The sequence below is a fragment of the Chelonoidis abingdonii genome, chromosome 10 (genome assembly GCF_003597395.2).
Source record: "Chelonoidis abingdonii isolate Lonesome George chromosome 10, CheloAbing_2.0, whole genome shotgun sequence".
Lineage (NCBI taxonomy): Eukaryota > Metazoa > Chordata > Testudines > Testudinidae > Chelonoidis > Chelonoidis abingdonii.
Window position 1 is genome coordinate 36,064,154 of NC_133778.1, and position 72,089 is coordinate 36,136,242.

Here is a 72,089-nt window from a genome sequence, read left to right on the forward strand (position 1 = left end):
TTACTCATTTAGTGAATAGAAAATCTGTTAGTCATGCAGTGAAATAAACTAGTTCCACTGAAACTCAACTATAGATATTTCGGGAATAAATTTAATCAGTTTATTGCACCTTAACTAAGTAATAAATAGTTTAGAGTATACACTAGTAGCAGAAGAATATTCTATTTTTTTAAAAGCCTACCTAAGCAGGACTTCTCTTTATTCCTCCAATGAGGTTTATGAATATTTCTGTACCAATTTGTTAACATATACAAGTTACACTGCAGTTTGTTGTTCGACCCTGGAAACGTAATTCACTTTGAGAAGAACAGCAAGGTCTTCTGTTTCATTTGCTATTAGTCCATAATATCTGCATTGCTGTTTTATTTGATAGAAATATCAACAGTGCAGACTTCCAGAATATTAAAGTGGGGGTTACAAAATACAACTAAAGGGGAGGGACAGTGACAAAACCCAAGTCAGTTGATCATGTTAAGTATTAGAACTTCAGAGGGTGTGTGTGGGGTGGGAAGGAGGGATGATCTCCAAAACACTGTTTTAAATAATCTACACAAACTCAAGAAGCTTTTTATGATTTTGCAGCACTCCTCACAAATTAAAAATACAAGGCATTCTGATTCTATGATTCTTTTACTTTCGTAAAACAGTAGGGAAAAAATGAAAAGGTACTGTAATAGTGTAGCAACTTCCTGAGTAAAATTTGATTTACAATTCATGTTAACAAAAACACACACAATTTATGAAGAAACATTTTAAATGGCTCTGCCTGGGGGGGAAATCATGACTTTTCTTTATGGAAAAAATAAATTTAGCTATCAAAAGGGTTTCACTCCATTTCATTTCCACTGAGTCAGTTATATAATAGCATGCCCCAGTGCCAGATGTTTAAGCTTCATGTAGAGGTTTATCCCAGCCAGTATCAGATCACAACTTTTAAAACATCCACATCCAGCTCCTTTTATTACATACAAGCATAGTATCTTTCTTCATTCCAAGCTTTGCTGGTGGTATACTGCATGCAGTGAGACAACTTGCTCTATGCAGGAAACATATCTTGACTGCAGTGCAAACCCTATTCCTATTATCATCCTTTCCAGTGTCAGCCGGGAAATGCAGACATATAATCCTGTGTGCATGTGTACACACCCCACCAACAGAAACTGGTAAAGTCAGGCTTTATCCATTGTGATGTATCTATCTCCCACCAATTTGAAATAGACTTGTCCCTATGTACATGAGTGATTATGTGTGGGTCCCAACCAGTGTGAGATGGAAAACATAGACATGCCCTTGACTGTGTCAGTCATCAGTGTGAGCTGAGAAATTCAAGTGTGTGTGTGTGTGTCCCAGCCTATACATGCAGCCACGGCCTGTATGTGTGCAGGCGCATGTCTGCCTGTCTGTCCCAGTCTGAGCCGGCAAATGCAGCCTGGGCCCCATCTCTGCGTCTCTCTGTCCCAGTATGCGCTGATTTAAAAAAATGCATCCATGGCCCCCTCTGTTGTGCGCATCATGCCAAAAGGCGATAATGCAGAACTTCAGAGGCTCAATCACCTGGATTCCTGGTAGATTTTTTGTTGAAGTCCAGGCAATGAAGCTCACCGGCTCCTTTCCGCTTTTCCGGTAACATGCATCAGTTATTCCCATCCAGCTGCAATTCCCAGCCAGGCTGACATCGACGGGGGTGGGGGAGGAAGACTGCTGCTGCAGCATCCCCTTACCTCAGGCGCACCCTCCTGCTCCCCCCTAGGCTATGCAGTCACCCGAAATGTGCCCCCCCGACCCCTCCACGCGCACACACCCAGCCCCTGCCCATTGCAGGCACCCACCTGGTAGCGCGGCGAGCTGGAGTTGTGGCACCCGGGGGATGCCGGCGGCGGGCTGGATGGGGACGGGCCCTCTCACGCACGGAGAGGCTGGGGTCGGGGGGGGTCCCCCTCCCTCGAGCTGTGTGAGGTGGGAGCGGGGGTGCTGCTGCAGCGGGCTCCTCCGCCGGGCCGTGCTCGCCGACTGCCGGGCGTCTCTGCCTCCCTGCACAGGGCAGCGGAGAGACGGGCTGGGCTCTGCCAAGACGCGGACGCCTGGAGTGAGCGGCCACGGAGCGGGATTCAGAGCCAAGCCCTTCTCCCTGCCCAGCTGGCGGGAGGCGCGGCCAATCCGGTGAGCCTGCAGCCCAGCCGCAGGGGGGGACGCGGGCCACACGAGGAGGGGTCGGGAGCAGCTTACCTGCCCGGCAGGCAGACAGGCCTGGGCGCGTGCAAGCGGCTTAGCACTCCAGGCTCCGCTCCTGCTCCTGCCCTGAGGCACAGACTGTGCAGCGCGACAGCTGTTCCTCCAGTGGTGTGGGGTAATGGCTGCTAATCACAACAGTCAGGGCACTTACAGCCCTGTGACATATTCCCCTTCAGCCACAGCTGGACCATTCCAAAGCACATTTACACTTCACTGCCTCCCCACTAGGGGGTTGTGCCCCTTCAACCCTACTGTGCAGACTAGGCCTGATCCTAGTTAGCTCTACCACAGACCAGACCATTGCAGCCACAAAGTTCCTTCAAGTGAATGATGCTCAACACAGATACGAGGGTCAATCAGAGTGATTCAGTTATAGGATGGAGCCTTCCACCTTTTTGCTGTCTCCCTTTGTGTTCCATGAACAGGTGTAAAACTCACCTTTTCACTCCTGATCTCCCTCAGCTTTCATTCATTTTTAGTTGGGTAGGTCTTAGTCCCCCTCTGGTGGCTGGTCCATGTAAGACGATATGCATCTACTACTGCTAACAACAACAGGAGTCACTCTTTTACATCAAGTCACAAAAGTTCATTCTCTCAGCGCTCTAGGTCCTTAGTTCAAACTCCACTGTCACTTCTTGGTTAGTTATAGATCCATCTCTGAGAACATGAGATCAGAGTGACTCAGCTGGGAAAGTATCAGAGGGGTAGCCCTGTTAGTCTGTATCTACAAAAACAATGAGGAATCCTATGGCACCTTAAAGCCTAACATTTATTTGGGCATAAGCTAGTGTGGGTGAAAAACCCACTTCTTCAGATGCATAGAGTGAAAATTACAGATGCAGGCATAAATATACTGCCTCATGAAGAGAAGAGAAGAGAAGGAAGTTACCTTACAAGTGGAGAACTAGTGTAATGAGGGTGGATGTAATCCACTCCCAATGATGAGGAGGTATCAATACCAAGAGAGGGAAAATTGCTTTTGTAGTGAGCCAACCACTCCCAGTCCCTAGTCAAGCCAAATTTGATGGTGTTAAGTTTGCAAATGAATTGTAGCTCTGCAGTTTCTCTTTGAAGTCTGTTTCTGAAGTTTTTTTGTTCAAGTATAGCTACTTTTAAATCTGTTATAAAATGTCCAGGGAGATTGAAGTATTCTCTGACTGGCTTTTGTATGTTACCATTCCTGATGTCTGATTTGTGTCCATTTATTCTTTTACGGATAGACTATCCGGTTTGGCCAATGTACATGGCAGAGGGGCATTACTGGCAAGTATCACATTAGTATATGTGCAGATAAATGAGCCTCTGATGGTGTGGCTCGTGTGGTTGGGTGCGCTAATGGTGTCACTTCTTAACTCCTCATCATTTATTGGGAGTGGACCACATCCACCCTGACTGAATTGGCCCTATCAACATTTGTTCTCCGTCTGTAGGGTAACTCCCTTCTCTTCATGTGTCAGTATATTTATGCCTGAATCTGTAATTTTCACTCCATGCATCTGAAGTGGGTTTTTTACCCATGAAAGCTTATGCCCAAATAAATCTGTTAGTCTTTAAGGTGCCACCCAATTCCTTGTTGTTTCAGCTGGGAAAGACACCTACTAGACTCAGAAGTAACCCTAACACTCTTAGCCTCCACTGTGGTCCTTATGGTGATTTGTGTTGTTGTGTGGAGGATAATGGATTGTAAACTCAAACACTTGGTTGTTTCCTTACCTCAGGTTCACTAATCCTTCTCTTGTAGCCTGCTTCAGTGGATCATCACCCTACCTCCCTGGCTACTGTGCTGATCTCCAAGTAGCCCAAGGTCACCAACCTACATATCTGGGTTTGCCCACTCCTTATCTGTAAATTAGATTCTGGCTGTTCCATGCCCTGCTGTCTGCCTCAGTGGAACAGTGCAGGCAGTAGGTATTTTAACTTGACTATTCCCGTGAGGAAACCTCGAGGGCAAGATGCAGCTATAGACAAGTTCCAGCAGGTCAGAGAGCCAGAAAACAAAATGCTAGGCTATAGCAAAATCTATGTCAAAAATGTTGAATTATGCATCTTAGAAAATTGCCACATTCCATAATTGTGAACCATGGATACCACAGAGCTCTGTTTGAGATGAATGGGGCATTCACACTTCCTAAAACTGTTGTTTCAGGCTGTCTACGGACTCAGGTGGGCTGTACTGCATTGGTTTGCGGTCTGTTCACATTTCTTATAATCTCCACGATCATAAGAGCCAGATAAATAGTTTTTTATTCTGTTTTTTAATTAAAGCTCAGATTCTGGAGCATAATGGTGCTGCCGGGGTGAATTTCACTGAAAATTCCATGGCTGGAAATGTTCCACCATGTAAATAAGCCTCTGTCCCAAATCTGGACCTTAGCGTTCAAAATCTGGGTGCTTAGCATGAACCTCCAAGCTTAATTACCAGCTTGGATCTTATCTCGCTGCCACCAATCAGGATTTTGAGTACCTGATAAACTCTCTGGTCTCCCCAAACCTTTCCCTGGGAGATCCCCCAAGACTCAGATGCCCTGAGCCTCTCAACTAAAGGGAAATAACCCACTTCCCTTCCTGCTCTTTACTCCTCCAGATTTTTCCCCCCTGGGGATACTAAGAGATTTTCCCTGCTTCAATCCTTGAAACACAAAACATATAGAGAGGATGATTCACCTTCCCCCTCCTTCTTCCTCCCCCTCCCAGTTTCCCTGAGACAGAGACCAGTATCCTGGCACAGAGATTTCCTATCCCCTATGCCTTAAGTAGGAAAAGAAAATCCAACAAGTTTTAAAAAGAAAAGCTTATATAGAAAAAGAAAGAAAAAACACATGAAATGATCACTCGCATCAAGAGAACATAACACAGGGCTATTGCTTAAAAGAAAAATATGAATAACTCAGCCTTATTCAAAAGAATATCCAATTTAAACATTCCAGCAACTCAACACATGTAAATACAAATACAAAATATAGAACCTATTGCTTTTCCTTTTGTACTCACAACTTGGGAACAGAAGGGTACGAAAGAAGCTGGAAGATCAGAAAAAAAAGATCTTCCCTCATAGCGAGAGAAAGCAAACAGGCAGAACAAAGACAAAAAAGACCCAGAAGTTCCCTCCTCACTTTGAAAAATCCGGTTTCCTGATTGGTCCTCTGGTCAGGTGTTTGGTTCCCTTTGTTAACCCTTTACAGGTAAAAGAAACATTAACCCTTAGCTATCTGTTTATGACAACTGGGTCCTGCCTATTTTCCTATTTCAGCAGGCCCTAGAGCAGCCCTTTTCATCCAGTCCCTCCCATGCTCCTGCTGGGATAGGCATCTCAGAACAGGGGCAGCTCTAGAAATTTTGCCTCCAGCTGTTTGCCTGCGGGCGGTCCACCGAAGCTGCGAGACCAGGAGGTCCACGAAGCCCTGGGACCAGCTGATCCTCCGCAGGCAAGCCACCGGAGGCAGCCTGCCTGCCGCCTTCGCGGCGCCGGCAGAGTGCCCCCCACGACTTGCTGCCCCAAGCATATGCTTGGCGTGCTGGGGCCTGGAGCCGCCCCGTCTCAGAACCACTTCTTTAGTCAGCTGAACCTGCAAGTCTCATTGTGAATTCAAGTGAAGAAAGTCAGTGAAATAATCAACAAATATTTTTGTTCTATTTTCTCCTTTCAACATTTGAAGTTGGAAGAATGTTAAGTGGTATTGTTGGGGAGGGGGCGGTAGGGGCAGGAAGAAACTAATTAAAGAGAGATGAATACTCAGCACTCATGATTAGTCACAATTAGGAAAATAGCTTTGTCATGTAGAATCTAAGAAAAACCACAGATAAGCCATGGTAAGGTAATAGAATTATTAATTGTTTTTCCCCGCAGCAGGAATGAGTGTGGAGGCAGGGAGATATGGGACCAGCAGCACCATTTCTAACTCTTAAACTCCTCCCCACTACCATTTCTAGTCCCAACAAGGGAACTAGTGGTACAAAGAAACAAAGAAACTAAAGCAAACTGTATTGTAAATTGGCTGAATTTACAACCTTCCCTCTGAACACTGACTTCTCTAATGATCTTGAAATCAGTCTCAAGGGAGCTGCTCTGCACAGTTTTTGTACTGATTTAACTATGCCAAAAAATAAACAAAAAACATGCTGAAGGGTATAACTCATTTTTATAAAAATGATAGTTACTAACATCTTGTGATCTAGAAAGTACTGTAACTCCTCACTTAACGTTGTAGTTATGTTCCTGAAAAATGCGACTTTAAGCGAAATGATGTTAAGCAAATCCAATTTCCCCATAAGAATTTATGTAAATGAGGGGGTAGGTTCCAGGGAATTTTTTTTACACCAGACAAAAGACAGACACACACATAGTATAAATTTTAAACAAATGATTTAATACTGATATACAGTGATGATGATTCTGATGCTTAGTTGAGGTGGAGTAGTCAGAGGGTGGGATATTTCCCAGAGAATGCCTTACTGCTAAATGATGAACTAGGAATTGGCTGAGCCCTCAAGGGTTAACACTCACACAGGAATGGAGGGAGGGGAGACAACATCGCAGACAGAGACACACACTGTGTGTGTGTGTGATATGCATTTCCCCTTTAAGTATACTGCATTGTTAATTAGATCAGCTTGCTGAGACCTCAGCTGCTGCCAGCAAGCTCCCTCCGTCCTAAGCCCTGTTGTGTGTGTCCCTATAGAAGATGGAGTAAGTGGGGTGCAGGAGCAGGGGGGAGGGGGACACCCTGACATTAGCCCTCCTCTTCCTCCCCTCCCCCCTGCCCCCCCCACCAAGCAAGCTGGAGTCTCGGGGAGCAACTCTAAGGCAGAGGATAGGAGCAGCACATAGCAGTGGGGGGAGGGACAGCTGCAATTGCTAGCCTGCTGGGCAGCTGCTGCACAGGGAATTTAGGGGAGTGGGGAGCTGTCGGTCCACCCTGGTTCCAAGCCCCCACCAGCTAGCTGCAACGAGCTGCTCTTCCTGCAAGCAGTGGACAAAGCAGGCGGTTGACAAATGATGTTAGAAGGTAGCATTGCACAACTTTAAACGAGCATGTTCCCTAATTGATCAGCAATGAAACAACTACATTGACCGGGACAATTTTAAGTGAGGAGTTACTGTATATAAAATAAGGCGCACACACTTCTCAGACTTAGGGTACATCTACACTGCAATGTAAGCCCAAGATTCAAACTCAAACCCCTTTCCATCTACACACAAGTCACATTAACCCAGGGCTCAGACCCAGAGTCCCAGAATGCCAAGGGATGAAGCGTCAGAGCCTGAGTCGCCAGAACCCAGGGTTCAGGCCCTAATTGTTTTGCAATGTAGATGTAGCCCAACTGGGCTCATGCTCTGGAAGTCCATTAAAATTATCCCACCATCCCATAGGCTGACTTTTTTTTTGTCCTCTGGACAATCAATTTTGGTGGACAGTCAAGTTTTCATGCACTGCATCACAAAGGACTAGAGTGGCCACATTTTAGAAGGGTGCTAGGAATATGAGTAGCTGGACTCAGGCCCACATAATGCAGAGTAGACTCTGGAGCCCCATATTGGGACCCAGGGTTCAACAATTCCTAACCTCAGGTTATGAACAAGTGCAGACACTCAACCATAGGTTAACAAATGCAGTGTCTTCTAACTCAAGTTCTACTAAACCTGGGCTTACATTACTGTCAACGTACTCTTAGAGGACTTGTCTACACAAAATTTTTGTACTGATGTAACCATTAGGATGGATGCAGTTATACAAACATTATCATTTTATGTATAGCCTATTTCAGAGAGTGATATAAATATCTTCTATCAGTATAACTGCATCCTCAGTAGGAGGTTACATCAATTTAACTGTATCAGTTTAGAAATCAATTTAGTTTAGAAACTCATTAAATTAGCACAAAATCTAGGTAGACTAGCCTTAAACAACCCTATAAACTACTTGAAAAATCTGTCTGGTGGTTACCTGATGCCATAAGGATGTATTTTTACTGAGGTTTTCTGCTTATAATTCAAGACACCAACTGCAAAAGGTTTAAATATATTATCTATATTCTTATCTCAAGATTGTAACATCTGAAACAAGGACAACTATACTCTTTGTATTGTCCATACAGAAATACGACTTGAGTCTCTAGACATCCTGAAAAAACAGTTACCTACCTTTTGTAACTGTTGCTCTTCGAGATGCATTGCTCATGTCCATTCCATTGTAGGTGTGCGCATGCCCATATGCGCAGTTGTCGGAGACTTTTGCCTTAGTGGTATCTGTAGGGATGGCTGTGGTGACCCCTAGAGTGCCACACTCATGGCGCGGTATATCAGGCGCCGCCATCACTGTGCCCTCAGTTCCTTCTTGCTGACAACTCCGACAGAGGGGTAAGAGGGCAAGTAATGGAATGAGCAACACATCTCAAAGGACAACTGTTATGAAAGGTAGGTAACCGTTTTTTTTTCTTGGAGTGCTTGCTCACGTCAATTCCACTGTAGGTGACTCACAAACAGAATCCTTGGGGATGGGTTTGGAGTTTACATCTTTGCAGATAGGAGCACTGCTCTGCCGAAGCCAGTGTCATTTTGAGCTTCCTGGATCAGCGCATAATATGAAGCAAACGAGTGGACAGACGACCAGGTTGCAGCCCTACAAATTTCCTGGATTGGCACCTGCACAAGGAAGGCTGCAGAGGAAGCTTTAACCCTAGTTGAGTGAGCCATCATGACTGCTGTTAGAGGCATATTCGCCAACTCGTAGCAGTAGTGGATGCAGATTGTGATAAAGAACAAGCGTCTCTGGGCTGACACCGCGCAACTTTTCATCCTGTCAGCTACAGCCACAAACAACTATGTTGACTTAAAGAACAGCTTTGTAGAAGGCCAGTGCCCACCTGATGTCCAGGGTATGCAGCCTGCACCCCTCATCGATCGCATTAGGTTTCAGAAATAGGACCAGTAAGTAGATACCTTGGCTGGTGTGGAATTGGGAAACAACCCTGGGCAGAAAGGCTGGGTGCGGACGCAGTTGGATCTTGTCCTTATAGAAGACCATATAAGGGGGCTCTGATGTGAATGCCCTGATCCCTGACACACAACAGGCCAAAGTTAGAGCAACCAAGAAGACAACCTTCCAGGAGAGATGCAAAAGGGAACAGGATGTCAAGGGCTCGAAGGGGGAGCCCCATGAACTTTGACAACATGAGATTGGAGTTCCAAGGGGGCACTGGGTCCCTGATATGTGGGTAAAGGCGCTCCAGGACCTTCAAGAACCATGCTGTCATGGGATGAGCAAAGACTGACCTGCCCTGAAATGGAGGGTGGAATGCAGAAATGACTGCCAGGTGAACCTTGACCAATGACAAGACCTGGAGCTTGAGGTGGAGCAGAGAGTCCAGGACGCCTGCAGTGAGGCCTCCACTGCACAAATGAGCCGATCTAAGGCTCAAGATGTGAAGCATTTCAACTTCACCACGTAGGTAGCCCTAGTGGAGAGTTTCCTGCGGCCCAACAGAACCCACTGGAAAGCAGCGGAGCACTGCTGCTCCTCCCCACTCAGCCATGCAGCAGCCAGGCTGTCAAGTGCAGCACCATGAGGTTCAGGTGCAGCAGGCTGCTGTGGTTCTGGGACAGCAGATCCGGTTGAAGAGGCAGCTGCCCCAGGATGGCTGCTGACAGGCTTAGCAGCATGCCGAGCCACTGTTACTGAAACCACACTGGGACAACGAGGATGATCATTGCACTGTCTTGCTTCACCTTGAGCAGGACCCTATAGATCAACAGCACCAGCAGAAAGGCGTACATCAACGCTCCCAACCACAGAATCAGTAAGGCATCTGACAAGGAGCTCTTGTCCCTGCCCTGTAGAGAGCAGGACAGAGCTGTTTGTCCTTTTAGTTGGCCGTATACACCACCAACGAGCCCAGAGGTGGTGGAGTGTATCAATACTTGAACTCATTAGCTAGGACAAAGTATTTTTCCTCCACCCTTTTGGAAGTGGGAGGGACAGATGAGGGAGTTTGCCACAGGGCCTTGGCAATCTTTAGGACCCCTTCGTGGACTGGCAAAATGAGACAAGCCAGAGTGGAAATGGAGAGGACATTGAACAATGAGTCTGTCTGCTCAGCCATCTCCTCCACCTCTAAGCCCAGATTGTCTGCCACTCTCCAGAGCAGAGCCTGATGCTCCTTAAAGTCATAGGGTGGGCTAGCCATCGAAGGTTCCTGCCACAGCCTCCTTTGGGGATGATGAGGATGCCTGGGTTACTGGATGGGGATCTGTGGTTTCTTGCCCCCTAGGGGAGGGAGGTTTCGGGGTGGGTACCGCTTCCTGAACCCCAGCCTCTGAGCAATCGGTATGCACCAAGTCTGATGTCATTGGTATCAATGGTGCTGCTGGTGCATCTGGTGCCATCTGTTGTTGCACTGAGGCAGCCACCAAAGATCACTGAGAAGGGGGAATAGCCATCACTGGCATTCCCCATGAGCACCAATAAGGACACTGGCCTGGCCACTGTCCCTGGTGCCACTTCTGCAATGTCACTGCTGATGCAGTGTCGGGATCCCAATCACACTAGTGGGATTTGGGCAAGGGACTAAAAAACGGACTTCTGAGCCAGAGGAATTCCCTTCTGGTGACCATGAAGGAGTCATTGACGCCTGAGTGTGTCTGCTGACAGTCGCTGTTGGGGACTGGTGACTGGAGCAGGATGATAAGTGATAGTACCGAGACGAACGGTAGCGAGATCTAGCAGACCAGGGCCTGGATGGGGATCATTCCCACATGGCAGGTGATGGGAAACGGCAATACGATGTAGACTGGTAGGAAGGCGAGCAGCGGTAGTATGGAGACTGACGCCGGTCTCTAGGTGAACCTCGTCAAGGCAGTGGTGACCATGGTCGTGGCGATTCCAGGGGTTTGCACCGGGGAGGGAGGAGCACCTCGTAGGATTGACAGCACTCTGCTACTCCCCCCACCCAAGGCTGGGGAAGCTGGCTTGCACACCTGGGGAGTCTTTGTCGCTTCCTGTTCCCCAGCTGCGCCAACAGAACTGGCGGAGGTTTCTGCTCTCTTCGCACCAGGGAGTCCTTGGCAGGTGCCCGAGCTGGTGGGGGGTTGGGTCCCAAACTGCTCCCTTGAGTTGATGATGGACCTTTTGAGGGGCTCAGAGTTTCTGCCAGAGAAGCACGTCCTTGCAACTCTAGGTTGGCCAGGCGGGCTGAGCCAGGTCCCTAGCAAAAGGCCCTTGAGCCTTTTTGTCTGGTGCCAGTGAGCCGTGCTTCCAGCCTTCTTCTTAGGCACTGGGGAACTTGAACTGTGCTGGGCAGAGCCCGATGCTGGGCATACGCTAGGCACTGATGCCAAGGTACTCGCCAACTCCTGGGAAGAAGGCTCGGACACTGGGCGAAGAGACAACTCTGTGAGAAGGGCTCAGAATCTAATATCCCACTCTTTTTGAGTTCATGGCCGAAAGTTCTTACAAATACGGCACTTCTCCTTGGTTTGCAATTCACTCGCATTGTTTGAGACAACTGCCTTGGGGATCACTAACAAGCATAGGCCTGCTACAGTTTATGCAAGGTTTAACCCAGAGGACCAGGGCATGCCCTGCCTGGGGCAAAGTCCCACTAGGGATTCTAACTGTCAACTAACTACAACTATCTAACTACAAAGAAACAAATAAAATTATTTACAAAGCCCTAAGGCTGAAGAGCTCTTAACGAGGAGAGAACAACCGTTAACCACTTGAGAAGCATGGGGGAGAGGTGCTCTGATCAACCACCACAGGCAGTAAGAAGGAACTGAGAGAATACAGGCAGTGGCACTGGATATTCCACACACCATGAGTGCGGCACTCCAGGGGGCGCCACATCTGTCCCTATGGCTACCGCTAAGGCAAAAAAGTCTCCAACGACCGTGTACATGGGTGCGTGCACACCTATAATGGAATCGACATGAGCAAGCACTCAAAGAAGAAATAACAGTTCTAAGGGAAGTGCCAATTTCTCCCATTCCTCTCAAGCTTATAATAAAAAAAATTAAATATTAACATTATTAACTCTTCACTTGCTGATCACTTTAGTAGAAAAGTTGAGTTACACTGGAATTGTGGACTGAATTTAAGTAGAATAGAACCTCAGAGTTACAAATACCTCAGGAATGGAGGTTGTTCGTAACTCTGAACATAACATTATGATTATTCTTTCAAAAGTTTACAGCTGAACATTGAATCAATACAGCTTTGAAACTTCAGTATGCAGAAGAAAAATGTTGCTTTTAACCATCTTAATTTAAATGAAACAACCACAGAAACAGTTTCCTACCTTGTCAAATCTTTTTTTAAACTTCCCTTAATTTTTTTTAGTAGTTTACATTTAACACAGTGCTGTACTGTATTTGCTTTTCTTCTCTTTTTTTGTCTCTGCTGCTTCCTGATCGCATATGTCCAGTTCCAAATGAGGTGTGTGGTTGACGGTCAGTTCATAACTCTGGTGTTCATAACTCTGAGGTTCTAGTGTAGGTTACTGTCATTCCATAGTCCAACCAAACCTGACCCCAGTCTTATCCAGTAAGGCAAACCATGTGTTCCTAAGTAACCTAAACTTAGCAAGAAAATTGATTTTCCTTTATATGTTCAGTCCTTGTTCCAGACCTTTACAGGTTGGATTAACTAGTTTCAAAAGACAGCTAAAATGACAAAATAGTTTCCATTAATATTTAAGATTAATGTCATATTTAGAGGCATGTTTTCCAAAGCATAGCTATAAATATAATGTAATTGCCATGCAAAGACAATATCAGTATGGGTAGACCATACGATAATGTTAACCGTTTCCATCAACAGATGTCTGCTGACCAAAATTAAAAGTGACCCGTCTCTATCAGGCCTGGAATACCTTCTATTGTCTCCCCTCATTGCAGCCACCCTGTCTTAGCTGCAGCTCCTTTAAAGCACATCAGCAGCACTCCACACCTCAGTGAGAAGGAAAGTTTGTGTCATTCTTGAGTAAAGCGCTTGCTTCCCATCCACATGCTAAGGACCTATAACGGTCTCCATTCAGGGTCTGGCTGGGAAGTGTGGCCTAGTGATCAAGCCACAACCCCAGACTGCCAACAGGGTTGTGGGGAGGGGAGCCCGGGCCCGCCCACTCCACTGGGCTCCGACCCCAGCACCCTTTGGGCTTCCAGTAACCTGGCAACCAAAATTGTTTAAGGCTATCCTCCTTGGGCCTCTTCCTCTTGTCTCCACTTGGGATCACCTCAGTCCAAGACCTGGTGGGAAAATTCAAAGCACAAGGAAGCAAATGGGAGTGGCCACTATCCAAGGCCACAGGATACTTCCCTCTCTGCTTGCCTCTACAGAGGGTCCTCCCTTTCCTCATGGAGGGCCCCTTTGGGCAGCTGCATCAGAGCCTTTAGATTTCCCCTCTGCTCTGCTGGAACTGTGGGCTGCAGGTCTGCTCACCTTTAGCACTGCTCCCCAACTGAGTTAATTTGCTTCCTTTTAATTCCGCCAGAAGATGGAGCATTTGCTGCAGGTGTGGCAGAGCGGGGTTGGCTGAGTATAAAATGAGCCTTTAAGCCCTTGTTGCTCAGTGTGGGGTTTGTACATCCCATCACAGAACCAAACATATATAGGGATGATAGAAAGTACTACAGAGTAAAATACTTCAGATATTCTACAAAAAATATGTATCCTAAAACTGAAATTCTGTGCTGTTTGCCTCTAGTGTTATCCATTATATTTTCTTTTGGTTTATATCTTTGTTTGGCATCCACTGCCCTTACGTGAAACAGAGTCAAGTCCCAGGTTCTCAGAGACAAGCTTTTACTGGAGGTTTTGCAGAGTACTCCTTTTCAAGGTATGTAACACTGTAAGGTCACAGCAGCAGTAACAATTCTGAGATGTTGAAAGGATGAAAAAAGAGCAGGAAACAGAACATAATTATTTTAGCAGAGTGAGAATTTAGGAAGCTGAGTCACAGCAAACTAACTGGTAGAACCTGATCACCCAGATTCTCTGCTTTACCATGTACCTGCTGAATACAAGATGTGGAAGGAGGGCCACAAAAGAATCTGTTGTAGTTCTGTGCCAGCCTCTTGTTCTTTCAGGGAGCCTGGCATCTGCTCAACGTACATATGCTGGCTCCAGCCCCAAAGAGGCCATGTGCCATCAGACTCCTCAATTCTAGCTGGGGAGAGCCAACTGGTTTCCAGTCCCTTTGGGCCAGATCTCAATAGACAGAAGATGGTACTTTTGAAATTCCAGAATCCACTTCATTCTGCACTGCACTATAGGTGGAAATCCATTGAACAGGTTGCCCTAAAGCCTTTCTGAAACACAAATTGTCTTTCTGTCAATAACATCTTACCACAAGCATTATCTGAAAACACTGGAGACCTTCACGTTCTCTATAAACTCATTTCTTTGATGTCCAACACTGAATTTCCCCAAATTCTTCTAAATAAATTAAAGGGGATCTATCCCCTGAGCCATTTCCTTAGGTGGTCTAAAGCTCTTCTTGGGCCCCCAAAAAGGGATTAATGGACCTTAATATCAGATCTTTGGAACTAGTGCTGGGATTCACCTTGTCCCTTCTGATACCTGTACCCTCTAGATCTCAGGTTATAGAAGGTTTGAATCTGTGCCTGTCACATTGTAAGATGTCATCACTAAGGCTTACGCCGTTTGGCAGAAGGTAAAGAGGATTTATTCTAAGATCTAAAATCTTTAGGGCTAGCTTTAATGACCTTAAAAGAACTTGCTTCAAGAGAAGGGAAGGGCAATGAGACAACTTGACTGGAAAGACCCTTAATCTCAACCTGAGCCAGTGGTCTCTTCGACAAAACACATTTCTTGCAATAGTTAGCAGCCTCACACACAGAGTTGCTTAAATGAATTAATCCTCCCACGTGTTTACCTTTCTAGAGGAATGTTTATACGTCTTAGATCATCTTTGAACCTCAGATGAGCTCAAAGGATGAGACCATTAGAAGCTGCTTCAAATTTCTTCTGTAAGGCAGGATCAATGTTCCTTGATGCTAATATTAATATTAGTACTTAATGACAATTATTCTCCCAAAGAGCAGCAGATTTCATGAAGTGGAAAGGGACCAGAGTCAAATAAAGAGCATAATTTTTCAGGATTCTGCTTTGTCTTTGGGGAGTTTGTAGGAGCTTCAAGAAGGATCTGGAGTAGAAGAATTAACATTTAAGAGAAGCCAAATACATCTTTCCCTAACAATAGATGATGAAAAAGTGTTAACATTAACATTTAATTTATTTATCTTATCCCAGAGCTGATTTACCTGAAAATACAAGCAAAGCATCTGTAAAAAAATTACCATTAGATCACTCAGTTTCAAAAATACCTTCATTTTAATGTTGTTTTTTTCCAATCTTGACTGTGTCCAGTAAGTCCTGACGAGAATCTTCTGCTGTTTAAGTTTGACTCTGAGATCATACATGTGTAAATTTATTCATGTTTTCACATAGCTGTTTCCACCCCCTGCCATGAAACGTGTCTGTGCTCCAAGCATTTCTTATATCCTCTGTTGAGCATTTCAAGGGCATTAAAAGGACGCTTTATGGATACTGTTTCTGATATTAGCAAGAATGAACCCTCTAACAAGGGTTCCTAAATTCTCTCATAGTCTGGTCCACATCTTAGTAGAACAATTGCTTCATGGACCATTTAATTTCTCATTCACTATCACAAAGGTCACCTTCCAATCCAACCACTATTGGATAACATCCCTGTAGCAATTATGGCAATTGATTCTGCATAAAATTGAGTAAAGCATTTATTGTATTTTTTTCTGAATTTTAATGTGATTTAGTAGTGGAAACTAAGTGGAAAGGTAGCATCATGTGACCAGCCAACTCTTTATAGTTCATGGATCAAAACTTAAAAATTCTGATGTAGGTGGTCTCAGAAAGGTGATAGTGTATTCCTAAATCAATGCCCAATATCTAATTACTAATTATTCACACATCAGAGCTGCAGATATTGAGTTATAAGTATTATTTTACTTTTTTCTCCCTAGACTAACAGATTCTTTGAGTTGTGAGAATGACGCACATACCAGTCTTAAAAGACTAGATAAACATATGACTCTTGCAGATCCATTGTGACCAGATATTATTTTTGAGATTCTATTTTTGAAAAGTAGGCTCAGATCACCACAATTTAAAAGAAAGATGACCCAATATTCATTTTTTCTTGTATTCTGGTGAGATTTATATTCACAAATAGCAGAATTTTTCATACACTGCCCTCATTTTATTACATTTATTCCATTAATCTTCCATTTGGTTTAATTAAATAGGTTCCAAATTATCTATGATTTTGTTATTTAGAGCTATGATTTAATATTCAGTTATTTTTTTCAGAATCCAGTATAATTTTCATAGAAAAAGAGCTATGTATCACACCTTTAACAATGGCAGCATATTTATACTTGTAACCAACTTTACTAGTTACCTGAAATGTTTCTAAACTCTTCCTTTTTGTTGAATGTTGACAGTATTGTTTTCTTTATTTATCATCAATGTTATTTACATTTATATTCTAAGAATCCTACTGACTTGTATGTTTGTTTCTATTGTTTATGGAAATCACCAAAGGTTACATTGGTAGATCCAACAAATATTGGGACACTGGTAACCCTATTGAAATGAAAACATGCATGGTATAGTTAAAATGATCTTCTGTATATTTAATTTAATCGGTTTCACATCTTCCACTCTTTTGGATAAATGTACTGCTACAACTTCTGCATTTGTTGAGACAAGAATATGCAAAAATTCTCTGGTTCATTCATACCATAGTTGGAAAACTGTTTTCCAGTTTAGCTGTTTTAATATAAAATCCATGTTTTTATACAATATATAGTTCAAGTCAGCAGTTTCACCATCTACAAAATAAATTATTTATACATATTGAAATCTAATTGTCTAGCTCTCATTAGTGACATTCAGAATGCACCAAGACCAGAGTGGCTGTCTCCATTCCACACGCAGCTGCTTTGCAGCTTCCCTTTAAAGCAGTTATAGCTACAGTGTATGAAGGAACAGTTAAATATCAGGCTTGACTAACTTTTATGTACATATAATTCTCTACAATTAAGTCAGTTGATCCCTGGTTTCCTTTTATTTTGTCTTCCACTACACTAGTGATCAGAAGTCAGACATTTGGAATTGCTTTAATTTTTTTAAGTATTTGAAGATCAAGCTGATTTCCACAAGATTTCATTCTAGATTGTAACTTGAGCTACTCCTGCTGCATTTGTCCCTGCCAAAATTTGAGGTTGTGGGCATGACATCTGATCCACCCGTAATGTACATTGTGCCAATGCACTAAATACAACCCAGGCTGGGGGATGGGACTAGCGTTCACTGTGAAAGGAATAAAATCTTCACAAAGTAAGGACCCAAGGAACAAGATTTTACTATGCCTAACATAAACAGTTCTCTACTTTGGATATACTATGGCATCCACAAAAGGTGATGCTGCCATAATTTTTAATTATGCACATATGAAAAGCACACTACAAGATTTCATGATTTGTAAGACAGCTCCTCTGATAGCTGCAGACTCAAAAACGAAACAGGGGAAAAGAGAGAATGAAAAAGATATCAAAGACTAGAGCTTGGATTTACTGAAGGCTCTGAGTCATAAACTTTGGTGGTTTGCCAGTGGCAGGGTCCACCCCAAGTGATTTTTCAATAAATAAATACAGTCTAGCAGAATTTGATTCCAAAAGAACACAGCACCATCTCTGTCATTTCCTTTAAGTTTTGCTATCCTGGGACCACTGACTTGTTCCTTCCCTACCACCCCTGCATTTCCCAATATCTGAACTGACTCTTTTTGAGGAAGTAGCTCATGTCTCTGATAAAGGCACTGATTAGATTGCCTCAGACAAGCACGCAAATTACTGACAAACACATGGGATGGGGTTAAATGAAAGGCCACAACTTTATTAATTGTAGGTTGGGGAGGGGCAGTACTTCACCTGCCCCAGCTCTCACAAAGCATGCAGGGCTTTACCATGATCCACACAGTAACTTGGGGTAGACTCACTCCTTACCCCACATAAGAGAGATGGACAGACAGAGTCCACAAGGCTGGGGGTGGGATGGGAAATCTCAGTCCATGAAGATTTCAAGCTCCTCCCTCTCCAAGAGCACAAGGTCCAGCTGCACAATCCCAGCCTTTCCCACTCTGGACAACAGCTGCAAATAGCAAGTTAGCTATCATACCAGCATTATATGAACCTCAATTTCTATTGCTTCCAACCCACCTGTGCTACCAGGAAGCTGTGAGAAAGGCAACCTCCTACCCCACCAGGTTACATGCCAATTTGGCTGAATGGGAAAAATTCCTTCTTGACCCCTCTAAACAGGAGACTGGGTAAACCTGCAACACCATGAATGGCACAGCTCATGATCTATAAGGGAGGGAAGGTGAAGCAGATAACTGGAGAGCAAAAGGGTACATCTACACTGGAAAAAACACAACAAAACACACAGTGAGTTTCAGAGTCTGGGTAAACTAACTCTGCATCATGGGGCTAAAAATAGCAATGTAGACATTCAGACTTGGGCTGGAGCCTGGGCTCTGAAACCCTCCCCCTCACAGGGTCATAGAGCCTGGGCCTGAATGTCTACATCCCCTATTTTTAACCCCACAGGCTGCATCCCACAAGTTCAAGTCAATTGACCTGGGCTCTGAGTCTTAGTGCTGTGGGCATCCTTAGGATACATCAACACTGCAATAAAAAAACTGCAGCTGGTCTGGGTCAGCTGACTCAAGCTTACAGGGCTAAAAATTGCAGTGTAGATGTTCAGGCTTGGGGTGGACCCTGGGTTCTGAGACCCCATGAATAGTGGTTTCAAAGCCTGGGCTCCAGAAGCCCGCAGCTTTACACCACAATTTTAGGGCCCAGCAGACCAAGCCCAAGTCCACTGAGCCAGGCTCTGAGACTTGGTGCTGTGGGTTTTTATTGCAGTGTACACATACCCAAAAGAGGCTTATGCAAAGCCCTGCCTTAGCTCAACTAGGCATTGGGGATACCCACAGCAGCCAATAAGATAACCCCATCTCCCTTTACCCAACCAATGCCTAAGCAGAGAACCATGGGGGGCAGTTGCGGGTGGAAGACGACATAGGGTGGTGGCTATCTTTTGCTCTGCATATACATTTCGACCTCTCTCATTCCCTGCTGTCCAGTCAAAGGTCTTCCCCACTAAAGGCAGTGAGAGAGCATGCTCTCAAATTTTTTTTCTACCTCTTCTGTACCTCTCTTTACTTTCCACTTTTCCTTCCTTTCCCCTCTTGTTTCTCTTCCTCTCTTGCTCACTCTGGTCCTCTCTCTTATTGAAACTCTTGTCCCCATCATCCCTTACCTGCTCATTCTAGTCCCTTTTCATTGTTATTTAGTCTGCTGAGATTGCTGTCATGAAAAATAATAGCGTACTTTTTTATTCACGTGCCACGTAACAAGATCTCATTCCAGGTGGAAGTAGAATTATTTTCTAAAAGGAATTTACTCAAATTATTCTTTTATGAGAGTTATGAGAAGACATACCAGACATTCATAGTTCAGAAACTGAAGAAACCCTACTTAATTGTTACTATTTGTGGATATTTTTGCAAATCAAGCAACTAACTTGCTACCAGTATACCAGAGATATTCCCCAGAAATGAGTCAACTAAGTTAATTCATTTATATAGTTGACCTTAACTTTTGTAAACAAAGATAGATGAACTCATACCTACAAGTAAATCATTGTGGATTTAAAATAATGAAGCAACATTTGTTTTTTAAAACCACCGAAGTTATTAATTGTTAAAACAATAGTGGACCATATGAGTCTACTAAAAGGGCTCTTGGTTTAGAGACTAAATGTATGGAGTCAGTTGCCTGTAGAAATATAATGTCCCTTGTGGATTTTCAAATATAATATCCCTTGTGAAGTGACTAGTATTGTGCACAGCCTGGGTATCAGTGACCTCTGCTGGAGTTATGAGGGAGCTCCTTACAGTAATGTAGCCAAACTCTAGTAAAAACTGAAGTGAACATTCCATTATAAAAAACTCTCTTTCAACCCTTCATAACTTTCCAAAAAGCTTACCTTTCAAATGAACAATGTCTCATACTCACCTATGAACATTTCTGGAAAGTCTGAACAGAATCTTTGATAAGATTTTTAAAAGGTTTATATATGAAGTTAGCAAGGTTAGAAAATAACTGAAAATATCCTGTATATTATTTTCTGTAACAATTTAAACACATTTAATTAAATGTGAGCTGGTCAAATATGCATCACATTATGCATATATACAGCTATCCACCTCAGGACCTTCCATCAACATTTATATAAAACTTTTCTTATTTGAGAATTTATTTAATAGGGGCTCAATTCTGCACCATTGACATCGAGGGAGGTATTGCAATTTACATCAACGGGAGCAGAAATAGGCCTCATATGTTATTTCAACAGAACTCCACTTTTCTCGGAAAGTGTGTTTCTGGTGTATAAAAGGGCACAACTGCCCTTTAGCACCCTCTGCTAGCCAGAACTTGCCCTGCAGCATTCTACCTCACTTTCCCCTTCTGTTTGGGAATCTCTTATAAAGTCCAGATATTCAAACCATTCCCCTTCTGGGGTCCAATTTATTAAGCTTAGCATAGAGTCTTTCAAAACATAAATCAAACCTGGAATCTTCGCCCAGTCTCAAGCTGGGCACAGCCCCTTCTCCCTCAAGGTCTGTCTTCCTACTCACCCAGCACTTCTTAGCTGGGATTTGGTCTTCATTACAGGTCTCCTACCCTACTGAGGTATTCCCTTCTCCCCCCTCAACTCAGTATTCCGCAGGAGCCTTCTTACTCTCTGCAATGTCTACAGGTGCTCACCAACACCCAGCTACTGCTGTCTCCCCCTTTATAAGGCTCAAGTGCCTTCCCTTAATCAGTCACAGGTGTACTGGACGCTGCTCCCTCTTAAAGGGGCCAGTCACCCTGTGACAGTGTAGTTATAGCTTTGTCTCTTTTTAAAAATGTATCTACTTTTGAAATGCTGGGGTTTCTTCCCCCCACATTCCTCATTTTTCCCCATCTTTCTTCAGCTGAAAGAGAATTAATACAATCCATACACACTGCAATGAAATGTTGACCTTATTAAATTTTCCCTGTGTGCATATAGATTATTCTGCAATGCTTTATGACAACAAAGAAAAGCACTGATTAGATTAATGACCTCTCCTGAGAATGGAGCCATGTAAGGTTCCAGGATGTAAGATCACTTTGCACCTGCTGGATAGAAGCTGTTACATTATATCTTGAAAGTATGAATAGTTTATGCCTAGCATGGAAAATCATCCAGTACAATTTTTTTTTAAACAAAACCTATCTTATGTAAATATTTTAGTAATCATCCATATAAAAAGTGTGCAGTTTCATGGAAGAAGTGAGCAAATGAAACATTAAAATAGATTAAAAATCTTATGACTTCATAAAATAACTTTTCAATGTTTATTGGACAGATTTTACTTTTAAGACCTTTTTAATATGCCCTGTTCATTGTTTTATGACAATACTAATAAAAAAAATAAACAGGTTTTCCCATAAATCCCTAATGAAAGAAATAAACCCAGTAAGAGTAATTTTACAAGCAAACACACTCCTTGGGGTGAGATCACTGTGATTGCTAAAAGGACCAGCTATTAGCTGGTGCTTAAAACATATCCAAGACATCCATCTCTTGTGTAACTTACAACGCCTTTGTTCCTCATATTCATAATTGCATTTTAACACAAGCATTGTATTAAGACAGAAACTCTGTTGTAACATTGCTGTACATCTTCCTATGGGATTCAGGTAAACAATATTGCATGAGTGAACTTAATGAAAGGAAAAGTTTATTACACAGATATGAAAATGAATTTGTTGGTAACCTTCCAAACATGCTTATTTAGGACACCTTGCAGAATTAGGCTAAAAGCATTCCTTGTACAGTGTAGTGGATTTCTCTTCAATAGGAGTGAGAGTTGTAAAGTTCTGTATTAACAACTCATCCCCAAGGTACAAAATATTATTCAGTTCTATATATATAGGGAGAAATTTTCCCTTGAATTTATATTTTAAATTATACGTTTTGCAAAAATACTTCACAACATTTGAACAAGAGTAAATTGTTAATTGTTCTTTTATTTCTGGGGCTATTAAAAAGCAACGCTATCAATTACATATTCAGCATTCCTCAGAATTCACTGCTTTTCTAAGTGAAAAACATTCTGTAAAAAAATGTTCTCTTCAATTGTCATGGACTTTCTCAGCCTCCCCAGAGAGGCCAATCTCAATGTTAGAGAAACATTCAACTAGCATTTTAATATTTAGAAATGTCTCTTTTCTTATATAATAGGTTCCCATCCCCAGCCTGCCTTCAGGATTTTGTTTGCCTAAGACTAAAATTTGGAAGTAGTAAAATGTACATAAGATTCAGCCAGTGACACTATACAGAGAATTATTTGCATTCCAAATTGGATGTAGCAGAAAGGAGAATTGTGGAATGTGTGGTTTCCATCAGGTTAAATCCTTCCTGTTTGATAAACAGAAGACTGTTCTGCCTGCCAAGCAAATATGGCTCAATAAACTGATAACATTATGCTTTCTATTTAACATTTTAATTTATAGTATCAGTAGTGCCTGATTTTCAAATGAAGGTGAACACCCACTACTCCATTTAGTCAAAGGGAGTTGTGGCTGCTCCACACCGCTGAAAATCAGGCCCCTTACATACAAATATAGTAAATTTTAGTAGCTAGCATTAATATAATGTTATGGTTGAGAACTACAACATGCAAAACACAGGAAATTCAAGAAATGTAAACTGTCTCTCCACATTAACTCCACCTCATTGCACATTCTATCTATTTTATGATGTACATCAACAAACTTCCTGTATTTAATTATTGTTTTGATAATAGAAAGATAAGAAGGAAAAAAATCTAAAGCTATTTGACCTGAAGAGTCTGCCAACTTTGATAATTAAAAGTGGACGATGCAATATCAAATCACACAGCAACTTCCGATCCAGGATTCCAACATTCTTACATTCTCTCTGTGGACCCACCTGCATGTGCAAACATACACACTTGAACCAACAGTGAAGACAAACCACATACGGAGAGGAATACCACAGTAATGCTACACAGTAGTTCAGAGGAGAAAGTGAAGAGTATAGTATCCATTTGAATGTAGGCAGGCAGAATGTAGTTACCCAAATGAGGGATCTGGAAGGAGAAGATGGCTTTTACCCATAAATATTGCAATAGGTACCAGAGGAATCTTAAGGAGTTCATCATTACCTTGGTTTTATTTCTCATCTGAAGGACAGTAAGTTAAGCAATTCAATTATCTTCCGGAGGTGTTTGAAATATTGGTTCAATGCTGACTAAAAGAGAAGAATGCCACCTGCTTAAACATCATCATTTCCTGCAACACAAGGCCTGAAGAGTTAATGTTTCTTGATTAACTTTTTCCTGGATATTTGCTGGGTTGGTGGGAGAATATGCCAGTGCTGCTGCTCTTTCTCTACCCTCTAAGATCTGACACTCCTTATGTACCCCCACAAAAAATCCCTAGCTTTTGCTGGAGGGATGGTGGCATATTATGGTACTGCTCCTCCCCTCTCTGGAAATCAAGCCTACTTTCTAACTTGATTCCTATTCTTTAGCTCTTCTGTATCATGCACAGTTGAAGGGAAGGGCTTCAATAATTTAGGGTACCATAGCTCAGTTAATGCTACTGGACTATTTTCTTCTAGTAGTACTGCTCACCTGTGATTCTGGCAGTCCGTCTGATCTCTGAAGCTTGTGTGCTCTGTGAACTACTGAATATTATTTGAAGCAGATCAGGCAGTGGCCTGTGTTCCCGCTGAGACACTCATCATTAAAGTTAACATTAATTACAATCTTCATTTTGCTTAGTCTTACTTTACCCAAATGTAATGTCACTTCACAGATTTCATCACAAGTTGATGCTCTGATTTGTGCTGTTCAGGACATAGAATATGGGTTTGTAGCATCAGACTAACACAAGTTGTCTGATCAGCATAAATGAGCAAAGGATTTAGGAATTGCAGGATTGGACCACAGTTTGTGCACTAACCTTATCAACATCAAAAAACCATAAAGCAGCTGATGGGTTTTTCTCTCTCACATCTTTCACTGCTGCAATATTAACATTTAGACAAAAATACTGAGTAGACATCCATTCCCAATTCCTTACAATAAATAATTGTGTCTGTATACTATATTATAGGCAGGTCTATTCAAATTGCCCAATGTACTTCCCATTATAAGACCCTCTTTTCAGCAGTCTATAACTCTGCAAAGCTTTAACCATTTGGGTTGAAATTTTGTGTCAGGTAACCTGCTTGAGATGGATCAAACTCCCCCCTGGCAAAACTTTAGCCAACATGGTTCAGCTGTTTTCAAGAAAAAGGCTAAGGAAAAATACATTGTTTTGCCCATGTTAAAAAATTCTGGGGACTTTTCTTTGAAATGCTCTAGACTACAGTCACTATGCTTTGGGAGTTGAAATTTAGTCAAAGCCTTTTATCCTCCCCATGAAAATTCACCAAAATTTGACCGGGTTATAAATCTTAGAAAAACCAGTTTGCACGTGCTTGGTAGACTTCTTTGATTTTAGCAGTTAAAAATGACGCAGCATGCTCCATCCCCTCACAGCTCCTATCTGTGACCAGACTGCACATACGGCATCCCCACAGTGACTGTGGAACTAGAACAAAGCAGGAAGCATCTCTACGCTATCAATTCCCACCTGCTCTACCCGCCCCCCTCTCCCCGCTGGCACCCAAACTGTGTGGAGGAGGAAGTGGTCTGATTTGAATGAGAGGGGGACAAAAACTGGAATGGGGAGGAGGGGAAGAGTAGATTGGGACAAGAAGTTGGGTAAGACTGGGACTGAATGTTGCAGGGAGAACTTCTTTGGGACTAGAAGGAGAGATGGGGACTAGGTGTGGGAGACGGTTACTGCATTAGCTCAAGTGGCAGAGATCTGCGATAGTTTTATCACGAGGGTCAGTACGTTAAAAATTTTTTTTTAAAAAGAAAGCTTTGTGGTGTTATTATGATGCCATATAATGGAATTTCTTTTCTGTTTGCTTTTTTAAAAACCTAGGAAGTTACACACAAAAAGCTAAAAACTACACTAAAAGAATATTAAGGTTGCAGAGTCAAACCTCAAAAATTTGGAAATGTTGCAGCGCAACATTAATTCAGCGACCTTTTATGTTTGCATTATGATACAGTAATTTCATGATTACATATTTTTTCCACAGGGCCCTTTTAGATTGTTTTCTGAGTTAAATATATTTACACACATTTGCCCATTAAAATTAAAAAAAGAGGAAGAACTTGCATCTCTGAATCAACCCTAAACCTTATGAACTCTTATTGCCTTTTTATACAATTAACATAATATTGCTTTTTACTGATTTTCTTTTTAGAGACTACATTGTTCTGGTGTGCTTATATCTAGCATGCTGTGGAGACAAATTCACACTGTCTGCATTCATCATATAATATTACACTCACATTTCATTGTAGAAGTGGACTCAGATTTCAGTGTGTTAAAATACTTGCTGCATAGGAAAATACTGAAAAATAAGTATTAAAATAGACTGCATTGAACTATTAACTCTAATTACATCAATCTGCATTCTTTTTAAACTATCAATTAATGGATGACTACCCAGGCTTTTAATGCTGCATTTTAAAAAAGTTGAGTGGCATTTTTTAAGCACCATCTACTGGGAAATTAAGTACTGCAGCTTAAAGGCAGTAGTAAATGGTAAGCAAGCATGCTTCCAATTAAAATTTTGGGGCACAAAACCACCACAGGTCTATCTTTGCCTTGATGTGTATAGGCCAGCAGCTATTCTTAACCCAACAGGATACATTACAGATGGAGTTTCACCTTCAGCCGTTTCTGATCAGTAATGTTACTCCATCCCTCTCTAATAATTTATTTTTAAACAAAAACGTTCATGTGAACTAAGTGATCTGGAAAAAAGAAGCTAACAACAGTGCATGAGCTTGATTTAGTGCATCTAGGTGCTGCCAAAACTTCTTCACACAAAGGTCAGCCAATGCACCCGTATCCAAATCTGGAACTCTCCCACTGAATCCAGTCTAGAGCGTTAGTCTATATGCACACACAGGGAAACAAAGCAGCATTTTCCTTTATGTGACCCAAAATCTGAACTGCTCTAGAGGTAACAGACCAGTGCACTAACCCGGTGAGCCATGCCTTTATGTTTTTGTTCACATGGATCCTTTAACAAATATTACCATTGGATGTGTATGGGAGTCGTCACATGTAGATACATGTGCAAATACTTATTTGAGCTATCTTTACGCAATATTTCAGCAGCAGCCACAACTGGAATAGTGAGTTGCTTAATAAACCATTATACTTCTTTGAAAAACGAGTGACTACAGTTGTTCAGATGGTATATATTTCATAGTGAAATAATGCACTTTAGAAAAAAAACCAACCATGATATTAATGATCACTGCTACCAATAACTAAAGTGGGCAATGGACAAGTTTCAGTGACCCACATCTGACTCCTAGTCTAGTGCCCTGCACACTAGACAACAATAAATCAGCATTTCATACTTTTGGCCCTAACAAAGGAAAGCACTCAAGAAAGTGCTTAAGTCCCCTCCCTCAAGAGGAAAGCTTTCCTGAATCTGGGCCTATCTGGACCAGGCTCAATCTTGGCAGAAACTGGTACCAATCTTTGAAATATTCTGCACCATTTTTTAAAAAATATTACATATATATATTTAGTTGTCATCCTAATTTGACTGTGTTAATGTCTGCACTTTCAATTACTCTTCAGTATGTACAGTCTGAGTCATTAGCAATTAACCAGTGAAACCATTAGTGTTGGCTCCTTTATTTTTTCCCCATCTTTAATGTGTTTATGTTAGAGGCAGGATTTAAACAAAAAATTTTATTTCTCTAATACAGAATGACAGACTGCTACAACAACTATCAGTTTACAATTAAAAATGTTGGCTAATTGTGGATTTAAACTACATTCTGTATTTTGAGTTTTTTTAAAATAAAGTGTTTTTTTCCACAAACATCAGCTAACAGTACAAAAAGCTGTCACTGTCCACAGGAACCGTGTCTAGTCATGTTTTCAGTCAGTCAGCTGAGGGTCATGTCATTATTTAGTCTCTGCTCTGTAGAAAGAACACAAGTATGAAGATAGTGTCAAAGATAAAATACCTATACTTATTTAAAAATACATATTATAATAAGGGTATGTCTTACAATGGCACTCCAACCCACACATAAAAGCCTGTCTATAATTAAAATATTTAGAGAAGCTAATACTCTATGTGTTCCCTGATCCTCTAACAAATTCTGTGTGAAAGCAAGCATTTTTTTTCTAAAACATACTGTGTATTATCTTGTGAATTAAATTATGTTGTAGTTCTTTATTAATAGAGTGCCTCTCTATTTTGGAGCACATTTGATTGCTTATACTGTAACCTCTCTGAATATTCATACAGAGAAAACAACATAAATACATGCATATTACTGAACTTTTCTCTTTTCTACAGATTTTTTTTAAACTTAAAAGCAAACAAAATCAAGGAAGCAAAATTATTCAGAACAAGGATGATATAACAGAGTAGGTTCCAAAGAGTTCTAGAAAAAACACATTATGGATTTTCATAACCTATTAAATTATTAGAGATTCCATTTAAAAAAGATTCTGGGAATCCAGCTAGGAAGACAGCAGAAGTAAATGACCAACATATGTATACAGAGGTTGGGGAGGAGGAAATGCAATACCACCTCTCTGTGCAGGGCTACTGAATTCAGCAACCAGGGTTTATTTCATTCTGTAAAGACTAGTTCCAGAAGTCTTGACTTTATATCTTTTCAAGATTTTGCTATTATACAGCTCAGCTTTTCTAAAGCACTTGTGCAACCCCATAAAAAGTGTTTGGTCAATGCTAATAGCTACAGTGAACACAAAAAATCCCACAATGTATTCCTCTGGAAAGTGCTGGATTCTCCCCTCCATTTTTTAATTATGGCATATTAGAGAGATAAGGTGGGTGAAAAAAAAATCTTTTATTGGACCAACTGTTCGCGAGAGACAAGCTTTTGAGCTTACACATGTCTAGGAAATGTACTCAGTGTCACAGCTAAACAAAGGGTAGAACAGATTTTTTAGCCTGTTGAGTACATTTCCCAGACCTGAAGAAGAGCTAGCTCAAAAGCTTGTCTCTCTCACCAACAGAAGTTGGTCCAATAAAGGTTACTGCCTTACCCACCTTTTCTCTCTATATGCTGGGACCAACATGGCTACAACAACACTGCATAGAAGTTATGGCATATGTCATTTTCATTACAGGAGTCAGAAACCTTCAGCCAAACATGAAATGCTTAGGTAAAGCAATGAGATTAAGGTAGAAAAATGCCAAGGTGAGGATGGGCGAGGAAGATAGATGGTCAGTATCAAGAACTTTAGGCATATAATCAGTTCTAAAAGGTTTAGAAGTAGGAGAAGCCCTCTGTACTTTAATCCATCTGCTCAAACACGGATTGATTTAAAACATGGTAATTTAAGTCACTAATTTTAACCTTAACATTTATTTGGACCAGTGTATAAACATAAGCAGAAACAGCCTCTACATCAAGAGCTTATGAATTTAAATCAAATAGTCAAAAGAAAGCCACTATTTTAATCTTTTTTATTTCTTTTAATTACTTCCCTAGACAATGTGAATATTCACTGGTTGGTATGAGAGCTGGAGCTTGTCATATTGATGAGATGGACTGGTTTGAGTAAATGTATGATGATTTACTAAATTCTTTGTAAATACAGGTTACATTCCTGATTATTATAATTTAAAAGTAGGGCTGTCAATCACAGTTAATGAATGCAATTAATGCAAAAGAAATTAACTAGATTTTTTTAAAAAGTCATGATTAATTGCAGTTTTAATCGCACTGTTAAACAATAACAGAATACCAATTTAAATTTATTATAAATATTTTGATGTTTTTCTACATTCTCAAATATTCTCATTTCAATTACAAAGTGCACAGTGCTCACTTTGTATTATTTTTATTACATATATTTGCACTGTTAAAAAGATAAACAAAGATTTTAATTCACCTCATAAACCCACTCAGTCCTACATCTTGTTCAGAGTTTCTAAGACAAACACATTTGTTTACATTTATGGGAGGTAATACAGCCTGCTTCTTATTTACAATGTCACCTCAAAGTGAGAACAGGCATTCGCAGGCGCTGTTGTAGCCAGCATCGCAACATATTTATGTGCCAGATATGCTAAACATGTGTATGCCCCTTCATGCTTTGGCTTGTAGGCTCTAAAATTTTACATAGTTTTGTTTTCGAGTGCAGTTGTAGAATTTTTTTAACATTTGTTAACTGCACTTTCACCATAAAGAGATTGCATTACAGTATTTGTATAAGGTGAACTGAGCAAGGAACCACAATACATTTAACTAATTCAATTTTAACTGATTTAATTATTAGAAATTGTATGTATCCCACTTAAAAAAATAAATAAAAACCACGGATTTTTGCATTACAAATGCACACTTCTTGAGGCGATATCTAAAGAAAACAACCTCAAAAGAGCCAAAAAAGTAAAACTTTTACTTCATTCTGATAAAATGTCAAAAAGATTATAAAATAAGTTCCATGGTTAATCCTCCTCTAGTTTTTATACTAGTTAAGAAGACAAAGCATCTTCACTATCCCATGTTACAATATAGCTACAGGCAAAAGCAGGTCTACTTGCTTTCAGTCTTCTGGTGATTCATGAGGTATGGGCAGAAGGGACTGTTCTGATCATCTGATCTGACCTGCAGCATAATACAGACCAGGGGTCGGCAACCTTTCAGAAGTGGTGTGCCAAGTCTATTTATTCACTCTAATTTAAGGTTTCACGTGCCAGTAATACATTTTAACGTTTTTAGAAGGTCTCTTTCTACAAGTCTAAAATATATAACTAAACTATTGTTGTATGTAAATAAGGTTTTTAAAATGTTTAAGAAGCTTCATTTAAAATTAAATTAAAATGCAGAGCCCCCTGGACCAGTGGCCAGGACCCATGCAGTGTGAGTGCCACTGAAAATCGGCACACATGCCATAGGCTGTCTACCCCTGATACAGATCATAGAATTTCATGGAGTATTTCCTGCATCAAGCCCATAACTTCTGCTTGAGCAATAACATCTTTTTTATAAGATAATCTTAATTTAATACCTTAAAATGATGGAGAATCCAACATGTTCCTTGGTAAATTATAGAGTTTAAGGACAGAAGAGACCATCAGGTTATCTAGTCTGACCTCCTGTACAACACAAACCACCAACACTCACGCTAAACTCAATAACCTAAATTAGACCGAAGTATTACAGCCCACAGGAGACTAGATAGTTACGTGCCATAGGCAGAGACTAGGCAGGACAGAGGTGCACCAGTGAAATGACAGGGAAATGATTAACTGAGACATACCAGCTAATCCTGACAAGCAACCCACATGCAAAAAAGGAAGGTGAAAATGTCCTAAGGTCACTGTCAATCTGACCTGGGGAAAAAGTTCTTCCCAACCCCACATACGGTGATCAGTTAGACCCTGAGCATGTGAGCAAGAATCAGCCAGCCGAGTACCGGAGAGAGAATGCTTGGTGCCACCTCAGAGCCCTGGCCCTTCTAGTCCAATGTTCCATATCCAGCTGTGGCCACCCCTGATGCTTCAGAGGAAGGATATCAATAAAACAAAACCAAAAAACCCAATACATACTGGGGGGAAGAAAGGGGAGAAAATCATTGCCCTCCAAGTGGCCAGCTGAAACTCTGAAGAATGAGCATTTAGGACATAAAACAAACCCTAAGTGACTCCCCAGGGTTGCTAAACCCTTCCCCCCAATCAGACTCCTAAATTTGTCCATCTCTCTCTTAAAACTCAAGTTGTTTGCCCCAAACTCCTATTGAGTTTTCTGGAACCTCACTCCTCTGATGGTTAGAAACCTTCTGATTTCCAGTCTGAATTTGTTCATAGGCAATTTATATCCATTTATTCTTATGCCAACATTGTCCTTTAGCTTAAATGGCTCTTTACCCTCCCCGGTATTTACAAAAGCTATCATATCCCCTCTCAGCCTTCTTTTTGCTAAGCTAAACAAGCCGAGCTCTTCCAGTCTCCTTTTATATATCTTAAAGGTGCTCCATTCTCCAGATCATGCCAGTAACTCTTCTATACATCTATTTCTGTTTAAAATTCATCTTTTTTCAACACAGGCTATCAATGTACGATGAGTCTTACCAAGTACCTTGTACAACGGCACTAAAACTCCTCTCTCTCTCTCCGGGAAATGCCTTCCCTGATACATCCTGGGATTGCATGTGCCTTTTTCACAGCCACATCACATTGGTGGCTCAGTCATCCTGTAATTGACCCACAAACTCAGGTCTCTCTACTCCTCTGTCACTTCCAACTGATGAGCCCCCCAGCTTGTAGCAGAAATTTTTATTGTTAATCTTAAATGAGTTTGCATTTTGTACTATTAAATTTCATCCCATTTCTGTCACTCCAATCTTCAAGGTCATCCAGATCTTCCTGTATAATATTACAATCCTCCTCTGTATTGATAATGCCTCTCAACTTTGTATCATCAGCAAATGTCATTAGCACACTCATATTTTGTGTGTCAGGGTCATTAATAAAAATATTGAACCAGACTTGTCTCAAAATTAATCTTTGAGGAATTCTAGTAACCTCCCTTCAGTCCAATAACTCATCCTTCAGCACAACACACTGCCTGCTTCCCTTTAACCAGTTACCTATCCACCTTACAATTCTTGTACTGCACCCCATCTTCCAAATAATTTCCCATGTGGCACCATGTGAAATGTTTTATTGAAGTCCAAGTACACCAATTTATGGCACTTCCCTTATCTAAAAAAAAAATCAGTTAGTTTCTCAAAGAATGAAATCATATTAGTATGGCATTATCTACCTTTGGTAATCACATGCTGCATTACATTTCCTTTACCATTTACCTCAATGAATTTAATTATTCTTTCCTTTAGAATTTGATCTAAAGGCTTGCATACTGCTAAAATCAGATTAACAGGCCTGTAATTGCCTGGATCATTTTTTTCCCCTCTCTTAAATAAAGGTCTGAAGTTAGCTATTCTTCAGTCACATGGTTCTACCTCAAATAGACAGATGTATTGAATATCCTTGCTACTGGACTAGCAGTCTCATGAGCCAGTTTTTTCAGTATTCTGGGGCAGAAATTATTCAGTTCCCCTGATTGGAGTGCATTAAACACTAAGTTTTTCTTCTATCTCTGATGTGGTAATTTCCGTTTCTAGACACTCATTTTCATCAGCAGTACTCCTTCAGGCACATGTCCCATAGTATTATTCTTACTGAAATCAGAAGCAAAAATATTCATTTGGTTTTGGGGCCATACCTAGATTACCTCTAATTTCCTTTCCACAAACACTACAGAGCAGCCGAACCTCATCCTTCCTTGTTTCCTCATGATATATTTTAAAAAAAAGATCATTTTAATTTTCTTGGCAAGAGCTAATTCAGTTTGACTTTTAACAATTCTCTCACTTTATTCCTACATTTTCTAACCTCTACAACTTAGCTTTCTTTGCTGATCAACCACTTTTTTCATTCGCTATAAATTCGCTGCTTACTCCTTTCTGAGGTGATTATTCATTCAGCTTGGGCTGGTGCCTTTGTGTACAAGATTTTTTTCTTTGCTTGGGATTCAAATTTCAGATAGTTTTTACACAGTTGATTTGAAGAAATTCCAAGCCTCTTCCACATTTAAGTTCTTGGGCTCTTTAGTCCAGCTGACTTATTTAACTAACACTCTTAAATTTCCTAAACTCTGACATTTTGAATTAAAAAATGGTAGCTGATTACCTGATTTTGATTATCCTTCCATTTAAACTGAATCATTTCATAACCACTCAATCCGAAGTTACTTCCTACAACTCTTCTATGATGTCCTTGCTACTTATTAAAACAGAATCTAAAATTGTATCACCTCTTGTTGCTTTGGTGACAATTTTATGAAGTTTTCATCTATCACATCAAGAAATAACTAGGCCCTACCAATACAAGTAGCATTTATTCTCCAAACTATATCCAGGAAATTGAAGTCTCCTATCATGACAATTCCCCAAAGTATTTCTCTCTACTATTGAAGAGATCTCTATCCACATGTGAATCTGACCCTGGGGGTCTACAGCAGACCCCTAACACAATCCTAATACAATTCTTCTCCAAAGAGATTTGGACCCGAACAGGCTCTGTTTTGTCCACACTATCACTTCATATTCCTTTAGTTTACGGCTTCGTTGATGCACAATGCTACCGCACCACTTTTACCTTTATTCCAATCTCTCCTAAACAGTACATACCATTCAATAGCTATGTTCCAGTCATGAGTGCTATTCCACCATGTTTTTGTAATCCCTGTAATATCTGTTTTAACCCTCCTGCTCAGATGTCCTATGGAAAAAATAGTTAATGGCACGCCTATTTATTTTTGTGTGCAAAATTATGCTAAAGTTAACTCCAAACTTTCCCTACAAAGGTCAATGTACAGTGACTTCAAGGAAAACCTCACCATCATCTAAAAGATACTCTAAACAGGACCTCTAATTACAAAGGTATAAATCACTCATAAAAAGTATTAATTACACAACAAGCCATTATCTAGATAATTTCATGACACAAAGTAAGACAAAGAAACATCTTTCTATTTTAAAGCATTGGAATTCGATCCATTTCAAAGTTCATAGAAAGTTTCAGAGTTCAACCTTTTTCCAATGCTTTCTAATGGGAAAAATCATTAAAATGGCAGTCCTTATTGAAAGACAACCACCTCAGTTATTCAGTGGAGATATAGAAATAAAACCACGACTTTTAAAAATTGGAAATTTCTTTTAAGGAGAACAGGAATTTGCACAGATATGCAGCATCTTCCTATAACATCTGTGCTAGAGTGTGAAACAAAGTTAAATAAACCAAAATGTTTTTTTCCCCAATATACATCCGTATATCTTTTTCAATAAAAAAGTTTTACACTTTTACACAAACTGTGACAGCAACGATCAAATTGTGCTGTAGCCAAATTGTGCTGTAGCCTTGGATTCCTATTTTAGCCAGATTCCTAAACCTGCATGCGAGAAGTTCAACATTTTAGGAAAATCTATAGCTACTGCTCAAAAACAAAAGTATCAAGAAGCTAGGAGTTACAGAATACTGAAAATGCAATCTGAGAGGCATAACAGTTTAAATGTTTTATATTGCCTACTGCAAGAAAACAAACAATTTGTTTCGGGGTAGGGGAGAGAGAACAGTGACCATATTTAATATATTAGAACAGGGGTGGCCAACCTGTATCTCTGGAGCCACATGCGGCTCTTCCGAAGTTAATATGCGGCTCCCTGCATAGGCACCGACTCCACAGATGGAGCTAAAGGTGCCTGGGGGTGCTTACTGCCCACTCCCTGGCTCTGCCACAGGCCCTGCCCCCATTCCATGCCTTCCTGCGCCCTGCTGAGCCTGCTATGCCATCTCTTCTCCCCCTCCCCACCAGAACCTCCTACATGTCATGAAACAGGTGATTGGGAGGTGTGGGGAGGGAGTGGGAGGCGCTGATTGGCAGGGCTGCCGGTGGGCGGGAGGCACTGGGAGCCAGCGGAGGGGAGCTGATGGGGGCTGCTGACGTATTACTGTGGCTCTTTGGCAATGTACTTTGGTAAATTCTGGCTCCTTCTCAGGCTCAGGTTGGCCACCTCTGTATTAGAACATTTAATTCTTAGACCTCTGGAATAAGGTACCCCAGATAAATAAGATCTAAGAATAGGTTACTGATTAGTAAACCACAATTTAGAAAAATAATTTAACCCTATAGACATAAGTCATAATCATGTACACATTACAGAAAAAAGCAAAGGGTGTCTACATTTGGTCACCGGTAGCAGTAAAAAGTGTTAGTTTTACAAAATATGTGCTTCCAGTGTGACACAATACTACTGAAAGGTCGTTCCTTTGAAGCACCAGTGCTAGCATTCCTACAGCAGCAGTTCAAAAGGGGAGCCACCATTTTTGTGTGCTGCATCCTGCTGGAGATGCACCATGGCTGCTTTTCAGATTTACACTGGGAGAAGGGAAAGAAAACAGAAAACTAAAGAAAAGGGAAGAATGGTCTGCCTCGCACCATTCCCCAGAGTTAAACAAAACTACTTTTTAGCTTGCTGATTAAACTTTTCCTGTTGTAAGAACTGCACTTGGTCCCCTTTTGTCCTCGTGTGTCACCACATTATGTTGTTTTCCATCTGTGCAACTCTAACTTTGCTTGTAGTATTTTAAATGTATAAGAAACAGCTCAGATATCTGGGATGAGTTTGAAGTGCTACAAGTTTGAACAAAATAATTTTTTTGTTCATAAACTGAGCAATCTTTGACACGGAATCAGCGGAGAAACATGGAACTCCACAATGCTGTTTAGTCACTTACTAAAACCACATTTTGAGACAAAAATATATTCCAAAGTCAGATTAAAAACACAAACAAACCACTGTTAATTTTAAAAGGCCATTGTGAAACTTAAGCGGAGCACCTACAATGCAGTCAGGTTGTCAAAAACTGGTGTGTCCTTATCTTGCAGACGTTTCATGCTATATTAATAGCAGACTTGCTACTGCACGGTAGAGTTTACATTACATTACTGGCCATCCTTGATAACTATGAATATTTAGCAAATTCCTCTGTAGTGGAGGAGACATTTTAATTTTATGCTTTGAAGTGGAAGGACAGCATTACAAAGCCTAGACCCAAGGCTCAATACTCTCCTCAACATCATGCACCCCAACTACACATGGTTTATGAAATGTAGACTTCCTTCAGAAAACATATGAAAACCTTTTAGGCAACAACTGAAATAAAAGGCCCTTCTGCTCCTAACCACCATCGGAGTGTATCTTCGCCCACTGCCTCCAAAAACCTTTGCTCTGACTCTAATTATTTTGGTCCTCTCTCTCATTCCAGAACTTTACACGCCAAAAATTGCAGGCAGAAAGCATATCCAATATACTCACTAGATAAAGTCACAGGAAAAAATGTTGTCCTGCACGGACAGAACTGGAATCCTGAAATTGATGCTCCTGCTCCTAGACCAGGGGTTCCCGAATTTGGTTCGCAGCTTGCTCAGAGTAAGCCTCTGGTGGATCATGAGATGCTTTGTTTACCTGAGTGTCTGCAGGTACAGCCACTTGCAGCTCCCAGTAGCCACGATTCACCATTCCCGGCCAATGAGAGCTGTGAGCAGCCATACCTGTGGACACTCAGATAAACACAGTGTTTCACAGCCCGCCGGGGCTTACCCTGAACAAGCCGCAAACCAAGTTTGGGAGCCCCTGTCCTAGACACCTCTAAGTTATCTCAGTGCAACTCTTCCTTATATTTTAAGTCCACTTCACTTGAAAACCCTCAAAGATTCTCTCTTGGAATCCTAAAAAGATCTTCACAAAATGGAAGGAGGACTACACCAACTGGATCTTCAATAGTACTACTTATTGTACATGGAGGGGAATCCCGACAAAAAAGATGCACAACATTCTTTGATTAACAACAGACAGGATCCTGACCTCATCTGTGATATTTAGCTTCTTAACTCTGCCAAGCTCCATCAAAAAGGAGCCTGAAAAACAGATGGCTTTAAGCCCCAAACTTCTCTCTATGGAGCAATCTCTGCCTGAGGAATGGAATAAAAAGCTTCAGTAATAATCTCTAATAGTCACAATGTAAAACCATTAGACCTAAGAAGATTTATTATACCCTTTCCTTCTTTTTAATCCAAGCAACCCCAGATCCCTATTAAACCCTTATTCAGAGGCACCCAATATTTACCTCCCTACTTAAGACATGCACGTTAAGTGAGACATGCACTTTGCCAGCCTGTATTAGCTATAGCCAAATACACCTTTACCCCAATATAACGCTGTCCTCGGGAGTCAAAAAATCTTACCGTGTTATAGATGAAACCACATGATATCGAACTTGGTTTGATCTGCTGGAGTGCGCAGCCCCGCCCCTCCGGAGCACTGCTTTACTGCGTTATATCCGAATTCGTGTTATACTGGGTCATGTTATATCAGGGTAGAGGTGTACTAGCTATCACACTCCATTCTTTCAACTCCAAATATAAGTGGCATAAGTAATTTGACGGGTAATTAAGTATGGAATTGAATCCAGCACCTCACTGTCTTGCTTTTGCTTAATTTATAATAGGAATTCATAATTTTAAATAGTATTCTGGCTGGTGTGCTACAGAATCTAGAGTAACAGACCTCTCACAATGTGCAACTCATCACCTGTTTTCCAGTCTCATTCTTTGGTCTTGCCAAAGATCTTTCCTAAACGGATTTCCCATTTTAGGTACATACCGGAGCACTCAGATGCCCATTATCCCACAGCTAAACTTTTACTTACTGATGATAACCCATCCCTCCTACGTTTGGGGGAGGTGAGGAATAGCCTTCACAGTTTTTATCTTCTCTATATATCTCACCAAATGATAGTGGAACACACACAATTTTGGTCTTCACAGATGCACATATGAAGAAATTCCTTTCCACTCCTTACCAGGAGAAATAACCTAGACTTACTGGGTAGGATTTTCAAAAAAATACCTAAATGATTTTGGAGAACAAGTTCCATCAATTTTCAACAGGACTTGTGCCTTAAGTCAACTGGGTGCTTTTTAAAAGTCTCTTTCATTCTCCCTTTTCTGGGAAATACTATAAGACACATTTACGCTATGGCTTTCCGCTAGATGGCCCAGAAACTTTTAGGTTCTCACTTGGGTTTCTTCTAAGATCCACTTTATTTACCACTTCTTTCCTCTATTTCTTCTCTTTTCTCAGACCTCAGGTCTTTGGACTTACCTACCATCATTATGACAGGTGGTGTTCTTTAGTGAAAGAATGATACAGAGACTGATCTCAATCATATCCTTTATTTTTCTATATTTTTCCCTCTTTAAAATGCTCAGCATTGATACATTATAAGTACATAAAGTTAATCATTTTCATATGGTTGTCCAGACTGATATTGATCAATTGGTTTATGTTTAACTGTATATTTTTAAAAATAAGCTTAAAATAAGTTTTATTTTAAAAAATACCTACTAAAAATTAAAAATATGCTTTTGGGCAGTGATCTTACATTCCAAATTCATCATGAATCAAGTTTTTAAAGACAAGTTATAAATTTCTTTAAAACTGAGGTTATAACTGAAATAGTGTTACCAGAGAATAACAGAGGACCCACCATTTAAACTAGCTGAATTTTAGTTTATATCCAGACGAAGTACTTACCCATGACGTCAGTAAGTTCTTTGACGTTTGTTAGATTCTTCTGCAGGTGAATCTGCCAACATTACTTTAAGCCTGACACCATTCACAATCTTGCCATGTAATGCAGTTATGGCATCGCTAGCACTTGTTCTGTCTGCAAACTTAGCATAGCCCACATTTTTTCCTGTCACAAGGTAAACTTCTATAAGATGTCCAAACCGACTAAAAAAAAAAAAAAAGATAGGACTGAAATGACACATTACATAATATTTACAATTTGTAAACGCAGTTGCAGCACCGCAGCCTACCAATACAATATCTTCAACAAGATAATTTAACTATGATAGTAAGTTTTATTCTTGTACACGATATCTGATTTTGTGCTGCCCTTCCCCCATCTGTACTTTTCCTCCCTTTTAATAGTCCTGGCAGATGCTGCAAGAAATAGGAAAGAATTGTTAGGCCACATTCTTTAAGCACTCCCACAATAAAAATCACCTCATATCAGTGCTTTACCCAACATTTAAAAAACAAAACAAAAACAAGTAAACCTGATCAACATCATGATCACTACAGGTGCTGTGGAAGTGACACTTGGTACACGGTAGTCCTTCTGACAACTTCAGAAAGGATGTCTGTGGGCGAGTTTACTTATGTCCTATGTGAGTGGACTATATTTGATCACTTGTGATTTACATTTGAGAAGACCTCAATAAAGCGCCTTAAAAATAAACATTAAAAACTTATCATAGAAAGTCCTACTCTCCCAAGTCACCTGAGGGCTCCAAGACAGAAGCTGATGCACAGAGAGAAGACAAGACAAAATGTACTTATATGTAATATAAGTAATATGTCAGGTCATAATATTGGTTGCAAAGACCATGAAGAATAGCTTCCTTTACCTTCAGACTCTGACTAAGGTAGTCCAGTAGCCCAAGTAGGTATATTTCAAATTCCACACAAACTAGCACTGGGGTTTTCTGTTTGTCTGTTTTTAAAAGTGGCTTGACTTTTAAAAGAGCTGTCGCTCAGTTACATCAATACCGCTGGCAGACATCAGAACAGGGGAATGTTGCCATGTCCCTTAATACATACAAAATAATCCAACAAAGGTGGTAGAGCAAGTCTAAAACAAGTTTTAAAAAGGTGAAATGGGCAAAAATTGCCTCCCAAGTCTTTGATACTAATATGTCGGGTACCCTCAAATGACTTTTGGAGGCAGGCCAGTAGTACAAATACAATTACATTACTTCAGGTCAGGTTTTAATTATACCAGAAGCAACTTCCTGAATCTACATTGTTATGCAGCTTTCCTACAACCTCTCAAATAATAAGCAGTTAAAATTTCAAGCTGAAATAGCTATGTGGTACCATAAGAGCATGAAGTACTAAAGCTTTCTGAAAATAAAGTGTATGAAACTGGTAACTTGACTTCAGGGTTATCTGCACATCAGGTTTAATAACTGGCAGCACAATATTGACATTTGTTTGGAAATGGACCATAATTTATTGAACATAAGAATGGCAAAAGTGGGTCAGACCAATGGACTTAACTACCTTGACTAATTTTGTACCATTTGCAAACTTTGCCACCTGTCTTCCAACAGCGGCCAATGCCAGAGGCTATTAACAGAACAGGGCAATTATCCAGTGATATGTCATCCAGTCCCAGTATTTGGTAATCAGAGGCTAACGTCACTCAGAGGATGGGGTTACATCCCTGACCATCCTGCCTAATGTCATAGATGGACCGACCGATCCTCCGTCAACTTAACTAATTCTTTTTTTGAACCTCATTATAATTTTGGCCTTCAAAACCACCCTGGCAACAAGTTCCATAGCTTGACCGTGCATTGTGTGAAGAAGTACTTCCTTTGTTTTAAAGCTGCGGCTTACTAATTGCAGTAACTCCACACTTAAAGTAATCCCGGTTAACGTTGTTTTGTTGTTACGTTGCTGATCAATTAGGGAACATGCTCGTTTAAAGTTGTGCAATGCTCCCTTCTGACGTCGTTTGGCAGCTGCCTGCTTTGTCCACTGCTTGCAGGAAGAACAGCCTGTTGCAGCTAGCTGGTGGGGGCTTGTGACCAAGGTGGACCAGCAGCCCCCCTATCAATCAGCTCCCCGCTTCCGTGTTCCCTGTGCCGCAGCCGCCGAGCAGGCTATCAATTGCCAGGCAGGTCAGCTGTCCCTCCCCCCACTGAAATGTGCTGCTCCTGCCCTCTGCCTTGGAGCTGCTCCCAGAGACTCCTGCTTGCTGTGCAGGGAGGAAGGGAGGAGGAGTAATGTCAGGATGTCTCCCTCCCCCCTGCACCCCGCTTTCCCCTTCTCCATATAGAGCAGGGAGGGGACACAGATGGAGAGAGACAGAGAGAGCTTGGGGCAGCAGCTGTTGTTTCAACTTCCTGATCCACTTAAAAAGACAATGCACTTAAGAGTAGGTCAGCTTACTTAAAGGGGCAGTGTGCATCTCTCTTTCTTCTACACACAAGGTATGTGTCTGTCATGCTATCATCCCTCCCTTGCGTTCATGCTGCCTTGTGTGAGAGGCTACATTAACAACGTGTTAACCCTTGAGGGCTCAGCCGAGTGCTAGTTCATCGTTTAGCAGCAAGGCATTCCCTGGGAAATATCCCTCCCTCTTCCACCCTCTAACTTCATCACCTCAACCAAGCTTCACAATCATCATAGCTGTGAACAATATTAAATTGTTTGTTTAAAACGTATACTGTGTGTCTATCTATATACTATATAGTTTTTTGTCTGGTGAAAAAAATTTCCCTGGAACCTAACCCCTCCTATTTACATTAATTCTTATGGGGAAATTGGATTTGCTTAACATTGTTTCGCTTAAAGTCGCATTTTTCAGGAACATAACTACAACGTTAAGCGAGGAGTTACTGTATATTGGGTAATCCCTGGTTCTTATGTTATATGAAGCAGTAAAACACATCCTTATTCACTTTCTCCATACCTGTCAAGATTTTATAGGCCTCTATCACATCCCCTCTTAGTCTCCTCTTTTCCAAGCTGAAAAGTCCTAGCCTCTTTAATCTCTCCTCATATGGGACCCGTTCCAAACCCCTAATCATTTTACTTTCTCCACATCACTCATGATTTTATATACCTCTATCACATCCCCTCTTAGTCCTCTTTTTACAAGCTGAAAAGTCCCAGTCTTTTTAATCTCTCCTCATACGGAAGCTGTTCAATACCCCATATCATTTTTGTTGCCCTTCTCTGTACCTTCTCAAATTCTAATATATCTTTTCTGAGATGGTGTGATGAGAATGGCACACAGTATTCAAAGTGTGGGGATACTATGGATATATCTCTATCTATCTATCTATAGTGGAATTATATTTATTATGCCTTTCCTAATGGTTCCTAACATTGTTAGCTTTTTTTTGACTGCCCTGCCATATTAAGCAGATGTTTTCAGAGAGCTATCCACAAGGACTCCAAAATGTCTTTTCTTGAATGGTAACAGCTAATTTAGACACCACCATTTTGTATGTATATGGAATTATGTTTTCCCAATGTGCTCAACATTGCATTTATCAATATTGAATTTCATCTGCCATTTTGTTTCCCAACCACCCAGTTTTATGAGATCCCTTTGTAACTCTTTAATGCCAGCTTTGGATTTAACTTGAGTAATTTTGTATCATCTGCAAACTCTGTCAACTGTTTATTCTTTTTCCTCTTTCTAGATCATTTATGTATATGCTGAACAGTACTGGCCCTAGTACAGATCCCTGGGGGACCCAGCTATATATCTCTTCACTGTGATCATTTCTTCTGATCCTTTGCTTCCTGTCTTTTAACCAGTTTTTGATCCATGAGAGGACTTTCCCTCTTGTCCCACGACTGTTTACTTTGCTTAAGAGCTATCTTGAGGGATCTTGTGAAAGACTTTCTGAAAGTCCAATTACATTATATCAACTGAATCACCCTTGTCCATGTTAGTTGACCCCCTCAAAGAATTCTAAAAAGATTGATGAGGCATGATTTCCCTTTACAAAAGCCATGTTGACTCTTCCCCAACAAATGTTGCTCATTTATGTGTCTGATAATTCTGTTCCTTACTATAGTTTCAACCAATTTGCATAGTACTAAAGTTAGGCTTATCAGCCTGTAATTGCAAGGATCGCCTCTGGAGTCTTTTTTTAAAAACTGGCTTTACATAAACTATCCTCCAGTCATCTGGTACAGAAGCTGACTTAAGTGATAGGTTACATATCACAATTAGTAGTTCTGCAATTTCATATATGAGTTTCTTCAGAATTCTTCGGTGAATACTATCTGCTCCTGGTGACTTTTTACTGTTTAATTTATCAGCTGATCACTTGTATTTGCTGTGGGCTGTCTCATGATTATGACCTGGTTTGATTTCAGTATTTATTCTAAATTTTTCAATATTTATTCTATTATTGAAGTTATTTTAATCACTAAATGGTACCTTACCAGAATACATCCTCCAGTACATTTACAGGTAAGGGATGAGGATAAAACACTATGAAAAGCCTTTCCTTCACAGAAGTCTCAGGAGGAACCTTTTTTTTGCGTGATGGAAGTACAGCATCTGTTTGGGGCTGAGATAACTGAGAGCTAGAACTTCCGCTGTAAGGTTGCTGAAACAAAAATAAAATGTAACGAAAAAGGTAACAGATTAAAATAAAGTGAAAATTTCCATTTTATCTGATTTAGTACTCTGTTACTGTTGTAGGACATTAAAGTCCTGGATTACATATGGGCTCTCTGACAGCCACATGATTAACTGACGTGTTTTTCTTGACTACCTCCCTAACAGTACTTTTCCTGGGCAATACATCCAGTTAAGATCATACCACCTTTAAAGAGTACAGAAAAGCACAAATCAACCCACCACACTTCAAACAAAATCAGCTCCTAAAGCAGTGACAAGGGTAAGAGGAAAAAGATGGGATACAATCGCTTATTGCACATTTCAAGGTTCTACAACAACTGAAGAGAAACGACATCAAAGGTATAGAGTGTAGATACTTACAGAAGATGTATATTGCTGACCAACTAGATTATTATGTGACACCATTGATGACACCTGTGAAGTCACCAGCTGTGTTGCCATTTTTCTGATGTGGCTGTAAGAAGAAGTAATCATAGACTCTGTCTTTACAGCAAAATGTAACATTACTATAATCTTAAGAATTTCACATGACAATTTGTTTAAAATCAAAGTTTTCAGAGAAAAAACTGATCAAGAAAACATCTATTCAGTTTTCCTTGATATGTGCTGAGAACATCCAGGAATAAGTAAATTGTTGCAAATTTATATGAGTACTCTTGTTAGATCCGGAATACACTGAAATACCTGTATCCCAATGTTCTATACTCTTTTCCTATAACATGGCCTTTCAGTTATCACTGTTGCTTTAATAGAGAGACAATATACAAACCCAGCTCATGGAGTTAAACTCAGCTCTTTACGTTGCCTGAGAGAAGTAAAAATCAGTTTGCTGGAAACATTATTTCTTCCCTATAATTTTCTTATCCATCTTGATAGTGAAGGTAAAACAATTTACATTTTTTGCTTGGACTAGCAAGTTTTTATATTTCGCAAAGCAGGAATAAGGCAAACCTCTTCACATTTTACAATTGTGCGACTCTTAGAATTAGGTATTAACAGAAGCATTAGAATGGCTTTACAGTATGGCATGCTGGCTCAAACTACATGCACTTCCACACACCCAAGTTATGTATTTTCTCTTAAAGAGGACATGCTGAGGAAAAAATATTGGGCTATGCTTACTTTGGGAGTTTTGTTTTCTTGCTTCTTATGATACATAAACAATTTTTATTCTACTTTTTTTAACCTTATAAATATCAAGAGTATTAAATCACTGCCCTCCCAGGTTTGGCCGAAAGTCTCCTGGAAGAATTTGAGCAAAGATAGCTCCCCCATCACTTAACTGAGCAAAAAAATTACTCCTGGGGGAATTCTGCGCCACTAGTGTACGTGCACAGAATTTATGTCCCCCACAGATTTCTTTGCCTCCCTGCAGAAAAATGACTTCCCACATCTATGCAGCCAGTGGCCTGTGCTCCCCAATGCCATGCTGAAGCCTCCACATTTATTTGACAAATAAAATTTCCATAATTTTGCAGAATTGTAATATATTGTGTGCAGAATTTTTAATATTTTGGCACAAAATGCCCTCAAGAGTAAGCAATGGTGTTGAATCTTTAACAATGATTTTTCATTCTTTGTCAGGTGTTTTGGTCAGGTCATTATCTATCTTCAACTCCCTTCCCCTGATCTGCTCAGGTTCCACTTCCTTGGTACTCACGCTACCAATATCCTATTAGCTCTACAGTCAACCAGAGTCTTCTAGGAAAATAAAGACAAAAACCTGCTTCTAATATAAAACCCACTACCCCATTCTCATACTTCTTTATACATCGCAAGCTAGTAAAAAAGGTTCGGTCACACTTTACAAGTCATCTTAAAATAAAAGGAATGTTTTATCTTTTCTTTTCCCTCTTGAAAAGTAGCAGCAATGTTTGGTGTCTAAGGCCTTCTCTGGGATTGTCCCCTGTGTGGTGCAGTGAAAGCCAGCTATGGTCTGGTAAGGGATTAATAGTCAACTAATTACAGTACAGGTACAACAGATTACCTAATTAGTTGCTTCCCAGCCAGAGGGGCAGGATGGGAAGCATCAGGTAATAATTTAATGGACACTTGGGCCTCATAAAAGGGGAGAGAATTCAGTCTGAAGGGAGGAACCACAAAGACTTGTGAAGAAGCCTGAGCTAGACTCAGCAAGAGAATAGACACCTCAAAGAAATATTTACCCCACCTTCCTTGTCTACCTCAAGAAGACACTTTGAAGGGCCAGTGCTCATGGCCAAATCTGGAGAGAAGACTCCACAGTAACTAAGGAAGAGACAGAAGACACAGCCCAGGAGAAGGGCAGATTGATTGAGAGTGTTTTTGGACATTAGTTTGAGCTTTAGCTGCCCAAAAGGGACTGGACTTCTGAAGGGCTGAGTTGTGCATGTGACATTGCACTCCATAGGATTTTATAAAAATATGCTAATGAGCATGAATATAATGTAACTGGAATATGCTTCATGCAAAAGGTCTCTTGTAAGGTATCATTACAAAGTTTATAATCTACTGAGTGTGGTCATCCTATTTGTATAAATGTATCATTCTTGTACTTGAAACTAGAAATATGAAATATAACTCTGAGGTCCTTATGATACATAAACAATTTTTATTCTACCTTTTTTAAGCTTATAAATATCAAGAGTATTAAATCACTGCCCTCCCAGGTTTGGCCAAAAGTCTCTTGGAAGAATTTGAGCAAAGATAGCTCCTCCATCACTTAACTGAGCAAAAATTGTATTTTTGTAATTATGCAAAGTGTGGGCCATTAATGGTGGTTTGAAATCTTGATGGCTCCCATCAACTTGGAAAATTGGTGTAAATAGCTCCGTTTACTTGCAAGCCTTCCTGCGAGTCAAGCCTGGAAGAATGAAGGCTTGGGGTCTCACAGGACATATGACCATATCACCAAGTACTGGAATCCATCTAAAACCTGGGGCTATTCCATTTAGAAGGAGGGGTGGGGACCCAGAAAGACAAAAGATTCTCACCTTGTGCCAAAGCCATATAAGGGAGTGGAACAGAACAAAGGATATTCCAGTCATGAGAAATCCCTAGCTACCACCTAAGCAGGAAAAGGACTGTCCCAGGGGAAAGGATTGGGCCCAGACCAGGAAGGAGTCCAGTCTGTGAAAGAAGCTTATTAGAACATCTCTGAGTGTGAGACTTTATCTGTAATCAGTTTCTTAATGTATTAGGCGTAGACTTGCATGTTTGTTTTATTTTGCTTGGTAACTTACTCTGTACTGTCTGTTATTACTTGGAACCACTTAAATCCTACTTTTTATATTTAATAAAATCACTTTTGCTTATTATTGAACCCAGAGTTAGTGACTAATGCACAGCTGCTTGCTCTCCCAGGTATTTCTCTCTATCAGTGTTACAGAGGGCGGACAATTTATGAGTTTATTTTGTATAAGCTTTATACAGAGTAAAGCAGATCTATTTGGGGTTCGGATCCCATTGGGAGCTGGGTGTCTGGGTGCTAGAGACAGGAGCACTTCTTAAGCTGTTTTCAGTTAAGTCTGCAGCTTTGAGGCACGTGGTTCAGACCTTGGGTCTGTGTTGGAGCAGACTGGTGTGTCTGGCTCGACAAAGCAGGATTCTGAAGGCCCAAACTGGCAGAGAAAATGGGCTCAGAGGTAGTCTCCGCACATCAGGTGGCAGTCCCAAGGTGGTCTCTGTGACCCAACCCGTCACAGTGAACAAAGCAGAGGGGAAGAGGGATAGCTCAGTGGTTTGAGCATTGGCCTGCTAAACCCAGGGCTGTGAATTCAATCCTTGAGAGGGCGATTTAGGGAACTGGGGTAAAAAATCTGTCTGGGGATTGGTCCTGCTTTGAGCATGAGGATGGACTAGATGACCTCCTGAGGTCCCTTTCAACCCTGATATTCTATGATTTATGACCAGAAACGGACATAGGAGACAAAGATTCCCGTAACTTTGCCCCCTGATACCACAGCACCCTGAAATATCTTACATTTCCGAAGCACCCACTATAGAAACAAAGTTGTACAGTGGTAGGTTTCATTTTCTTGATTTTTCCTTTTCCCCTTGCCTTTGTAACAATTTTTCAAAGAGAAACATTGCTCTCCAGAACACAGAATTACAGCTTTCCACCTATGTGGGTTGGTACTTACTCTAGTCCGTCGCTCCCATCTTCAAGGAAAGTTACACCTAGACGATTTCCAGGAGGATATTCAAAACCATGTAGCTTGTATTTGGCATATATAGCTGATGCTGCAGTAGTATACTGAATCACAGCATGCCCTAAAGATGGATGAAACATACCAAGATAATGTAGAAAGTGTATAAGTTGAAATCTTCAAAAGCACTACTAAGAACAAAGTGTACTCAAACAACACAGCAGGGTACAACACCAAATTAGTCATACGCACTCCAATACAATGAAGTCTTTTTACTGCATCATCCAACTCATCTTTAGCAAAATCCAAAAACTGGGTGATTGAACAAATCTTTACAGCTGAACCTGAAAATCATCTGATATTACTGCCTTTATAGAATGCCTATAAAAAAACCCTCCAAAAGTTAACAGCTATTTGTAACCACTAATTTGTACACAAATATTTTCCTTTTTAAGTGTAGTTATTCTCTGAAATAAGTGTTTAAAATGTAGGGTTCCTGTTTGTTGTATCAATGATTTCCATATCAAATTTGTCAGCTTAAAAGCAGGAGGTAGTTCTTATAACCAGCAATTTAAGCCACTATGTTCTTCTGAATCATGCATCATCAACACTAATAATTCGGTACCAGCAATTTAGTTAACAATACTATAGATGATAATATAATCCAGCTCCTTCTCCCATAGCTATACTGGCTCTGCGGGGCTAGCTAACAGGCTTAAAATTGTAAAACCTTATTTTAAGATGGAATCCATACATTACTTTGAGGGCATGATGAGAATTCAACAAAGCAAATGCATGGGTTTTTTTCTTAACAGAAATCCTACTCATCTTTGATAACATCACATCTGATGCAGAATCTGTTAAGAAACAGCTTTCATTTGATTTTTGACTTCTGAGCAAATGAAATGTAGAGATGCTGTGGGTTGCTTCCCTACTTTGTAAATATTAGGACCTCTCAGGGATCTAGTTAGGGATAGGATGTAACTGTTCAGTCTAATAGGTCTGTTCAGAGGAGATGTGGAGTAGAAGAACAGCGTGCAGGACCAAATTTATGTATCTTCCACTACCAAAGGGCTACATCATTCTGTACTGAGAAGGAAGAGGAAGAGAAGATAAAATATTTTAGAATCAAAACAACAGAAAGACAGACGTTCTTTTTGTTTTGTTATTTACCATGGTTAGTATGCGGATCTCGCTGAACATCACAATACTCCAGTCCTGGGACTAGATCAAAGAGGAAGAACAGCTGCTCTTGTACGAAGGGGAGTCGCGATACCACTGACAGGCGTTTTGAAACAGATTCTCGAACTCTGGTCTGACTCTTTTCAAAACTACCAAATTCTGGCTGCCCTTCTCAAGAACCAAAACAAGACACATTACATGTCACTATCCTACTGTACCTTGACCATTTCAATAACATTTTTCTAAAATGTTTCTAGGACCTAAGTCATGTTATTATTAAAAAAAGGATATTTATTTCAGACAACCAATGCAAAGGCCAAATGTAAAAAACCCCTGAACAATATCGAAACTAAGTGTTTGAGTTAGAACCAACAACCAAAAACCTGGACCTACTATTTATATGCATCTCCATTTTGCCTCTCTCTGAATATACCTCTATTTCCATAACACTCTTTCCAATTTCTGTGTGATCTTATCCAGAATTACCAGTCACTGTTAATGTGAAGTTATTACTTACCAAAGGGAAACACACTCCCTCTAAGTTCATGCCCCATTGGCTCCTGCCTCATACTACTGCTACTGCTGTAATATTCACGCTCAGAGGATTCAGATGGCTTATTTTTAGGTTCAGCCAAAATGGCCCTGTAACCTGGAACAAGTAACCACATATTTCAAATTTCATCATGTATTTTTCAAACATCTATCACCAGAAAATGTTCTTTTAAGCATTGTATTGAAAAACATTACAGACAGAAAAATTAGTTACTGTTTCTTTAAAAAAACAACTACTATTCTATCACTCATGAAGACGGATACAATTAGAAGACTGGAAGCAACATAACCCATTATCTATCCCATTCAGAAGTACAGGACTCAAAGATCATCTTGGAAATACTTGTCAGAGGGGCAAGAAGTAGCTGAACATCTGTGCAGCTTCAGTCTACCTTTACCCACCAAGATCTGTGCTGAATTAGGCACTCCACCTGTGTAAGCTATTTGGTCTGGTCTCAGACCATCTAACTCCTTTCATTCTGGCCTCATGGACCCGGTTTTAAAGAAAAATACTAAATTTGTTAACAGGCTGATATACTTGTGTGCTGATATAACCTTAACTCTCATTAAATGAAGTGTTTGCGTGTTCTAATTTTAGTTAGGAATAAAATATTTAAGAGAATTATAAAAAATAGGTGCTTAATTGATATTTGTGATTAATTGGGCACTACATAGTCCAAGACTACACAATTAATTTATTTCATTGTATTAAAAACATATCAGTCCACAGTTTTGGGCACATCTTTATACAGTATTATACAGCTTTTAGATACTGGTTTTAACTGTTAACTCTCCACCACAACTCTCTCAGAACTAAACTTTACCACACCTTGTTTATACTAATTTGTTTGCAAATTTGTTCTCTGGCTTTTTGAAGGCCCATATAGGAAGATTTGAAGAACATTCTTTACTGAAACCACAGTAACCATGTCAGCACTACTGATCGTCTAATATGTTCAACAAGGCTTTATGCAGAATATTGGTGTTTCCTCTTGGCTGTGTGTGTAAAAGGACAAAAAGAAAAACATCACAGATCATCTGAGGAGCATGAAGCACTACAGAAAGGTGTATTTTATTATTACAGAGAGAGAAACTAGGGCATGAGAGGTTAAATGAAATGCCAATGTCACAGGAATTCTAGTTCTGTCAATCTTGTGCTCTAAGCACTAGACAACAACTTTAACTGCAACAAATGTTAAATCATAAGACTAAGTGTGCTATATTCTGAAAATAGTGAAACATAGTATTATTAATATCAAATGCAATTTTGTTTAAATAACTGTAGTTACAATACATTTTACTGTTGTGTTTGTGCATTATTATATATTCCTTTTATTTTGAGCATCCCTTGAGAACTTCATAGAAGTTCATCTGCATAAAAAATGTGTGTGTCTATACATGTACATGTATGTGCTGCACTACAGTCAGGCTATTTTACATCAACAGAAGTCACTGCAGTTCATTCCCAAAGCCCTTTCACTGTTATTACTTTAAATCTAAGACCTTGATCCTGCAAGTACTTTCACAGGTGACTAGTCCCATAGAACTTAATGGTACTACCCACATGCACTGTTTACAGTACTTGGTTCTGCAACCTGTGGCCACCAGTGCATTTACCCCATAAATAATTTTGCTGCTAATAAAACCGAAGCCAGAGGCTGCCGTACTTGGACCTATACTAATGAGTTCACAGTTTCTCATAATAAATGAGTGGTGGGGGAAAAAATCAGTCACATTCTTACTTCGATCACACTCTTCTATTGCCAGGGCAGCTTGGGATGGTTTTAAATACCTCACATAGCCCAAACCTTTACTTTCTCCTGTGGTCTTCTTCTTAATAATGCTACAATATTCAATGTCTCCAAACACCTAGGAGATTTAAAAATTGTAAAAACAATTTTATCCAACATTTCTGAAGTTCATAAAATTTTACATTTTAATCTACTGTCAAAAATAACCTGAGAAAATGCAGTTGGATGTAATGAATAATTAAAACTCAACCAGTACCTTAAACTTATTCCTTAGATCTTCCTCTGTATAGGACTTCGGTATCATAACAAAGATGCGTGTAAGCTCTTCATCTTCAACATCTCGGTGGCTTCCGGAAGCTCTGGACTGGGCAATGAACACCTAACAGAGTTAAACACAATGTTAATTACTTGAGAAAAGTGTAAATATACATGAAGTCAGGAAAAATAATGTCTTCAAATAGCTTTGCGCTTATATTTGCATTCTCTGACTACTCCTGTGGCAAAAAAGAAAAAAGTTGCCTTTCATTGTAGATGCACTCTGACAAAAGACCTGCCTGCTGCAAACATGTACGTCTCTATACAATCAGGGACTCAGATGAGAGACCAGCCCATATGCTCCCACATGAAGAATGAACCATAATTCTTCAGCTATTATAACCCATCTTCCAAAAGCCTGTCACAAGTTAAGCAGTTGGGAGCAGTGTAACTAGCTGGTCAATGAGTTGCACCAGTGTTGTCTGGCTACCCTGCCTCCTTCACAAAACCTGGGAGAGGAGGAAATTTTGAAAGAGCACCTACAGAAGGTGGAGGGGGAAGGACATGAATACCTAGGCTGGCCTCTATTAGCAGCATTAATGCTGGCACAGCTGGCTCTTTAAGCATGCACTGATGTACACTGTAGCAAAAGGATGGACTACTTCATAGTAGATCCATGATTGTAGCCTTTTTGTTTAAAAAACAAACAACATGGATCACTTGATGACTGCCTGCTCTGTTCGTTCCCTCTGAAGCACCTGGCATGGCACTGTCGGAAGACAAGATACTGGGCTAGATAGATCAGATGGGTAAAAGGGTCTTACCCGTTATGGCCATTCTCAGGTTCTAAAGAAAAAAAAATCTAACAAGTAGGATACTAAGGCCCTGACATAGTGTGTACTAACTTGAATGGGAATACACTTATGTGGGGCTCAGCACAGGTCAAGACCTAACTTCTCATAGTCATAATTATACTCATAATAATACTTTTCATGTATATTGCACCTCTCTTCAGAGGATTACAAGGCACACAAAAACTAGTTGGAAAGTAACCTCACTTTAGAGATGGGGAAATCTCAATTAAAGCTGTTAAATGACCTGCCTAAGGCCACACAGCCTGTGGCAGAATAAAGAATAGAGTCCTAAGCTTTTAACTCTCAAGGCTTGTCTACACTACAAAATTACGTCGACTTTATCTAAGTTGACCTTGAGCCTCTGAATTAATTAAGTTGATTGTATGTGTCCACACCATGTTCATTGTCTCAATGAAGTGCATCCTCACTAGCAGTGCCCGCATCAATGCACAAAGCAGTGCATCGTGGGTAGCTATCCCAAAGTGCCACTTTCAACAGTGTGTTTTGGGAAGTTTGTGCAATGCCTCATGGGATCAAAACATTGCTGCAAGGGAGAATGGGAACATTGCGTTGGCACCCCAGGATGCACTGTGCTCCCTCTCTCATATCAACGGCAAACCCCCCAGTGGTTTTCATGTCTTAAAACTGCCATGCATACACCGTAACCCCAGAAGCATGGAGCCTGCTCAGCTGTGCACTCTTGCTGTGAGCATCTCAAACACCTCGCACCTTCTCCTGCAGTATTTCTAGAGCCGAAGTAGGGTCCACCATGCAGAACATAGCAATGTCCTGCACGCAGCCCTGCTGCAAGCCATTGAAAAAAAGACAATTCACAGTTGCTGCTGGAAGTCACAGAGCAGCTGCACTCTGTTGAGTGCCATTTCTGGTCCCATGAAGCAAGCACTGACTAGTGGGACCACATCCTTTTGCAGGTATGACTGTGGCTGAAGAACTTTTGAATGCAGAAGGCCACCTTCCAGGAACTTTGTGGAGAGCTTTCCTCTGCCCTACAGTTCAACAACACAAAATGAGAGCTGCTCTGACAGTGGAGAAGCGAATGGCGATCGCTATTTGGAAGCTTGCAATGCCAGACAGTTACCAGTCAGTGGGGAATCAATTTAGAGTAGGTAAACCAACCATGGGAGCTGCTGTGCTCCAAGTGTGCAGGGCCATTAATCGACTTCTGCTACAAAAGGCAGTGAGTCTGGGAAATGTGCAGGACATAGTGGATGGTTTTGCCATGATGGGGTTCCCTATTTGGAGTGGGGCGACAGATGGCATGCATATCCCCATCTTGGCACTACACCACCTTGCCAAAGAGTACATAAACTGAAAGATACTTTTCAATTGTGTTACAAGCGCTGCTGGATCACAGGGGGCATTTCACCAGCATCACGCACATCTTTAGGAACTCGGGTCTGTTCAAAAAGCTGCAAACTGGGACTTTCTTTCTAGACCACAAAATGAACATTGATGATGTTGAGATGCCTATAGTTACCCTGGGTGACCCAGCCTACTCCTTGCTCCTGTGGCTCACGAAGCCATACACCAGCCATCTGGACAGCAGTAAGGAACGGTTCAACTATAGGTTTAGCAAGTGCAGAATGGTGGTTGAATATGCCTTTGGTCATTTGAAAGGGCACTGGAGAAGTTTATTAACAAGGTTGGGCCTTATTGAAGAGAACATCCCCACGGTTATAGCTGCCTGCTGTGTGTTCCATATCATTGATGGGAAAAAAAGGGGGGAAATTTTCCACAGGGGTGGGCAGTTGAGGCAGATTGCATGGCAGCCATTTTTGAGCAGCCAGACACCAGGGCAATAAGAAAAGCACAGCAAGGGGTGCTATGCATCCGCGGCTTTGAAAAGCTGTTTCAGTAATGAGTCACAGTAATGTGAGCTGCTTGTTTGCATTGTGCTTTCTCAAACCTTCACCTGGAATGTATCACTGTTTCTGTAAAGCCAACCCACCGCCCAGCCCACTGCTTCTACTCAATAAAAATATTTATTTCTCAAATCCATTTATTTTATTTAACTAACACAAGTAAAGAGGGAGAACAGAAAAAAAGGTAACCTTGGGGAAAATGGATTATAAAGTTGGAACGGGAGAAACATTTTCAGCTGAGTAACATAACACTGTATTCCAGACCCTCAAAGGTCTGTGAATGAGTGCCTTCTGTTCCTCTCCCTGAGTTAAGTGAAAGGGATAATGGACTTTTCTCCCATGTCTCATGGAACGCATGGAGGAGGGTGATTCTGCACCAAGAGATGCTGGCTGGCTGTCCACCAGGATCTGCAGAGGGACTCTACCCTCCTGCTTCTGTTCCTGCAGTTCAACTAAATGCTTCAACATGTCTGCTTGGTCCCTCTTAATCTGAAGCATTTCATCCTGCACCGCACACTCGTCCTCGTTGGAAGCATTCCTGCTCTCAATGTCCAGGTCTCAGACAGTGAAGTCCTCCACGCTCGCAGCTCTGTCAGCTGTCCCAGAGGCGTTCATTATTTTAGTGAACATGTCCTCCTGCGTTCTCTTTCTCCTCCTTCTAATCAGCAAAAGTCTGCTTTCAGGTGTTGATGACATGCCAAAGGACACATTTCCAGCTGTCATGGGGAAAAAAAGGAGCCATTGTCCATGAATAAAATGTTTCCATATCAAGGCCATTTTCATTTAAAAACAAACCAAAAAAACCCTTATTACACTAGGTTCAAGCCATAACAATCAGAATTCATAACTGTTCGCTGTGCCATTCTGCTGCTCCATCCATGGTGAGTAAGCCGCGCCCTCCCCCCCCCCCCCCCCCCCGGGTCATGGATGACCGCACTTCTAATGAACTTTATGGCAGGCTCATGTCAGGAGCAGAGGTAGCTAGTCAAACAGTGGCCCTTCCCCACAGTACCACAGGAAACTACAAATGGGAAGGAGGGGGAACACACCACATGGGACGGCCATTTTCACTCCCAAATTACAGAATCTCTCCTAGGCAACCCTATGTGGTATCAATCTCCTGAGAGTAACAGAGGCGGAAAGGAAGGCGATGCTTCGAGTGTATGGGTATAGATTCGGTCCTTATGCTGCTATAATGCCAGTAGAATTAATTCAGGAGCTGCGTGGGGAAGTGTCATACTATGGTAGAAGAAATAAGACTGCTCTGCCCAGAAACCTTCTGCAAAGGATTGCAGAGAACCTCCATGAAACTTTTCTAGAGATATCCATGGAGGGTTCCCAGGCTATCCAAGTCCACGTAAACTGTCTTTTCCAGGGGCCACCCTCTGCGTAGCTAGAGCGGCCTCTTGTAAGCAGAGAACCACAGCATCTTGCTTTTTCTTCACAGTAAACATGCCATACCACCAAATGTGTGTGCCTGCTAAAGTTTAACTGGACTTTGATTGTAACTGTACACTCATCGGGGTGCCTTTCCCAGCATCACAGTCGGCCATCATGATGTCCTGCAACCCAACAGTGCTCCAGGATCAAAAAATATTTCCTGGGTCTCAGGGAGAGTGGATCCACCGCTCACCTGTCTCCCATTCTCCTCCTCCTCTTCCACCATATTGTCTTCCTTGTTGTCCCTAGTCTCATATACCTGTGAAGTGTCCATGTGGGGGTGCTGGTAGGGTCACCCTCAAGAATTGCATGCAGTTTGTTGTAGAACCAGCATGTGTGGGTTCAGCACTAGAACAACTATTCGCCTCCCTTGCCTTCTGGTACGCTTGGCAACGTTCTTTTATTTTCACACAGCACTGCTGTGGTCCTTCATGTAGCCCTTCTCTGCCATTCCATGAGTGATCTTTGCATAGATGTCAGCGTTTCTTCTGCTGGATCAGAGCTCTGCCTGCACAGACTCTTCTCCCCACACAGTGATGAGATCCACCACCTCCAGTGCAGACCAGGCTGGAGCATGTTCAGGGCATGTAGTCTCCATGATCAGCTGTGCTCAAGCTGGCATGCTCCCAATGCTGATCAAACAGGAAATGGGAAATCAAAAATTTCCAGGGCTTTAGCAAGGAAGGAGCTGCTTTCTGTGTATCTGGTTGCAGTGCAGCAGAGTTGACAATGATCTCCAGAGAGGTCACAGATGAGCACTGTGGGACACCACCTGGAGGCCAATTAAGTCGAATTAAAAAATGTTGCATCAGCACTACCTCGCAGTCGACCCTTGAAAATCAAATTAAGTGCTATGCTTTTCACAGAGGCGGATTACAGAAGTTGACATTAAATGCGACTTAGGTCAGCGTAAAGGACCCAGTAGTGTAGACACATACATTAACAGGTTGACTTAAGGTGGCTTCCTTCGACTTAACTTTTTAGTGTAGACCGGGCCTCAGTCATGTGTGCTGTTAAAAGATTATCCATCCTCACTTGATGACATCCTGTCACACAAAAGACATTACCACTTTTCTCACTGTTTAGGCTCATTTGCCTCATCTCATCATTTAAATAACAGTAAAACAATTCAAGAAACTGAAAGTGGTCATCAATAGCAAGTCATTACTGATTCTCATAGATAAAAACGTGAAAATTATTTTGACAAAAACTGTGCATATTGCATTAGCAGAGCTTTAAAATACCTTCTGTGATTATTCAATTCATTTGTATCAATCCCAAGAATCTTTACAAATTTCTGAAGGAGAAGAGCTTCTGTAACACCCTAAAATCTAGTATGTTAAAGAGTAAATCACGGATTGGCAACCTTTGGCATGCGGCCCGCCAGGGTAAGCACCTTGGTGGCCCAGGCCGGTTTGTTTACCTGCCACATCCACAGGCTGGGCCAATCACGGTTCGCTGTTCCAGGCCAATAAGGGTGGTGGAAAGCAGTGGCGAGCGCATCCCTCAGCCTGCGCCACTTCCCGCAGCCCCCAGTGGCCTGGGACAGCAAACTGCGGCCAGTGAGAGCCGCGATCGGACGAACCTGTGGATGCGGCAGGTAAACAAACATGCAAAAGGTTGCCAATTCCTGGAGTAAATACTAGTTCCAGGGACTATATCTTCCCCTAAGCCTCCTGTTGTGGTTTTATGATCGCAGTTCCCTTTATCTAAAGGTTTCTCTCTCCCTCCTGTGACTGCGGGGAAAACTCACACAAACAAGGGAAAGCTGCTGCCCACCTATAAATGTGGCTGTATCAAGTGCTGCCAAGTGTCCAAACAGACAAACGAAGGAGAGGGGAGGTTTTTGTCTCTCGTTCTGGAGATGAGGGGACGCAGAGTGAAGTGTGAGTTTCTGCGGGGCGTTTAACTAAAGCATCTTGCTCCCCACAGCAGAGACTATGCCTGGCGGTGAGGAAAGGAGGCACAGCTGGGTCAAGGCCGAGGTGACTGATCCCCTTTCCGCACCATGCTGTGGCGCCCGGCTCTGCGCTGGGACCGGCAGGAGGGAAGAGGCAGTGGCGGGTGGGGGCTCTCGTCACCCCCACAGCCCGATCAGACACATCCTGCAGCCCGCACCGCGAGGCCGGAGCGACTCACCCAGGCCACGACTCACCCTGGCCACGAAGGGGAGGAATCCGCTGCCCCCCGCCACCACCTGCGCCCAGGACCAGCCTGCGCCGTGGGGGGGCCGGGGAGGAAGCGGCTCCGCGGCGGGCGGCAATCGGGCCGCGCAGGGCCGGTACCTTGATGGGCTTGGTGTCGGGCGCCAGACTGCGGCCGTGCATCTCCTCCATGGCCCGGCAGGCCTGCGAGCTGCGGGCGAACTTGACGAAGGCGATGCCGCGGGACTCGTGGGTGCGCTTGTCCCGCACCAGCCAGATGTCCTGGATCTCCCCGAACGGGGCGAAGCGCTCCCGGATCAGCGCCTCCCCCGTGTCCTTCCCCAGCACCAGGAACACGCGGCTGTTGGGGGGCTCATCCAGGCACTCGGCTGACAAGCGGAACCCGCTACCCTCTTCCATGGCGAAGCCGCCCGCCCCGAGACTAGTCCGGAGCCTTCAGTACCGGGCCAGCCAGTAACGGCGTCCTTCCCGGCCCGGGCTGTTACTGCGCATGCGCGCTAACGGCTGCTGAAGCCGCCTGCTGCCCACACTGGGCCCTCAGAAAGTTATTCCCTGCTATGAGCGCGGACGGAGCTTGAGCAAGCGCCAAGCGTGTCCATGGGCTTGTTTCGCACAGCACGTGGAGGGGCAGGAGTCGGCGTTATGCAAGGGGGAGATGCGCTGCCAGGCAGTGGCAGAGGCCAGGCCAGGTAACGCGGCATGAGAGATTCGCCAAAACAGGTTGTGGGTGGCACAGGGGTTGCATAACTGCTGGATAGTCGATCTCAACACCCCTTTCCCTGAGTGTGGTGATAAAGGCAGCCCAGTGACTAGACGCAGCCACTCTTCGCGAGCTGATACAATGTATTGACCTGCCAAAGGAGATGTGCTTCAGTTAAAAAATTTACACATCTACCCTCCTAAAAAATGTCACGTGTGGTTTTTGGTGGTTAAAAGAATTGTGAGTTTCTGTAGGTGTAAAATGTCTGCACTAAGTCTCAGAGCAGCTCCCAGATGTGTCTTAGCTGCTGTTCTGAGTGCCTGAATGGTGCTTCATTTTCTGTAATCCACTGCACATATTATTTCACTCCATTTATTTATTTAAACATGTTTTTATGGCTTATTCTTAGTACACCATCATTTACCTTGGTTAACATTGTATAGATGAATGTTGTGTTATTTAATGTATTATTTAATATTAAACACTCAGCTCTCTAAGTGGTGCTTTTTAGCAGTAGATCTCAAAGCACTTTTACAAAGCCTCAGGGCCCAATCTGATAGGTAGATTGTATGTGAGAGGAGGTGGGGGATCATCCACCTGGAGGATCCCACCAGGCTTTAGGCAGGAGCTTGGCCTCAGGACTAAGGTGGCTTTGTGTATGCCTACCAGCAGAAAGTTAGGCACTCGGGGAATTTAGGCATCTACAGGGTTAGGGGCAGCTCGGTGGGGATTTTGAGGATCTCAGTTTTTGATTTGGGCACATAAAGTAGCAAACAGGCACCTAAATCCCTATGTGGATCTAGCTTCTAAAATTATTTTCAGAAGCATTTGAGCAGGTTAGGTGCCTAAATCCTATTGAAATTTACGGGTTAGGTATCTAGCCTTCTTAAGCATATTTTATTTGAATGGACACAGCCTACCAAACAATACAGATCACTCTGTATGACTGCCCTGTCATCATTTACCTCTCTTCCAATCTTTATATCATCTGCAAATTTTATCAGCGGTGATTTTGTATTTACTTTCAAGTGATAGATAAAAATATTGACTAGCATAAGGCCTAGTACTCATCCTTATGGAACCCCACTAGACTATTGAATCATTCTCACTCGCTCTCTGGCTGAATGCATTTTTAATTATTTATACACAGTGGAACAGCTTTAACAGGAAATACAAAGACCTAAAACAGAATATCCCATAGCCCAGTAGCTAGGGCACTTATATTAACAGCAGGAAACTCATGTTCAAATCCCTTCTCTTCCTTCTCAGATGGTGGGGGAAATTGAACTGGGATCGCTTGCAGGTGAATTCTCTAACCCCTGAGCTAAATGATATTTCTGTCTCCACATTTTGTGTGCTGTTTTTTCAAGAGACCACTTAGATACTAGACTCCAGGAGGAGTTTCCTAACTGTGAATCTCAAGAAGCAATAAGATGCCTAACTCCCTGAGAGGGGCAGGTTTAGGCCACATCCCTTTTCTCACCATCTGCTATTGGCTAGTTTAGGCAGCTCTCTACCTAATCTGCTGGGTTTTGTGGATGCCATTCTCAGGTGCCTATCTCTTCCAATCCATTGTGTAGAGAGCCCAGACACCTACCTCAGGGTTTGTTGATTCCACTGTGTGTTTAGGCATCTAAAATGTAGGTGCTGCAATGCTCACCGATACACAGCCTAAATCCTTTTGTGGATTTGGACCTGAATGCCTCATAATTTTTCATATATTTATGCTCACTACACCCCAGTGAGGTAGGGAAGTGTTATTAGTCCCATTTTATAGCTGGGAAACTGAGACAAAGAGAAACTATGGAACTTGCCTAAAGTCACTTAGAAAATCTATAGCAAAGCAAGGAGGTCTGGCATAGCAAAGAGGAGCTACTTACATTTGGTCTATACTCAAACACTGAGTGTACACCATACAAACCACAACAGACCTGCTAAATGTTACCACCATTTCACCCTTGTCCTGAGGATTTCTTCTCAGATACTGCCTTAACTTATCCCTCACTATGCCCCAGAGACCACTATAACGTATGCCACAGGAGTGCTGTCAATCCTCATGGCAAGAGGACCCATTTATGTACCTCTGCTGACACAACCTACAGAACTCAGTGCTGAAATAAGGCATAATTGAGCCATCAACATGCTCCTCTTGTCACATCACAGTGATAGATCTGCCAGTATGCTCACACTAATCCCTCCACCATTCAATACAACTACACTCAACATAGTGAATGCAGCTGGAGTGTATGCAGATAAATCTGAATTTCAAATCTGTGGAACGCAACACATCACAAACTAAGGCAGTCTTGGTTTCCTCTGGTCTACTTACTATAGCAATGCTGTTACTAAACCACTCCCACTGGCTCTTGCCAGCCCCAGGGGACAGAGGTTAAAATTTAATTCAGAATTGATGTCACGTCCCACGAAGTGGGTATTCACTCACGAAAGCTCATCTGCCAATACGTTTGTTAGTCTATAAGGTGCCACAGAACTCTTTGATGTTTTTGCAGATCGACTAACATGACTATCCGTCTGATACATGGATTAAGGAATGTGAAAGACAAGAGGCAGCAGATTCTGTCAGATTTTGCTACTCCTATGTCTATGAAGAAGTGGATGCATTTTTTATGGGTATGCAAAAAACACACACACACAAAACCCCCAACACAACACCACAGTGTCAGTTAGTAGCAAATCCTGACTGAATGTTCTTTCTGACTCATCCTGCCACAGACCCCTCTGGCTTTTGTCAGGAGCCAGCAGAAAATTACCAGAGCACGTCCTGCATCTGGGCAGCAGCACAATGCAAAGTCCAGGCCCACTTCTGCTCCAGCTATGGCCTTGTCCTACATTCATAGGGCCTGACAGAATAGCTCTCTGCAGTCTTGTCTAGCCCAATATAATGGTAGGGGTCCCACCACTTCCTCCTGTCAGAGAGATTCCCCAGCGCTCTCCCTACATGCTCCCTCTGTCACTCCTCTTGCCTTTTATTGCCCTAGATAGCCCTGCTGGGTGCTCCAATCTCATTACCAGAATGGCTGTTTACAAAAGAGGGAGGAGGTCCTTTTGTTGACCTGAGATACCTGGAGTGTGTATTTAAGCAGGAGCACAGCAGCTTTTTCCTGACTACCCACGGGGATTTTTTACGATCGTGGGTGCTGGCAATATGCTCTGGCAGGAATGAGGACTAACAGGCACACATTTACCCTGTGAAAGATACACACTTCACTTCCACTGGAGCTGCTATATAGAAGCTTTAAAACAGACTTAAGGGATTTCCTTACTGGCTGGTTTGCAGGTGGGTATGGTTTGGAAGAAGCTGGAAATAAGAAACGTGTTTTGGGGGGCTTAGTGCAATCTGTTCCACTCCCCAGTTCTAGCAGAGGCAGGTGCTGGTGTCAGATTTTTTGACAGGACAAACCTTCAAACAGACTTTAATACAATGTCCATCACTCATTGAGACGCTCCTTATGCTACATATGTGGGCCCCCCCCGCCCATTTCATAGGCTGAGTATGACTGGGAGCTTTCCACCTCCTTCAGGACAAAACATTAGCGTCATAGGGAGACAGCTACGAGCCTGGCTGCCCACAGGCGCGCGTTCTCACAGCGGGCGCAGGATGGAACTCCGGGCAGTGAGTGGGGAGAAGGGCGCCCACGAGTTTAGTAGGAGCCAATAGGATCACTGCATCTCCTACAGGCAGTTGGGCAGAGAAGACACTACTTTCGAAAAAGTGCCGTTAACGGCGACTCCTGTCGGCGTAGATGGTACGGTCCAGTCTCTTTCGAAAAGACTGGGATACCCTAAGGCCAGGCCCCGGGGCCATTGGTGCACCAATCAGCAGGCGGAGTGCTGGATTATGCGTCTGTGATTGGATGGTTCTATCGTGACACACACACTCCTTCTCCTGGGACGGGCAGAGAGTGTGAAACGACTGCGGGTTGGTTATTGGAGCTGTTCCCGCCAGTCAGAGCGGCGAGGGGCGGGCTCATTTCCGGGTGGGAAGTACCGGGGGAGGGGGCTCATGGAGCGGGGTCGTTGCGGGCGGGCCATAGATCAGGGCAGACGTGGGGAAGGAAGTGTTGGCGGGGAGCCACCCGTCCACTCTGAGGCGGTGGCCCCGCGGGGGGGAGGACGATCTTGGTGGCACAGGAACCCTAGGGAGCTTCCCCAGGCAGCTTGTGCTCTGCATGCAAGTGACTTCTCCTGGGGTCCCTGCCTTGCAGGACTTTTCGGGGAGGAGGCGATACTATCTATACTTCAGGGGCTCTCGCCCAATGTTTTCCTGCCATATGCTAATGTGCCAAGGTTTAGCATCGCATGAAAAGGGATCATTGTAATCATTGCGCAGCTTGATACATCTCTCCAGCAGAAAACTCTTCCTACCATGCAGCCAGAATTGTACTTAATTCCATCCAGTTACCGCTACGTCCACCTTGTGGTAGTACCCTATATAATCTCACCCCCACCACACACACACTTTAGGCTTACCCCTTTCTCATAAGTGGTTGTGTTTCTCACCTCTTCCTCGCCCTTATTCAGCCACACAATGCATCATTTTTTAAAGTTTTCAGCATAATTGTTCATATAATTTTAATGTGAAATTTCTTACTTGCAGAACAGAAAGATCATAATTAAAGTTCAACATAAACTCTTCAACATAGTAAAAATCATACCGGCTGCTTGTTTGTAAATGAAATTGTTTAGAATTCAACTTACTTATACCCTATAATTAAGCACCAGTGATGTGCTCAACATATAGTCCTTCCCCAGAAGAACTAGTCAACTAAAGTGCAGGGACTCAAGCTTTATTCTCTTTTAAATTTTTAATTAAGCATTTTTAAAATTTAAATTTTAAAAACAATTACATGTTGACTAGCAACAATTCACAACACTCTAGAAGAAATATGACTGTTCTTTTCCTCCCATTATTCTGCTTAATTGTGAATTGCCTATTGTGTTCTGTAATTTTTAACTTTCTATCTAGGTGTCAATTTCAGTTAAACTAGGATGGTATTTAAGACTGATGATATTTTATTCTTGCTTATGTACAGTTTTGGGACCCTTTAAAGACATTTCTTATTCTGGTTTCAGCTGGAATGTAACCTTATCTATCAGGGACTCAAGTAATCAGTTTCTGGACTGAAGGTAAAGGCTGCCAGTCACTTGATCAAATGTTGCAGTTCCCAGCTCTGTCAGACTGAGGTGTTTCCAGCTGTGGTGATTATTCAAATAGGTTTTTTTATATTTAAAAAAATAAGAAGGGGAATTATGGTAGGGATGAGATCAGTGGTTCTCAAACTGGGGGGTGTGACCCCTCAGAGGGTCATGAGGTTATTAGTGGGGGGTCACAAACTGTCAGCCTCCACCCCCAAGTCCCACTTCACTGTCAGCATTTATAATAGTGTTAAATATATATATTTTTTAATTTATCTGAGGGGGTCACACTCAGAGGCTTGCTGTGTGAAAGGGGTCACCAATACAAAAGTTTAAGAACCATTGGATTAGATTAATGATTCAGAAGAGAGTCCCATTACCTTCCATAATGTCTGTGCATAAGCAGAACCTGAGGTACCTTCCCCGCATGTGCTAGCTATGTCACTTTTGATGTTCCTTTGAAACACTGGCATATCAGAGGAGAGCTACTGCTTTCCATTGCAGACAACATAGGTGTTAAATTAGGCTGGATTAAAATGGGTTAGAGTCAGAAGAATTAGTATAAACATGTTGTGTGGCCCGGGAGGTTAAAAAATCCATTTTAAAATAGATTTTTTGTTTAAAAGTTGGATTTTATTTAAGTTACAGGTTTGTTTTTTTAAATAAATTTAAATAAAATTAAATTTGAAATTGACAGCCTGCATTAAGGCCTCCACTTACTATAGTCTATTACCAATCACATTAAGCAGTATATATCTGCCACCAAATTTTAAAGGAAGTCAAACCACTGAACTGGTAGAAGTCACCAGCTAAGTATCTGGAACAAATGCTAAACTAGCTTCTGACAGCAGTAGCCTCTTCTGCAGGTGCAGAGAGAGTATTTTCTTCACTTAAGTAGTTCTGGTCAATGACTAGTTCATTCAAAGTTAAGAAATCAAATGAGAGTTGGGAAAAAAGGCAGGAAAGTTTGTTTTCCTCTTTCAGTTGATGAATAAAGAGTAGGTGTGAAGATGAGATCTACTAGGTCTAAAATCTTCAACAATCACTTAAATTCAGTACTGAGAGATATTTCCTTTGTTTAAGAAATCAGTTTTAAGTGCAAGATATATTTTTTTATCCGGGACATTTAAGGTAATTTTATTTAATAAGAAAATTGTTGTTTGTATATTAACAGAATTTGCATTTACATCCAAAGACAGCTTGACAGAAAAAAAGTCACAAGTGTGTGCGTGTATATATAAATTTTCTAACAATGTAAAAATGAAGTATCTGAATAAGAGTTATATAATTGCTTGTGTGTGTGTGTGTGTTTGTGTGTGTATATATATATATATGTAGTGTACCTTAAAAAAAAAAAGGCACCAAATTTAGTGTAAAGGCTGTGTTTAGTTGCAAATCAATATTCTTTGTTACCAATCAAGGAGAATCAACCTGTCTTTCAAAAAATAACAAAGGTACAAATGAAAAGAAAATTAATCATGGTTTTCTGGTTGGTGAATGAGTCACAATTACAATCAGTAATTTTAAATTATTTTGATTGAAATCAATCCCCCATGTATGGTTCTGTATTTTCTCAAAATTACTTCAATTACAGATTTGTTCAGTTCACATGCCAAAATCTTCTTTTCCTAACTGCTAATGCTGCAGACTCAATGTGGGAGAAAACAGAACAAAAATGCACAGCTTTTTAAAAATCTTGTATATAATCACCAGTAACAGTTTCCACAATTAAAATTTAGCTGACAGATTTCCTGATGTATGAGACAAAATAAAATTGTTTGCTTATTCATAGTTAAATTAGCTTTCTAGTGCTAATTCTAGTACTGTAGTCAGTTTCCTTTTATTAGTAAGGTAAACTGAGTATGACTTTAAAAGCAGGGAACCGATGCCTTGAATAAGATCCATCTCTGCATAATCACTTTGAGGTTTTTTAAAAGCATTAACTCTGGCCTAACTCTTCTCCCACTGAAATCAGTGGCAAAACTGATTGACTTTGGTAGGAGCAAAGTTAGGCCAGAGTTAGCGCTTTTGAAAAACAAAAAAAAATTAAACCTTCACTCTGATTGGCATCTCTTGTAAGTTTGTACTTCATTGTGTTTCTTACTTTATTTTTGGCATGTTTGTGTTTCAAACTGTGAACAGTGCTCCTGTTACAGGTGGAAAAAGGAAGGTTAAGAGGTAGGTAAAAACCAAAACAGAGGGCCACATTGTGCCCTGACAATCCACAAGTGACTAGGGACTTTTCTGCACGAGTCTTCCCATATTTATCGGCATCTGCTATAGTACCTTCCGTTTGGAAACATCGGAGAGCTCTTGGAGCAGGGGTGGCCAACCTGAGCCTGAGAAGGAGCGAGAATTTACCAATGTACATTGCCAAAGAGCCCTAGTAATAATATGTCAGCAGCCCCGCATTAGCTCCCAGTGCCTCCCACCCACCAGCAGCCCTGCCGATCAATGCCTCCCCCTCCCTCCCCATCAATTGTTTCATGGCATGCAGGGAGCTGGGGGTGGGGGGAGGAGCAAAGGCATGGCAGGCTTAGGGGAGGAGTGGGAAGGGATGGCGTGGAGGCAGGGCCTGTGGCAGAGCCAGGGGGTGAGCAGTGATCACCACTGGCACACTGGAAAGTTGGCATCTGTAGCTCCAGCCCCGGAGTCGGTGCCTATACACAGAGTCACATATTAACTTCTGAAGAGCCGCATGTGGCTCCGGAACCACAGGTTTGCCACCCCAGCCTTGGAGGATTGTGGATCCATTTATGGGGTAGTAGGGTGTTAGACTGGCTCCTCTATTCCAAGCCTGCAGAGTAATACAATCTAAACCAGGGATCTCAAACATGCAGTCCACGGGGCTCTTGCCTGTAGCCTGCCAAGCTCCCCACAGGATTGCCCCCTGTGGTGTTGTGAGCCCCGTGCCACTCTCTGAAGCAGCTGGCAGCACGCCCCTCGGGCCGGGGTGGAGGGGGAAGGAGGCAGAGGGCTCCTGCATTTCCTCTTTCCAGGCATTGCCCCCCGCAGCTCCCATTGGCCAGGAACAGGGAACCATGGCCAATGGGAGCTTCAGCACATGGAACCCTGAGCCCCTCCCCCAGGGGCTGCAGGGACACAGTTCCAGCTGCTTCCTGGAACAGAGCGGGCTGGGGGCCAGGGCAGGCAGGCAGGGAGCCTGCCCTGACCCCAGTGCCCACTGCTGCCACCCCAGAACTGCTCTAGGTAAGCAGCACCGGGCTGGAGCTAGCACCCCGAACCCCTCCTGCACCCAACTCACTGCCCTGAGCCCCCTGCCACACCCCTTCTTCACCCAACTCCCTGCCCTGAGCCCCTGCCGCACCCTGCATGTCTTCTGCACCCAACTCCCTGCCGAGCCCCTGCTGAACCCTGCATGCTTTCTGCATCCCCTGGGGCAGCGTTGGGGTGGGGACTTAGGGAAGGGGTTGGAATGGGTGCAGAGAAGGGATAGGAAGAGGCAGGGCCTAATAGAAGGGGTGGAGTGGGGGCAGGGCCAGAGGCAGCGAGGTGTGTGTCAGTGATGCAGTCCTCTGGTCAATGCACTAGTCCTCATGTGGCCCTTGGGGTCATTTGAGTTTGAGACCCCTGATCTAAACTATTTGGGAGATCTGAACAGAAACTAGTATAGTTGTAAAACCTCCCCTCCTTCCCTCAATGTAAGATGTTGAAGAAAATTTCATAGGGGAAAACTAATGAAGTCTTTTGGCTACTATATAGGTTTGAGATTTGGACCAATATTTTTAAGGTTGGTCAAACAAGCATTGTATAGAGAAATCATACACATCACATTCCCACTCTCTGTTCTGCTTCCAAGTTTGGAACTCCAGCTCTCAGATTTTTGACACACTGTTTCCCAACTGCAAGTACCTCAATCTCTCCCATTCATTCCTTTCCAATTGTCACTACCTCAACTTCATCCAGTCAGAAAGGAACTGACTAAAGGTTAGTGAAAGTGCTCCCTGCAGGAGTTGCTTAGTAAATTGCTACAGCTGTTCCAGCTCTTTCTAGGACGTAGTCTTCCTTTTGGAAGCTCCATCATATCCATCTTTAGTTATGCAAATTATTTCACCTCTCCGCTTCAATTTCCCCTTCTTTAAAATGAGGACAATTACATGGATCCTTTTGTTTCAGATTTTAGTGGTAACCACTTTTGAAGCCTTTTCTCCCCTTCTGAGATAAGTCTGGGGTTTGAAGCAGCTATTCCAAAGTTTGTTTGCCTTTGGAAGTTTGGTAGATTAGGATAGTGACCATGTCCTGAGCAAACTTGTTGGTCTGTCAGGACTGAGAACGATTGCCTTCCCCAAGTGGTTGTTGGGTTAGGCTTGCATTGCAAGGCTCTTAATATTTCTCCTCTTTTCAGGGGTTAATCTGTGTGGAAAGAGTCCCTCAATCTGTGCCTCACCACATAGCACTCAAGTAGCCCCAGGCAATTCTGATAGTAGATTACTACCCTTAGGACAGTGGTTTTCAAACTGTGGTTCACAACCCAGCACTGGGTCACGGCAGCTCTGGTCAGCACCACGGACCAGGCCATTAAAAGTCCCGTCGTTGGTGTTTCCCAGCTAAGGCAGGCTAGTCCCTACCTGTTCTGACACCATGCTGCACCCAAGAAGCAGCCAGGAGCAGGTCTGACTCCTCAGTAGGGGGGCCGCACTGTCCTTGCCCTGAGCATTGGCTCAGTACTCCCATTGGCCGGGAACTGGCCAATGGGAGTTGTGGGGAGCGGGGCCTGCAGGAAGAGCTGTGTGGAGCCACTTACACGCCTCTGCCTAGGAACCAGACCTGCTGCTGGCTGTTTCTGGGGCACAGTGCAGTCCGCGGTGCCAGGACAGACAGGCAACCTGCCTGAGTACCCCCACTGCACCGCTGATCCAGAGCTGCCCAAGGTAAGCCCGCACACTGATCCCCTTCCCCCCCCCAGACCCAGTGCCCCTTCCTGCACCCCAAACCCCTCATCCACAACCCCACTCCAGAACCTGTCCCTCTAGCCAGGAGGAGACCTGGTCTCCTACCGCACCCCAATCCCCCAGCCCAGCCCTGAGCCTCACCCCAAACCCCTCATCCCCAGCCCCACCCCAGAGCCTGAACCCCCGGCACAGAACCCTGACCACCTCCTATACCCCCAAACCCGGAGACCCCCAAACCTGGAGCCCTCTCCTGCACCCCAAACCCCTCATCCCTGGCCCCACCCCACAGCCCAACCCTCTGACCTAGCCCTGAGACCCTTCCACATTCCAAACCCGTCATCCTCAGCTCCGCTGAGTCATGGGCATCAACAATTTTCTTCAGCTGGGTCACCCGAAAAAAAGTTTGAAAACCACTGCCCTAGGATGCCCCAGCTACCAGATCCATAGATTCCAAGGCCAGAAGCGACCACTGATCATCTAGCCTGACTTCCTCCATAACACAAAACCATAGAACTTCCCCAAAATAATTCCTGGAGTGTATCTTTAGAAAAAAGTAATCTTGATTTAAAAATTGTCAATGCTGGGGCTCCACCATGAGCCTTGGTAAGTTAATTACTCTCACTTTTAAGCGTTTCCTCCTCGTTTCCAGTCTGAATTTATCTAGTTCAACTTCCAGCCATTGGATCATGTTATACCTTTCTCTGCTCAGTTGAAGAGCCCATTATTAAATATTTGTTCCCCATGTAGGTACTTATGGACTCTAACCTCCTCTTTGTTAGATTCAGGGTTCAGTCTATTTAGCTTGTCACTATAAAGCATGTTTTCTAATCCTTTAATCATTCTTCTGACTCATCTCTGAATCCTCTTCAATTTATCAACGTCCTTCTGGAACTGTGGAGATGATATTCTAACAATGGTCACACCAATGACAAATACAATACAATAAAATAACCTGTACTGCCACTCGAGATTTCCCCGTTTATCCGTCCAGGGATTGGCTTAGCCTTTTTGGCCATAACATCATCCTGGGAGCTCACGTTCAGCTGATTATCCACCATGACTCCCAAATCTTTTTCAGAATCACTGCTTCTCAGGATAGAATCCCCTATTCTGCAAGTGTGCCTACATTCTTTTTGTAGATCTATACATTTAGCTGTATTAAAAAAATATTATTTGTCTGATCCCAGTTTACCAAGTGATCTAGATCGCTCTGAATCAGTGACCTGTCCTCTTCATTATTTACCACACCCCAAAATTGTGTCATCTATAAAAATCACTGATAAAGTTAGGCTTTTTTTCCAGTTCATTAATAATAACGTTAAATAGCATAAGTCCAGAACCAATCTCTCTGGGACCCCTCTAGAAACACACCCATTTGATGATTGGTTTCCCATTTATAACTACACTTTGAGACATCATTTAGCAACCTTAATCCATTTACTGTGTACCACATTAATTTTATATCTATTTTTTAAATCAAATTGTCATGCAGTACCAAGGTTTACAGAAGTGTATTTTATCAGCTTGTAATCTGATTTTTAAAAAAACAAAACTATAAATACAAACGATCAAGCTAGCTTGACAATCTATTTTCCATAAACCTATATTGATTGATATTAGTTATATAACCCTCTTAATTCTTGATCAATCAAGTCCTTTACCAGCTCCATTATCTTGGCTGGGATTGACATCAAACTGACAAGTTTATAATTATCCAGGCCATCCTGTTTACCTTTTAAATACTGAGACATGAGAGAGCTTTTTTCCAGTCTTCTAGAACTTCCCCAGTACTCCAATGCTTATTGAAAAAACAACAACAAAAACATTAATAGTCCAGAGAGTTCATCATCTGACTCTTAATACTCTTGGATGCAAGTTATCCAGACCTGCTGATTTAACAGTGTCTAACTTAAGTAGCTGCTGTTTAACATCCTCCTGAGATACTAGTGGAATAGAAATAGTGTTATTTTATGATAGGATTACATCATGTGTCATTCTCCCCACCACAGGAATAGAGAACAGAAATACTTATTTAACACATCTGCATTATTATCGATAATTTTATTTTTAATATGTAGTAATGGAACAATACTATTAGGATTCTTTTTGTTCCTAATGTATTAAATGCGTTATTGTCCTTAACTCTGCTGGCCATAGACTACTTCTTGTGTCTCTGTTTCCCTTATCAATTTTCTATAAGTCCTAGCTTCTGATTAACATTCATTACCATCAACATCCCTTTTAGTCCATTTGTTGTGTTATTTTTTAGAGGGGAAGTAAAGGCAGCTATAAACCAGTTTGTTTTTTTAAACTATCACAGCCGCCTTCTTTGACTGTGGGATTATAGCTTTTAGGACATCTAGTAAAGTGTGCTTAAAAATTCCCAGTCATATTTTTCTGATTAAATTATTCCAGCTGAAATTGTTTTCAGCTTTGTGAAATTGTCTCTTTTAAAGCATCAACTATATAATTGTTCTGGATTTTATTCTGTTTGCACAATAAATATGATCAAGTCATGATCACTTGTGACTAAGTTACCATTAATTTTTAAGCTCTGATTCTTTATCCATCAAGATGAGATCTAATATTGATTATCTCCTATGTTGGATGCAACACTTTTTGAGTTGATATAATACTTAGAAATTCCAAGCAGGTGTTAGTACTGGCAGAATTAGACCTCCAGCATGTCATTCAAACTGCAGTCCCCATGATCAAACAGCTTTTTTCCCTCTACACATTATAGATCATCTCCTTACATACCGTAATTGTCACCATTTCCTAGTGTGATTTGGTGGTCTGTAGCAGACGCCAGCCAATACCCCATCTAGTGCGTTATCAATTAGCACATTGATTCATAAGCATTCCTGGAAACAACTCCAGTCCTGACCAGAGTTAAGGCATATTCTTCTATGCATGGCAGTGGTGGCAGAACCTGTATTAACCATTGTGCTCTTTTATCCACTTGGATGCGGAGTTTGTGTTGCACAAAGGATATGTATATGCACACTTGGGTGGTGTTCTTCCAGTGGAAGGCAGCTGTGACTCTGCCACTTATCAGATTGAGAGGTTTTCTAGGCAGCTGCTCAGATTTTTGGGTAAGTCTACACTACTAGAGGATATATTCCTGTAAGTTGAGATAGGATGTCCCTGTGTAAATATCTGCCAAAGTCTCTAATAGAAGAGGTCAGAACAAACTGAATGAAACTAATCCCTAAAATCCAGTCAAGTAGGGTATCTTTTTTGTGGGCAATTGGATCAATCTGCGATTCTGTTACACAGGTTGGTTTACAAACGGGGCATCTCCCTGCATCAGAAGGTGAGAGAGTTTCTTTTTCAGAGGCAGATTTATGGCAGTTTCAGGGGGACAGCAGCCTGGGGGGAGGTTTCTTGCCCCTTTTATTTCTAACGCAGTTGCCATGTTTTATGTAAACCACCTTGTATACTCTGCTGAATGTGTCAGCTCTGTGTGGTTTCCTTATAGATCTGGTCTATTTAAAAAAAAACCAAAACTTTCAACCATTGTTGGGTTAAAGGTTCTCACTATATGGGCTAAAGGTGGTACACAATCTCTGTCCCTATAGTGAAAATGTTCTGTTTTGGCCATTTTAATGCCAGAAGCATCAGTATTGAGACCTTTGTCATTTAGAAGGAAATCCTTACAAAAAAAAATTATATAAAAAGGATTATTCTGATTGTAGGTGACATCAGTTAACCTACAGATGCTACTAATTAGGTTATTC

The 72,089-nt window shown here is 41.9% G+C and overlaps 2 protein-coding genes across 5 annotated transcripts in view; one reads left to right on the plus strand and one right to left on the minus strand.

The window, feature by feature from the left end:
* Positions 1–27,241: 27,241 nt before the first annotated feature.
* On the minus strand, positions 27,242–58,333 carry RBM45 (RNA binding motif protein 45). 3 transcript variants are annotated; one of them, XR_012656638.1, is made up of 10 exons: positions 57,700–58,333; positions 51,239–51,361; positions 50,974–51,100; positions 49,197–49,328; positions 48,671–48,850; positions 47,492–47,621; positions 43,731–43,824; positions 43,169–43,335; positions 38,723–39,136; positions 27,242–27,491 (listed from the first exon to the last, which is right to left on the minus strand). XR_012656638.1 is itself a non-coding variant. In XM_032768478.2 (10 exons), the coding sequence occupies exons 1-9, from the start codon at positions 57,976–57,978 to the stop codon at positions 38,731–38,733; spliced, it is 1,422 nt and encodes a 473-aa protein (XP_032624369.1). In that variant the 5' UTR covers positions 57,979–58,329; the 3' UTR covers positions 27,242–27,491; positions 38,723–38,730. The 3 variants fall into 3 exon arrangements, 2 of the variants coding, with proteins under 2 accessions (XP_032624369.1, XP_032624368.1); XM_032768478.2 differs by having other exon boundaries at positions 38,723–38,923; positions 48,671–48,847; positions 57,700–58,329; XM_032768477.2 differs by having other exon boundaries at positions 38,723–38,923; positions 57,700–58,328.
* Positions 58,334–62,199: 3,866 nt separating this feature from the next.
* The window catches only part of LOC142047399 (cytochrome c, testis-specific), a 13,466-nt gene continuing 3,576 nt past the window's right edge, over positions 62,200–72,089 (plus strand). The window contains exons 1-2 of one of the 2 annotated variants that reach the window (XM_075070086.1): positions 62,200–62,277; positions 63,374–63,427. The gene's annotated coding sequence lies outside the window, so the exon portion shown is untranslated. The remainder of the gene's footprint in view (positions 62,278–63,373; positions 63,428–72,089) is intronic. The other variant, XM_075070087.1, reaches the window with a different exon arrangement.

Excerpts from the sequence above, each read along its gene's own strand:
- RBM45 (XM_032768477.2), bottom strand. The coding sequence starts at position 57,978 with ATGGAAGAGGGTAGCGGGTTCCGCTTGTCAGCCGAGTGCCTGGATGAG. Across the intron at positions 51,362-57,699 it reads CCGACACCAAGCCCATCAAG|GTGTTCATTGCCCAGTCCAG; the intron begins GTACCGGCCCTG and ends TAACTCTGTTAG. Across the intron at positions 47,622-48,670 it reads AGATCCGCATACTAACCATG|GGCATGCTGTGATTCAGTAT; the intron begins GTAAATAACAAA and ends ATCCATCTTTAG.